Source organism: Leptodactylus fuscus, chromosome 1 (genome assembly GCF_031893055.1).
Source record: "Leptodactylus fuscus isolate aLepFus1 chromosome 1, aLepFus1.hap2, whole genome shotgun sequence".
Classification (NCBI taxonomy): domain Eukaryota; kingdom Metazoa; phylum Chordata; class Amphibia; order Anura; family Leptodactylidae; genus Leptodactylus; species Leptodactylus fuscus.
The window spans coordinates 333,254,387-333,326,475 of NC_134265.1; the positions used below are offsets into that span (position 1 = coordinate 333,254,387).

At 44.4% G+C, this 72,089-nt stretch overlaps 3 protein-coding genes across 5 annotated transcripts in view; 2 read left to right on the plus strand and 1 right to left on the minus strand.

Moving 5' to 3' along the window:
• Positions 1-15,119: 15,119 nt before the first annotated feature.
• Positions 15,120-39,030, minus strand: TACC3 (transforming acidic coiled-coil containing protein 3). Of its 2 annotated transcripts, none has more exons than XM_075261113.1 (16): positions 38,960-39,030; positions 29,547-29,706; positions 29,233-29,369; positions 26,369-27,682; positions 25,452-25,524; positions 21,852-22,029; positions 21,709-21,767; positions 21,459-21,586; positions 21,277-21,385; positions 20,761-20,907; positions 20,179-20,255; positions 18,857-18,900; positions 18,412-18,572; positions 16,827-16,933; positions 16,491-16,611; positions 15,120-15,213 (listed from the first exon to the last, which is right to left on the minus strand). In XM_075261113.1, the coding sequence occupies exons 2-16, from the start codon at positions 29,703-29,705 to the stop codon at positions 15,148-15,150; spliced, it is 2,880 nt and encodes a 959-aa protein (XP_075117214.1). In that variant the 5' UTR covers position 29,706; positions 38,960-39,030; the 3' UTR covers positions 15,120-15,147. The 2 variants fall into 2 exon arrangements, with proteins under 2 accessions (XP_075117214.1, XP_075117213.1); XM_075261112.1 differs by lacking the exon at positions 38,960-39,030 and adding an exon at positions 29,813-29,884.
• Positions 39,031-43,474: 4,444 nt separating this feature from the next.
• TMEM129 (transmembrane protein 129, E3 ubiquitin ligase) lies at positions 43,475-50,544 on the plus strand. The gene is made up of 4 exons (XM_075261107.1): positions 43,475-43,735; positions 44,582-45,056; positions 48,211-48,370; positions 49,091-50,544. Exons 1-4 carry the CDS (start codon positions 43,483-43,485, stop codon positions 49,337-49,339), a joined length of 1,137 nt encoding a protein of 378 aa, XP_075117208.1. The 5' UTR covers positions 43,475-43,482; the 3' UTR covers positions 49,340-50,544.
• A 9,857-nt stretch (positions 50,545-60,401) lies between these two features.
• SLBP (stem-loop histone mRNA binding protein) overlaps positions 60,402-72,089 on the plus strand; it is a 13,605-nt gene continuing 1,917 nt past the window's right edge. The window contains exons 1-8 of one of the 2 annotated variants that reach the window (XM_075261108.1): positions 60,402-60,482; positions 63,025-63,171; positions 66,506-66,643; positions 67,136-67,198; positions 67,897-68,028; positions 68,754-68,906; positions 69,662-69,713; positions 70,559-72,089. The exon at positions 70,559-72,089 is cut by the window's right edge and continues 1,917 nt beyond it. In XM_075261108.1, coding sequence (XP_075117209.1) covers positions 60,445-60,482; positions 63,025-63,171; positions 66,506-66,643; positions 67,136-67,198; positions 67,897-68,028; positions 68,754-68,906; positions 69,662-69,713; positions 70,559-70,684 — 849 coding nt within the window. In that variant the 5' untranslated portion in view covers positions 60,402-60,444 and the 3' untranslated portion in view covers positions 70,685-72,089. The remainder of the gene's footprint in view (positions 60,483-63,024; positions 63,172-66,505; positions 66,644-67,135; positions 67,199-67,896; positions 68,029-68,753; positions 68,907-69,661; positions 69,714-70,558) is intronic. The other variant, XM_075261109.1, reaches the window with a different exon arrangement.

Here is a 72,089-nt window from a genome sequence, read left to right on the forward strand (position 1 = left end):
TGCATGCGGACAGGGACGCTACCTTTCAATTTGGGCACAGTGGTTGAATGTAGTTGAGGCGTGGACCGGGTCGCAAAATGTGGTGGCCTGACTTGTCTCCCCACACAACATTCCTGGGAGGAGGGCTGAAACACCACCCTCCTCCGCTGTTAAATTGACCCCAGCTACGAGCTGGAAACGCTGCAACACTGGTGTGGGGAGACGTCAGCGGGCCGTGCTGAAGCTCATCAGCTTGGGGGCCAGACAGCACACTGCCTACAAAGTGAGTCATGCCATCCTCGATGAGACAGCAATGTGGTTTTTGCCACTGCACCTGGGCCCAGGCATGTTGTCATGTGTGATAATGGCCGTAACCTGGGATTGGCTCTGTAGCTTGGCAGCCTGCAACATATTCCATGCCTGGGCCACGTTTTTAACTCATTGCTGCTAATCTTTTGAAAAAGGTACCCCAATGTTCCTGAGCTACTGGTGAAAGTGTGGCGCTTGTGCGGATAGTTTTTAAAGTGTATAGTTGCCGCTGCTAGCCTCTATGCACTCCTACAACGCCTGTACCTGCTGGAACAACGGCTGTTGTGCGACGTCTCCACACTGCTGGCACTAAACATATCATGTGTTGAGCAGAGTGTGTGAGCAGCACAGACCTTTGATGTAGTTCCAACTCCAAAACCCTCGGGTTCGTCAAAGTCAACTCCCTCAGTTGCTCAACCATGAGTGGCCATGGGTGGCAGACTTATGTGAAATCCCATCCCATCCATTGCACTGGACACGAAACATTAGCATGCGCTCAGCACAACTTCGGATATGGCAGATGCGTTAAGCAGGGTGCAGGGTACAACACAGACCAGGCCCGAGCACCAGGAACAGGTGTTAGAAATACTGCAGCATCTGCCATTTCCTTCCAATTTTGGGGTTTTGGACCCGCCACCGACTTGTCTGGACCTAAGTGGGGATCATGAGACACAGTTGCCATCAAGGCAAGCTGTGGTCATGTGCGGTTTGCAGTAAGGGGGCAGTGCGCAATTGGAAGAGGAGTTGGTGGATGACGAGGCCACCGACCCCACATGGACAGGGGTGATGTCTAGGGGCTAAAGCAGTGTAGATGTAGAGGGAAGCTAAATCAACAAAAAACCTGGGTAGAAGCAAAGGCATAAACTGGGGTGATGTTTAGGGGTGAAAGCAGAGTAGATGTGGAGGGAAGCTAAGCAGCAAAAACAGTGGGTAGAAGCAAAGGCATGCAAAACTCTACCCTGTTGGAAGACTTATTCCTAGGTCTGGAACACGTTAATGGCCCCCCTGGACAAATTACTGCCACTCAGGGGCCTAGTGTCACCAGGAGGGACAAGTATAGGCGCATGTTGTGGGAATACCTGGCCGACACCAGCTCTGTCCTCTCCGATCCCTCTGTGCTCTACAGCCTAAACTTATTTTCTCATCTTTTTTTCTGAACTGCACATCTCTTGCCTGCTTCCTTTGGGATCTTAGAAATGGTGGTCCACTTCCACAGATGGTAACTTCAATAGACAGTGTAACGGGAGTAGCTGAGGGATCGCTGTCTTAACCACTTTTTGGCACAAAATTAACTTCCAAAGCCAAATATGGTGCAAGTATATGATGCAAGGACACCTACACACCTATCTCTGACACATTGGGGAGTTCACCCTCATGCGCCCTTTTGGCCTGCACCATCATGCGCCTCTTCCCAGCCACTCCACATTTCCCAAGCTTTTCATTGCAGGCAGAAGTACAATACAACCCACCCCCATGCCCAAGCCTGTAACAGCCTCATCGATAAACTGCTGGCCCTGGAGATGTTGGTGTTTGTTTATGCTTCTGGAGACCCAGGCCTTCCGTCAGCAGATGGCAGCTGGGGCACCTCCCTATGCTGGGCCTAGCCGTTACTACTTCTCTTGGTGTGCTGTCTCTGCCTTGCGCCTGCATGTGTCCCATAACATCAGTCGGGCCCAGAGCTCTGCGCTTTGCTGCAAGGTCCACTTGACCACCGACACATGGACAAGCGCCTGTGGTCAGGGATGCTGCAGTGCTTATCTTTAATGACAGGCAGGGTGAATGTGGTGGAGTCTGTTCCCCGGGTGCAAACTGGAGTGGCCTATCTCCTCTCCCAGGCCAAAATTCATGGCAGGAGTAGACTGAAACCCTACAAAGCTGCAACCTCCACCCCAGCTACTAGCGGAAAACACTGTAACACTGGCATGGGGAGATGTCAGTAGGCCGTGCTGAAACTGATCAGCTTGGGGGACAGACAGCACAGTGCCTCCGAGGTCAGGGATGCCATCCTGGCTGAGATGGCATTTTTTTTTCCCTGCTACACCTGGGGCCTGGCATTTTTGCGCCTGTGATAATGGCTGGAACCTGGTAGCAGATCTGGAGCTTGCCAGACTCAAACACGGTCCACGCATGGCCCACGTTTTCCAACTTGTTGGTGCCATGTTTCTTTGAAACCTACACCATTGTGCCTGATATACAGGTCAAAGTGGGGCCATTTTCGTAAGTGAGAACTAGCCTCTGCTAGGCAGAAAACATTCAGAGCACACTCCTCTCATCTTCGCACCGTTGGCTGGCGGAGGAAGACGAGGGGGTTGGAGTGGCATCTGATGTCCCTATCCCACACGAGGCTAGAGGGTGCACTTCAGTGCATCCCATTGCTTCACCACAAATGGTGTGAAGGGGAGTGGAAAATGGAGGAAATGGAGAGTGACCCTTACAGTTGGGGCCAGCAAAGGCATGCCAAGTAACACACTGGCACACATGGCTGACTTCATCTTGGGTTGCTTTTCAACACATATTTCACATCATGAAGAACAAATAATACTGGATTTTTTCAAGCCTCGAACCCCGGTCTAGGTCTAATGTCTGTTCCTTTCTTATATTAGGGGAGAGGGAAAAAAAATTACTTCAGTGATACGTTTAGCGTACATAGACTGACTATTAATGTGTATCCCACTTAGTGTTGTTAGGGTTACACACCGTCACAACCTGGCTAAAGCTTCTATAGCTGTTAATAAAGTCAACATAACTTTACGGTATCCAAAAAGACAGCTGGTACCGACAGAGAGCAAGACAAATGTCACCCAAAGCTGTGAGCTCTGAACACCCACAGTGACTTTGGCGTCATCATCATTATAAGGGAGCGGGTGGTAATAAATAACTTGGCAGTGCCTAAAACCCAAAAAGCTTATACAACTATATTTACATTAAGATACACAAATGAAACTTTTCAGTAGCATGTCATGAGACAAGCTGATAAGCTCTTCCTTTGTGCAGTGCTATTTGAAAGTTAAACGCTGCCTTTATTTTAATTCTGGAGAAGGTGCAGACATTAGATTTAGAACATGTTGTCTTCATTGTCCAAATCCTCTATATAGGTAACGTGTTTTTCGGGCCGAGCTGTCTGGGAACGAGCTGGTGCAGCACTGACAACCTGGGTGAATATGGCAAGAGCCTGAGATGTAGGGTGAATGAATCCCCAAATTATTTGTGGAATTCCCAGTGAGACAATGGCACTGTATACCAGTATTAAAAATTGTGGGTGCACATAACCCCCATATATTCTTTGAATTCCCAGTGAGACAATGGCACTGTATACCAGTATTAAAAATTGTGGGTGCACATAACCCCCATATATTCTTTGAATTCCCAGTGAGACAATGGCACTGTATACCAGTAGTAAAAATTGTGGGTGCACATAACCCCCATATATTCTTTGAATTCCCAGTCAGACAATGGCACTGTATACCAGTATTAAAAATTGTGGGTGCACATAACCCCCATATATTCTTTGAATTCCCAGTGAGACAATGGAACTGTATAGCAGTAGCAAAAATTGTGGGTGCACGTAACCCCCATATATTCTTTGAATTCCCAGTCAGACAATGGCACTGTATACCAGTATTAAAAATTGTGGGTGCACATAACCCCCATATATTCTTTGAATTCCCAGTCAGACAATGGCACTGTATACCAGTATTAAAAATTGTGGGTGCACATAACCCCCATATATTCTTTGAATTCCCAGTCAGACAATGGCACTGTATACCAGTATTAAAAATTGTGGGTGCACATAACCCCCATATATTCTTTGAATTCCCAGTCAGACAATGGCACTGTATACCAGTATTAAAAATTGTGGGTGCACATAACCCCCATATATTCTTTGAATTCCCAGTGAGACAAAGGAACTGTATAGCAGTATTAAAAATTGTGGGTGCACGTAACCCCCATATATTCTTTGAATTCCCAGTCAGACAATGGCACTGTATACCAGTATTAAAAATTGTGGGTGCACGTAACCCCCATATATTCTTTGAATTCCCAGTCAGACAATGGCACTGTATACCAGTAGTAAAAATTGTGGGTGCACATAACCCCAATATATTCTTTGAATTCCCAGTCAGACAATGGCACTGTATACCAGTATTAAAAATTGTGGGTGCACATAACCCCCATATATTCTTTGAATTCCCAGTGAGACAATGGAACTGTATAGCAGTATTAAAAATTGTGGGTGCACGTAACCCCCATATATTCTTTGAATTCCCAGTCAGACAATGGCACTGTATACCAGTATTAAAAATTGTGGGTGCACATAACCCCCATATATTCTTTGAATTCCCAGTGAGACAATGGCACTGTATAGCAGTAGCAAAAATTGTGGGTGCACGTCACCCCAATATATTCTTTGAATTCCCAGTCAGACAATGGCACTGTATACCAGTAGTAAAAATTGTGGGTGCACATAACCCCCATATATTCTTTGAATTCCCAGTCAGACAATGGCACTGTATACCAGTATTAAAAATTGTGGGTGCACATAACCCCCATATATTCTTTGAATTCCCAGTGAGACAATGGAACTGTATAGCAGTAGCAAAAATTGTGGGTGCACGTAACCCCCATATATTCTTTGAATTCCCAGTCAGACAATGGCACTATATACCAGTATTAAAAATTGTGGGTGCACATAACCCCCATATATTCTTTGAATTCCCAGTCAGACAATGGCACTGTATACCAGTATTAAAAATTGTGGGTGCACATAACCCCCATATATTCTTTGAATTCCCAGTGAGACAATGGAACTGTATAGCAGTATTAAAAATTGTGGGTGCACGTAACCCCCATATATTCTTTGAATTCCCAGTCAGACAATGGCACTGTATACCAGTATTAAAAATTGTGGGTGCACGTAACCCCCATATATTCTTTGAATTCCCAGTCAGACAATGGCACTGTATACCAGTATTAAAAATTGTGGGTGCACATAACCCCCATATATTCTTTGAATTCCCAGTGAGACAATGGCACTGTATAGCAGTAGCAAAAATTGTGGGTGCACGTCACCCCAATATATTCTTTGAATTCCCAGTCAGACAATGGCACTATATACCAGTAGCAAAAATTGTGGGTGTATATAGCCCCAATTCTATTGCTAGGGGACTTGCAGGGTATTTCTGAGGTGAAGGTGGGGGGGCACACCGTTGGAACGGGGATTTGGGGTGTATATATGGGGTATACGGGAATACACTGTCAGTGTGTTCCATTCAGGATCCTGGGAAAGCTGGGTTGCGGCGATTGAGCCCGTCAGTGCCACGTTACACTGACAAGCTTCTCCCTGGAATTGAAGTTATATGTAAGCCCAATATATTCTTTGAATTCCCAGTGAGACAATGGCACTATATGGCAGTAGCAAAAATAGTGGGTGTATATAGCCCCAATCCTATTGCTAGGGGACTTGCAGGGTATTTCTGGGGTGAAGGTGGGGGGGCACACCGTTGGAACGGGTATCGGGGGTATATATCGGGTATACGGGAATACACTGACAGTGTATTCCATTCAGGATCCTGGGAAAGCTGGGTTGCGGCGATTGAGCCCGTCAGTGCCACGTTACACTGACAAGCTTCTCCCTGGAATTTAGCTCTTATAAGAGCTGTTGGTTGTCTTCTCCTTCCTATCCTAGCCTGTCCCTGCCTACCCAGAATCTAACCCCTAGCTAACTGGACGGAAACCTCCGTCCTCGGTGAATTGCAAGCTCAGAATGACGCGAAGCTGGGCGGCGCTGTTCTTTTAAATTAGAGGTCACATGTTTTCGGCAGCCAATGGGTTTTGCCTACTTTTTTCAACGTCACCGGTGTCGTAGTTCCTGTCCCACCTACCCTGTGCTGTTATTGGAGCAAAAAAGGCGCCAGGGAAGGTGGGAGGGGAATCGAGTAATGGCGCACTTTACCACGCGGTGTTCGATTCGATTCGAACATGCCGAACAGCCTAATATCCGATCGAACATGAGTTCGATAGAACACTGTTCGCTCATCTCTACTCATTATCAGTTGCGATTTCATTTCTGGAAACTAAATAAATGCAACACTCAAGGGTTAAAAATTCTCGCTACTCCATTTGATAAATCCCATCAGTGGGCTAGTGTCCAAAATAGGGTGACATGTCTGCGGATTCCACTTTATTGACAATGCAAAAGTGACGTCCAAAAACCAAACTGTGCTCCAGAAACCAAAATAGCGCTCCTTCCCTTCTGCGCCCTGCTGTGTGCCCAAACTACAGTTTATGCCACATGTATGACACTGGTGTACCCGGGATAACGGACGTAATGTCATATGTGGGTATAAACTGATATTAGGGCACATGTATGACACTGGTGTACCCGGGATAACGTACGTAATGTCATAAGTGGTTATAAACTGATATTAGGGCACAGACGGACACAGAAGGGTTATTGGGTTTTTGGAGCACAGATGGTTTGGTTTTTGGATGCCATGACACTTTTGCAGAGACCCTAAACTTGCCCCTACAAAATGGGGTTTACAGTTACCTCCAGGTTTCTCCAAAAGGAACATGGCCCCCAGAAAGTCCCTCTAAATCTGTACCCCAAAAGCTAAAAAGCGCAGTGCTCCTTCCCTTCTGAGCCCTGCTGTGTACCCAAGCAGCAGTTTACACCCACATATATATTTTTTTGCCCCTCGGGATGGCCCCTTAATAGTTTTAGGAGTGCAGGTCTCTGACAACACAAAGTGGGTGCAACGTATTGGGCACCGAAATGGCATATTTCTTTCAAAATTTCAATTTTCATTTTGGACATTCATTTTTTGGAAGCATTTTAGGCACAAAATGATAATACCCCTTGATTCATTCCATGACAGGTGTAGTTTATAAAATGGGGTCACTTTTGAGGGGTTTCCATTGTATTGGTACTTTAGGGGCTCAGCAAATGTGACATGGCACCTCAAAACTATTCCAGCCACATCTGCCCTCCAAAATCCAAATACCTCTCTTTCCATTCTGAGCCCCACCATGTACCCATACAGCAGATTATGGCCACATATGGGGTATTGCCGTGTTCAGGAGAAAATTTGTAACAAACTGTGGGGGGCTTTTAATTCTTTAACTACTTGCAAAATTAAAAATATGGCGCTAAATGGACGATACATTGTGAAAAAAAAGAAATTTTTCATTTTTACGTCCCGATGTTAATAAAATCTGTGAAACAGCTGTGAGGCCAAAATGCTCACCAAACCCCTAGATAAATTCTATGAGGGGTGTAGTTTCCAAAATGGGGTCACTTTTAGGGGGTTTCCACTATATTGATATTTTAGGGGCTCTGCAAATGCGACATGGGACTTGAAAAATATTCCAGCAAAATCTGTCCTTCAAAAGCCAAATAGCGCTCTTTCCATTCTGAGCCCCGCCATGTTCCCATACAGCAGATTATTACCACATATGGGGCATTTCCGTGTTCAGGAGAAATTGTTTAACAAACTTTATGGAGCTTTTTCCCCTTTATCCTCTTGTGAAAATGAAAAATTTGGGGCTAAATTGACAGTTTATTGGAAAAAAAGTAATTTTTCATTTTCATGCCCCAATGTTAATAAAATCTGTGAAACAGCTGTAGGGTCAAAATGCTCACTATACCCTTTCATATGTTCTGTGGGGGGTGTAGTTTCCAAAATGGGGTCACTTTTAGGGGGTTTCCACTGTATTGGTACTCTAGGGGCTCTGCTAATGCGACATGGCACCTAAAAATAATTCCAGCAAAATCTGCCATCCAAAAGCAAAATAGCGCTCCTTCCATTCTGAACCCCGCAATGTACCCATACAACATACTATGGCCACATATGGGGTATTGCCGTGTTCAGGAGAAATTGTTTAACAAACTGTGGGGGGCTTTTACTCCTTTATCCCCTTGTGAAAATTAAAACTTTGGGGATAAAGTGACATTTTAGTAATTTTTCATTTACACATCCCAATGTTAGTAAAATCTGTGGAACAACTGTAGGGTCAAAATGCTGACTATACCCCTTGATGAATTCTGTGAGGGGTGTAGATTCTAAAATGGGGTCACTTTTGGAGGGTTTCCATTGTTTTGGTACTCTAGGGGCTCTGCAAATGAGGCATGGTGCCTGAAAATTATTCCAGCAAAATCTGCTGTTCACACACCCAGTGTCGCTCCTTCCCTTCCATGCACTGCTGTGTACCCAAAAATCAGTTTACGTCCACATATGGGGTATTTCTGTGCACGGGAGAAATTGCATAACAAAATGTGAGATGCATTTTCTCCTTTAACCCTTTGTGAATGTGTTAATTTTAGGTCTAAATGAATGTATTAATGAAAAAAAATGAAATGTCTAAATTTCACTTCCATATTATGTTTATTCTTATGAAAAACCTAAAGGGTTAACAAACATCCCAAATGCTGTTTTGAATAATTTGAGGGGTGTAGTTTTGAAAATGGGGTGATTTATGGGGGTTTCTATTATATAGGCCTTTATAATTCCTTACAGAACTGAAGCGGTCCCTAAAAAATTGGTTTGGAGAATTTTCTTGCAAATCTAGAAAATCGCTGTTACACTTGTAAGCCTTGTAACGTCCAAAATAAATTAAAAGACAATCAAAAGATGATGCCGATATAAAGCAGAGATATGGGAGATAATATTTATTCATGTATTTGGGTGGTATGACTATCTGCCTGAAAAGCAGAGAATTTCACATTTTGAAAATTGCAATTTTTTCCAAATTTCCATCAAATTTCCAAGTTTTTTTATAAATACAAAAATATTGATTAATATTTACCACTAACATGAAGTATAATGTGTTACGAAAAAAACAATCTCAAAATCATTTGTGTAAGTTAAAGCGTCTCAAAGTTATTGCCATTTAAAGTGACACATGTCAGCTTTGAAAAAAAAGGCCTGGTCTTTAACATACTTTTGGGCCTGGTCCTTAACCGGTTAATAAGGGGTGTATACAGCAGAGAGAAATGAAATTTTCCAGGTTTTCAGGAAACTAAACATTTTCGACAAATCAACAGGAGCCGATGTGTTCCTGTTTGTTTGTGACCCATTCTGGTAAATGGGGAGTTTCAGCGTCATCAGATGTCATGCAGCAAACAGGCCCAGATCTCAGCTTTCCACAAACACGGATATGGCGGTATCACAAGCGGCGCTATTCATGTTATTGCTTAAGACTGAAACGTTGTTTGTCGAGAAATCATTTCTGTTTAGACGAAAAAGACATTTTGTGCCAGAAGAATCAGACTCCTAGTAATTGGATTAAAGACTAGGAAAACAGCACCGCACCTGTCCAAGGGCGTAAGACAGGAGCTCGCCCTGGTTTATTAGTAGCAATGCCATTAGCAGATCAGAGTATGGCTGTCTTGGATGCAAGGCTCCTGAGGTGCTCATGGCTACTCAAGGTGCCCACAGACATCAGAGACTTTTAGGGTTTTGTCCTGGTTAGATCTCTGAATTTCTGCAAAATTGCATAAAAACTGCTTACTACAATGATCTATAGGACCTGCAAGGACCTTGTCACATGACCAGATCTCTGCAGGTTCTCAAGCAAGAGAGAGCAGTGAATAGGCAAAGGAGGGGGATGTAGAGCTGCTGTGTATAATACACCCCATACCATAAGTGTAGTGGATATACGGCCATGTGTACATCCGAGATGAGGAGTTCCTGACTGTAGATTTTTTTGGAGGGAGCCATTTTGCCTGGGCTTCTCCTGTGCAGTTAACAGCATTTAACAATATGCTTTACAGCAAGTCATGGCCATAGACGAAAAATTGACTCTTAGGTCCGTGGGGGAGTAGATGAGCTGTGACATCATCAATTGTCACAATAAAACCATAATATACCGAGCAATCTAAATGTGAAATTGCTTTATTTAAAAGCGATCGGAGAAATATAGGAGATTCACAGCAGCAGCGATTGTATCTGAACCCCTTGGGGAACAATAGTATTGGAAGACCGATGGATAGGAAGAACACTGCACTACTCCACTGAAGTTAACATCACACGCACTTTATTTCGTTTCCTTAAAACACGATGTAATGATGCAACACTGTAGGTGTCATCATAGACATTTCATCTTCTATTGTAATCATGTTTGAAATGTAATGTAAAGGAAATTACTTTTTGGAAAAAAAAAAATCTCTATATTTAGTGGCACGTATATTAGTAGAGATGAGCGAACACTGTTCGGATCAGCCGTTCCGAACAGCACGCTGCCATAGAAATGAATGGAAGCATCTGGCACGTACACTTTGTCGGTGGCCGGTCGCCGTGCCAGGTTCTTCCATTCATTTCAATGGGAGCGTGCTGTTCGGAACGGCTGATCCGAACAGTGTTCGCTCAGCTCTAATTATTAGGCTTAGTGGCCATAGTGAAAATTGCTGATTTTTTTTCTTCCCTTCAAACTATAGATATGTGAATTTAAAAACTCGTTTAGAATAAACACTTGGTTAAAAAAAATAGGTTGTTCTGCTGATACATTTCCTTCCCAATTTTCTTTTCTTTTTGACTCCTTGCCACCCAAACCCCCTTTTATTTTTCATTCTCAGAGCCATAGGAGGGGCTTAGTATTTGCAGGACAATTTGTTCTTCATAAATAGTACCATTTATTATTCTTTACAAATGTACTGGGAAGCTGGAATATATATATAAAAAATATTCAGAATGTTGCACAAATGCAGTTTTTCTCCTGGCTTCATTTTTACAGCGTTCACTCTGCAGCCAAAGTGACATGTCATCTATAGTCTGTGTTTCGGTGCAATTCCTAGGATACCAAATTTTATCAGAAATGAAAAATTAAAAAAAAAAAAAAAAAAAAAAAAAAACCTCCAATGACATACTGATAGAGAATTGAGATTATGAGCCCTATATAGGACAGTGACTGAATGTCTGTAAATCGCCACGAGATATGATGGCGCTATACATGTAAGTACATACATTTTCAATTCAGTTTAACCCTGTTAGTATGTTGGAACTACATCTACAGCGGAGAAGCTTCTTGTCCGCTGGCGTCAGGCACATTCCTATTTTCACAGCAGATGCGTCCGCTTGCACAGTGTACAGATAATAGTATTCATAGCTCTGTGTCTTGCTGGGAGATAAGCGTCCCGCTGTGTATCTGAGCAATACATAAATATGTAGAGCCTCGACATAAGAGGCCAATGACTGCTAGGTCAGCTCCTTGTCGATGGTGTCAGTGTCTTGTGTAATTGGGGTCGCCCACTGAGCGTCCCGATCAGCATCAGATTACACATATCCACCAGCACAGTCTATAACATGCTTAATGTCATTGATGTGAGACCACAGTACCGGAAAAGCATGGGGTTAAGGGTCACGCTTAAATACTTGGCATGAATCAGTAGAGAGCTGAACCCCTGTAGGATGCCTAGATTAAATTTTTGCTGCGTTTACAACCTTACTATTGATTTTGAATATAAATAGGCTCAAGTTTTATATATTTATATTCTATACATCACAACTTAATAAAAACTAATATTACACACAAGTCAGAGCCATAGAGGTAATGATAAAATTCTGTTTGTGCAGCCACCACTAGGGGGAGCTAACTGCACTAGAATTTATAAAGCTGTAGATGAAATACATACATTTAGCACTCATCCATACATACAGCGAAACCTCCACAAAAGACAAACTCCTTACCCAGAACACAGACAGATTTTCAGGTTTCCATACTAACCTTCTTTGAGAAGATCACCTTTTTCATGCAATTTTGGGTGGTGGTCTCAAAAGAGGTTTTACTGTATACACATGCAGTATAAAATACACCCATACACAAACATTAACACATATTAAAGCTGAGGCCCCCCCATTGTGGTTGGTTGCCAAGAAAAAGATGACACACATAGGGTAGACTATCACACTGCAGGTATTACAGAGGGTAGCCTGGCATTAGTCACCATCTAGTAGTTGCCCATTCATTTGGATAGGCAGCATGCAATACCACCTCTCGCCTGCAGAGGTCTCATGCTGCTACCCTTCGTGCTAAGCCATCCAGATGTTGGGAACAACTCATTGCCAGCAGCTCCTTGTTTACAGAGAAGATATCTAGATGGAACACCTTAAAATTAAGAAATCAGCTCTCCTATATCTATACATGTCTCTATAGAGAAATACAGTATAAGGTAATACAATTGTAAATGTGATTATTTTTTTTGGCACAGGTCTATGTCAAAAGATTTTATGGATTTTCTATATTAAAGAACTTTTGCGACATCTAGTGGTAGAAGTCAGAACAGCAGAAAATTACTGTAAACCTGGAGACGCATTGCTGAATCTTCCTGGAAAAAACAAGACAGTATGTTGAGCTAAGAGTATTCTCCAGTAGGCCAGTGTGTGATTTTGGGGGCAGGGAAGGATGAAGAGGAAAAAAAAAAAAAAAGAAAAAGTAAATATATATATCCTATCCTTACTAATATTATAAATAATTTTCCACAAACATAGTTTTCCTTTAGGATTGAGTCACAGGCTACTTTTGGTGCCACTAAACAACATGGCTTCCTAGCAGGAGACTCACAAAAGCAGGACTCCTAGCCCCAGCTATAGACTCACACACACTGCCTGCCACAACCTGCCTGCACACTCCTTACTGTCACCTCAGGAGTAGCCTGTGTTTACAATACTACTATCGCAGCTGGTCTATGGACAGCCGCGATAGTAAGGCACACAATCTCTCAGACAGCAATACACTTAGATTGCCGTCTATGGAGGCTTGCAATCAAATGATTGCAGGTTCACACCCCTCAGTGGAACGAAGAAAAAAAAAAGTTAAAAAAGCAAAAAAATCATCCAAACACCACATATAAAACTCCAAACTACTGTGATGCATATACATATTAGTTACCATTCCGCCCAAAAATGCCCCGTCTACTAATAAACTATTTGCCCTACTCCCTCAACGTCACACTCTCACGTAACAAACCACCATTTTGGTTCACACTTTGGACTATCATTTCAATAAAAGCTCATCTAACCAATACACATTCCACAGAATGCTATATCTACCATTAATCTGCACCCACCATATTGTGGTTGCAAAAAAAAAAAAAAAAAAAAACCCCTTAGGGAGCCTTCACACGGCGTAGACGCACGTGGATTTGGCCAAAATACACGTGTCAAAATAAGACTCCCATTCAATGATTTTTTTTTTGATTTTTTTTTTTTTTACACACCTGTAAAATGTCATTGAAGTCAATAGGAGTCTTATTTTTACACGTGTATTTTACACAAATACACACGCGTTCATTCCGTGTCAAGGCTCCCATACACTCAGTTCACACCACAGTCTGCTCTCCGTTCTTGCGGTTCCATCTTCTGTTGTCACACAGTTCGACCCTAAGCGCGGCTGACGCTGGGTTCACACTACCGTTCGCCACTCCATATTAGGTTTCCATCTTCCTGTCAGACTGGGTCCGGCCATGAACGGCGGTGAGTGTTTTATGCTCTCCACTGCAAAACAGTTTTTTTTTTTTTTTTTTTTTTAAATCAGACAGAGAGTACTGCATGTCCGACTGTCTGGATTTAAAAAAAAAAAAAAAAAAAAGGTTTTGCAGCGGAGAGCATAAAAAAAAAAAAGGTCCAGTATGTACATGTCTACTTTACCATAGACCAGCAGAAAGTAACAAAATAAAAATCCTCTGAAAACAACAAATTGTCTGTATTACTACATATACAATATAACATCACATTTGCTATCCCACCAAACTTTTTAAAGCACTTTTACCGTTTCACACATCTGTATCCGCCCAATTCTCAAATCATCGCAGACAAAGTCGCGGGTAAAAGCTAGTACATAATATTTTTGTTTTTTAATTATTATATAGTTCTCTTATATTGCTTGTGAAGATCACAGCAGGTTAGTCACAGTACAGTTCACATTTATAAACTGTTGCAAGTATATGTGGCCTAAGGGAATAGTCCTACATGGCAGATTTGTTCCAAAAATTTACACTACTTCTACCCCTGGAATGAGACCACAATAGATGATGCACACAGGGAAGTCAATACAGCAATACAGTCACCGCTCAGGAGTAATGGACACATCTGAGTGACTGCACCAAGGCCTGGTCATTAGTGCTGGACAAGCCAGGGATTTCATACACTGACAACCATTACTGTGGAGAGTAGATTGAGAACAATTGTGACTGAGGAAAACCATCTGAAGAAAGTGCGTATTGGGGAAAAAAAAAAAAATATAATAAAAAACCTGGTCTATGACAGTTTATCCTAAAGAAGACCAGGCGCGCATTCAAGGAAATTGTAGATGAATACAACACTTGCCGTCCCTTAGCACAACTTAACTGTAGACAACCAGTAAGAGCACCATGACAAGAATTCAGTAGGCAAAAGAGCAAAAATTGTATCACCGAGTAGTGGCCTGGTTAGATGGAGCACTATGCTGGAAGGAGGGTCAGAATTTGGCACAAGTAGCATGAACTGATAGGGCCAGCAGAGGTCACGCCGCCACAGCCCTCATTTTGTAAAGTCAATGAGAACCACCAGTCTTATTTGCTTTACAGCAGCCACATCAATGATTTAGCAACCAGTCATCTGGAGGTTACTCATTGGGGCAGATTTATGAAGCCCGCTGCTGGCAATGCCAGTCTATCCGCTGCAGCAAGCCCTCTCCCCTCCCAGTCCCATTACTGTCTATACACAAGCAGTCACTTCCCTGAACCTGCTTTTCAGCCCAGTCATGCGGTGACCACAACCCATAATGAGTTAAATAACCTATTTATTAGTTCAGAACAAACACATAAAGAGACAAAACCATTGTACAAATAAAAACAGAATTTACAAAAGTGCTAGAAGTGGCAGATCAGATTTTCTCCATCTTTAAGATCAGGTCATCGCATATTTTGGTCAATTCATCATTTTCTTTAGCCTGAAATAAAATACAGAATAGTTAATGGATTATAGAAATATATACAATATTAGAAAATCAGGCAGATGAAGTGATCCTATAGTAAGCCATTATAGAGGTAGTCTAGGGAAGATACACAAGTACTGTATAACAGTAACTCCACACCCATTTTACAGTACGAGGGTGCAGGCCAACCTTGCAATGGTTGTCAGCTAGTGGTTTCAATCAAACCAAACCGCTTTAGACAGTGTGCTTACCCAGGGTAGGTGTTACTCACCTCTCCAGGGCTCTGGGCCTTCCGACCCAACGTCAGGGACCGCTGAGGTCTGTGATTGGGCCTCAACATAAAAGCAGGTGAGAAGAAGAGGGAGTCTAATGGTAGCCCAGGAGAATCCAGTAACTTATCTTCTCCTTTCAGGTTTGTCACCTCCCTAGAGGCCACCACTTATTATGCTCTGTGGTCTAAAGAGATCACAGCGTATAATAGAGTAGCAATTCCTGACGAAACTGAAGTTGAACCTCAAAAATATCTTAACCAAAACCGATCAACTAGGGTAACAGACATGACTATGTTCACATCAATTATCCTTGTTCATGTTCGGTTTTGGCTATTTTTTGATCGCCCAGCAGTACTGGGTACTTTGTTCCAATTCTATGTACCTAGTGAAGTAATACAATACTGCATTCCTCTACAGTCTGTAGCTTCCTAGCACTCAAGCCATTCTGCAACTTGCAGTGAAACAGCTGAAGAGCAGCAGACTAAGGGAGCGTTTACACTACCGTCGGTGTCCGACAGATAGTGTCCGCTCAAAATCTGTCATTCATTTCAATGGGCATCGGGTGCGTTCTTTTGCACTCCGTGCCCGTCCTTCCCTGTCCGCATGTAAAGATGTCCGACTTCTCAAGCGGACAGAAGAACCCTACATGCAGGGTTTTTCTGCCCGCTTGAGAAGTCGGACATCTTCACCTGCGGACAGGGAAGGACGGGCACGGAGTGCAAAAGAACGCACCCGATGCCCATTGAAATGAATGACAGGTGTCACGGACACAGCTAGTGTCCGCTCCTAATGTCCGTGACAGATTTTGAGCGGACACTACCTGTCGGACACCGACGGTAGTGTGAACGCCCCCTAAGTTACCAAGTTTTATTGTATTGTAGTACAAAGTCCCCAGCAGAGGGCACTGTGAGTATACGGCAACAGTTACTAATTAAGTGTCAAAAAATAGAAAATAAATATAGGAGTTACAGACAGCTGTAACACTCCCTTAGGACCCCAGCACCATTGGCTACTGCTTACTTTTTGTTCTAGGCTCCGCTCTAGTGACTGAATCTTCATTTGTTCTTTCCGTAACGTGGCCTGGAGAGCTGTGGCCTCAGATTTGGCTTTGCTTCTCACCTGGGCAATTTCTTCATTAGCCCTACAAAGAGTGAAAACAGATTCCAAATATGAGAACGTTCTATCACACCATGTCTCTAAAGTGAGAAAGTGTGGCATCAAGGAGATACAAGCTGCAGAATGGAGCATAGTACTAATACTGTACTCATCAGACCCCCCCTTCCCCAAATCAGCAATGTGTGCTCCATGGAGAGATGCTAAGTATGCATTTTTTTGGGGGGGAATGATCAAACATACCGATTCAGCTTCTCCTCCGCATGGGCCTTAAGGGCCTGATATCGCTGCTCTTCTTTCTTTATCCTTGAAAGGTAATCTTCAACGCATTTCTTCAAGGCCTCTTCATTCTAAGACACAAGAACATTGAAGGAGTGAGTTATCTCTGTCTCCAATGCCTATACTCCACACACCAGGCTTCCCTTGTATGAGGACGACTCCCCTAGATCTAGCATGGCGACATTACTTCCTAAGGCGTCTGGCAGGTTGTACAACGGTCTGACCTTGCAGGTGAGGATTCCCAATAAGGCTATAGTCACACAACACATTTTCACCTCAGTCCATGTGTTTGGCGGATTTATCCGGGATAATGCTGGGCGCAGGACTGCTAGGAGCCTCTGCCTCCCAGAAATATAGGGTCATTAGTACAGGACAGTGTTGCTGGGAGGCTCTTAAAATCATAAATAACTAACACTGGGAGTCCTGCTCCCGGCATCAGGCAGGTAAAGCCGCCAGTGTTCATGGTGAAACTTTGCCGTGTGAATCTAGCCTAACACTTGCTGACATCTCGCCTTCCATTGTCTTTATTAGAGATGAGCGAGTACTGTTCGGATCAGCCGATCCGAACAGCACGCTCCATAGAAATGAATGGATGCACCTGGTACTTTCGCTTTGACGGCGGCCGGCCGCTTAACCCCCCGCGTGCCGGCTACATCCATTCATTTCTATGCGAGCGTGCTGTTCGGATCGGCTGATCCAAACAGTACTCACTCATCTCTAGTCTTTATGGGATCAGTTCCATGGAACCAACATTTAGGGGCCTCTTAACATTTAAGTCCTCTTAATTTTCTGGCCGCTGGCTACCCGTGGTGAAATGCTGATTTAGAGTACCAGCTTTCTGCCACAGTTTAGACTGATTTTTCAATGTCCTGCTGCAATCTCTGCCTCCCACAGAAAACAATTGGAGGTAGAATTTGCCACTGATTTGGCGACGGAATTCTCCCCAAATCAGCATCGTGTTCCTACATGTGAACGGCCCCTATACTGATAAGGGGTGACCAATAATCCTGGTGAACTGTCGTCCTAATTTAGGCTGAGTGCCAGCAGTAAGGAAATGACACCAGACACACTATGTTGGTATTAGTTCCTCTCTCAATAAGGAGGAAATACTGACACATTAAAACAACGTGGGGTTAAATAGTAGCAGATAAATGAAAAGCAATAAAACAATGTAAGTTTTCATGTTCATTCCTGATTGGTATGGTACATCTCAATCAAATAGAAAGAGTTGAAGCAATTCCATATATAGCCAGCTACTCCCGGTCCGGTGTGGTGACCTTGGGGAGCTGTCTTGTGGCAGCAAGCCAAGCATTTGATTTTCTTGCATCCATCTTGGATACAGGCGCCATCATATATAACATTATACCAGTTTCAAGCATAAGCACTATATCTAGCATTCAGCTTTTAAGAATAGCAATGTTTTTCACACATTACATGATTATAACCTTCACATACTCCATTAGTATTTGGGCAGACCTACACTATAAGGGCTACAGAGCCACAACTAGAGTTCCCCCTCCCCCAGACTTCTGCTACACATCCTACTTGCCTTGCGATAGCCTTCCAGAACATCCTTCTGCTTCTCAAACCTTTTGAAGAGCTCAGAGAAGGATTTCTCCATGGAGTTGAGGTCCATTTGCACCTGTTGCTTCTCCTGGACCACTTTCTGTAGTTCTAGTTTGTTCAATTCCTTCTGTCTTTGTGAATCCTCTGCAGAAGAACAGAATAGATCAGTGGTTTTAGTCTATGAAGTAGTGTCTTGTGTACAGGAATAGCACCAATAAGTGATCGGTGGGTGTACAGACTAGGCCAGCCCTAACCAATCAATAGGAGGGGCTGAGCTGCAGTACCTGTCACAACCACAGGGGTGTGTGCACAGAGGGTCCTGGATAACCCAAGAAACACGGCAGCCCCTTCATTCTCTATTATAGGTGTCAGGGGGTTGGACCTTCACTGATCATACACGGATTGTCTTTCCATTGCTATACACTCACCCAGCATTTGTGTGATGGTGCTCTCGAACTCTGCAACAATTTTCCTGGGGGGAAAAAAAAGAAAAAAGAAAAAGAGGCAATGTCAATAAAGCAAACCCGATGCAACCTAAGCTTTATCAGGCCAGACTTATAAGGGATCTATGGTTAAGAAACTCCACATCCACCCTGTTAATATACAGAGAGTCAACCAACCTAAGGCACAAAATAGAATTTAAAAATGTAAATATATACAAATAATTTTAATATCAAAAAAATGTAACAAAATATACATAAAACAGGAAGACAAAACAAGGGAAAATCCCCTCCACGTGGCAGTTGAGAACTGCAACCCTCCCACGGATGAGGACTGAAAAGAAAACCCCAAATAATTCCAGTATGCCAGAATAGGAAAGATGTTTAACAAAAGTCCATACATAAAGTCTCCATACAAGCACTATATTATATTACACACTAGCCAAGGGTTAAATAACCCCAATAACGGCTAGTAGAACCACAATATATCAAATAATGGTTAAGTAAGTGACATAGAAGCCAATTGTCCCAAATGGGATCACTAATACATACCCATAGGTGCAGACATATTTCCTATTCTTTAAGTATGGCAATAGAGAAGGAGATATTCAGTACATTTCCAGTGGGATAAGAAACGCCTGACGCGCGTTTCGCCTACACTCGGCTGACGAAGCTGGAAATGTACTGAATATCCCGTTCTCTATTGCCATACTTAAAGAATACGAAATATGTCTGTACCTATGGGTATGTATTAGTGATCCCATTTGGGACATTTTAGATTCTGTCACTTACATAACCATTATTTGATATATTGTGGTTCTAAAGGAAACTAGCTGCCTGTCGACTGTCACACCTTTGCGTTGCCAGTTAAATGCATTTAGTATAGAAGCCCTTTATCCCCTTAGAGCACTGGTGCCAAACACCATGCCCGCAGCCTTGTGTTATCCGGCCCGGCCCTTGGTCCTCAGGCAACAGTACAACAATAAAGATGGCAGCCACCATCTTGATGCCAGCATAGTGCAGAGGTTGCAGAGTCCCCCCCTCCCCCTTGATCCTGGTGACTGGCAGTAAACCAGTGCAATTGCAGATTGTTCCTGCCAGGACGTAATGACGCTGAGGGTAGCGGCGTGATCCTGCAGAGGAGAAGATGCCCACACCAGTATTGTGCTACAAGATGGAAGGTAAGATGAGTTTTACCCACAAACATTTCAACTTCCCTAATGAAAACTACAACCCCCAGCAGCGGCAGAGCCTCTGCACCTGTTGAAAGTGGTCTGGCATTGGATATTTCCTAATAATCTTCAACTTACCCCATTTCAACATATTCCAAGTAAAGTTTATTGTGTTTGTTTTTCCACTCCAGAACTTCCAACTCTTTGTCTTGAACCTGATAAGGAGGTAACAAAAATAATTTCTAATGAGATATAGATATGCAACCTATGTGAGATTCCTTTAATCCAGCATCTGATCATTCATAAAACCTGATGTCCCGGTACAGAACTAGAATATATTGTACAATGTCATAAAATTGCGAAGGAAGACAACGAGGCTGGTTACAAACGGCAAAGTTTAAGCGGAATTTCACAGTGAAACCTCTGCAGCGGACTCCTCGCCCCTTCCTTAAAGATAGCCAGATGACTTAGATTTACACTTCTGCCATATACTGTGCACCTTGGCTTCCATATATTTTTTGATAAGATGGCACAATTTTTCAAGGGGGAGGGGGAACCCACTTGGTCCTGAATGTCAAAAGTAGTCTGGTCATTAAAGGGTTAAGGACTCCCAAAAGCAAGGAGGGTATGCGGATACTGAGCAGAGTTTATTGCCTAGAATTGGCATCGGCTTGCATCATGCAGAGCGGTATACAGTATAAATCACAGGCGGTCACTCACCTCCAGCCTGACTTGCTCTATCGCAGCGTCCATGTCTTTCTGGCTGTATTTAAGAACTTCAACGATGGCCCCAACATCAGATGGCAGCAGGAAAGGGTCCGAGACTGGCACAATGTGTGTAGGGTCTGGAATTAAGGGAGCGCTGTCCTGTGGAGGAAGATTGTATTTACCGGCTGTGCTTGTAACCAGATACCACTGTACCCAAACAACTCAGCACTGCTATGGTAACAGGAGGCAACACGACTGACAAGGCTGCAGGTGTAGCTTCCCAGGCTACGACACATCGCAAGCTGGGCCACAGTACATTGGAGTTCTGCAGCCCAACATTACATGCAAGTGAATGGGATAAGGGCATTAAAAAGGGACCATAGTGCATATACAGCACTGTGGCCCCTTCACTTGAGGCTGCCCATCCAAAGTCTATCACAGTCTTGTCTAACAGGTTGCACAATGAGACTGTCACAACTGCGGGCACCGAACCTTCTGGGTTGTTTATAGAGTCATCACATTACTTACAGACACGGTAAAAGTCCCCAGGAGGTCGAGTCCTTTTGGCTTCTCTTCATTTTCAAGGGACGGGATCACAGGAAAAGATGACTCAGGTAACGCTCCAAAGAGCTCAAAGCTGAAAGAGAAGGAGAACGTTAAATGATGGCGTCACATTACAAACAATGGCCACGAAGTAGTGCGCCCCCTACCTGCTCCGCACTGGTACATCGCACGCCGGGCCCACTGTGCTGGCAGAAGCAGACTTCTTGGGAGACTCTCTGAGCAGGGGATCAAATTTCAGGTACAGGGACTGTTTTCTGAGGGCAGATTCTTTGAACTGAAAGACAAAGGAACAGGTGGGTGGAGGACTTCTAGTAAATTCCTAAGTCCCATGTCACAGACCCAGACAATACGGATGTAAGATTCAGTGACACACAATATCCAGCGAAAGCTACTTACTGAAGAGGTGCCAAAGTTCTCCAAATAGTCAATTTCTATGGGTTGGCCGAATCCTTCAACTAGAAAAGAAAGGGACAGATCAATTCCTTCAAGACATCAAAATACCAAAGTTTGCAATCTAAACATCAAGCAAGAAGTCTTACATTCAGTAGCAGGCTTGAAGTCAATCTCGGCCGCTGGTCTGAAGTCAGTGCCAAATTCTGCATCTGGTAATCCAAAGCTATTGGGCAAGGCATTAGATACCGGGATATCAAACTTTTCTAGTGACTTGTCTTCAGTTTGCAGAGTAGCGGTCTCCTCCGTTTTCACAACGTCTTCAGCCTGGGGAAAGCACATGCAAAGGAAAAAGGATCAATTACACAATGCCAGGCTCCGACATTTATGGCATACCCAGGACAAAGCATAGAGGAGGTTAATGCACCCTCCAAATGGAGCTGAAGCCTTGCACAGGAAGGCATGCATGTGTGACAAAAGCACCAGTCAGTAGGTTTGGGGTAGAAAGGGTGTTTGGAATATGGGTCTAGCAGACAATACCCTGTGGAGAGGCCATAAGGGTCTATACGCACTAGACGGGCGACTAAGGGTTGTCAATACTTACAACATAACTGCAAAAGGTAGACATCCTACAAGTCAGCATGCAACCATTTAACAGACCTTGCAACATGAATGGAATCAAAGCAATAGCAAACCCAACAACTTTCCTTTCTCTTATGGAAAGAACACTTTGTCCTTGAACGCTACTTGGACTGTAAGGCTGGTTTTCAATTGCAGGCACATTATAGTCAATGCGGCCCCTTACACCACCGGATATTGTATCCGTGGTGTGGCCAGGCTGCAACCGTGGCCCACACTTTATACAGCAGGTCCGTAATGGCCATGAATTACGGCACTGCACGGACTCACCCATAGAACTCTATGGTCGAGTGTGGCAGTTTACAGGCATCTGCGGTGTCTACATTTGGGATCAGAAACTTTCTGACCGTAAAATCATTACGGTAGTGTAAGACCAGCCTAAGACTCCTGAAGATGCCTACATGGAGCTCCCCAAAGAGAGGCCATACCCCTAACCCCTGCTAAAGGCCTCTCACCCAGCGCTGAGGTAGACAACCTGGAACAGCTCACTTACAGCCTAGACATGCTGCAGGACTGGTTAGAGACATGGACTTCTAGGATGATGGCCCATGGAGAGAGTGTCCAGATCTGCTCTGGCTGTACCTAGAGGGGTAGATATGGCAGTGCTGCACTACACCCTGAGTCAGGAAAGGTTACTTGCTAGAGATGAGCGTAGTGAAATAGTCGAGATTCAATATTAGTTTCCAGTACAGCCTCAATATGCAACTACTCGATCGAATCCCATTATAGTCTACCGGGAAAAAAAAAAAAAAAAAAAAAAAAAAAAAAAAGAGCATTTCAGGGGAAACCACTATTTGACTAAAGGAGAGAGTCACCAAGTCCACGAGTAGCAGGGGGAGAGTTTAGGAGGAGCGCTGTTTATTGGGTCCGTGCGCTTTATCAGCACAACTGCAAGCGCTGTGCAGTTATTCCGCTCGGGGGGGAAGACACTGGGTGGTCCTCCTGCGGAATCCTTCCAGATGGGAGGCAAGCGCTAATGTGAACCGGTCCTAAAAGCAAAGTGGATGGAGTAGGACACGGCGCTGGGGAGAATGATAGACCTGCAGGATAGTATTGCAGCATCCCTCCAGCAGAACCATCGTTGATTGGCCTAATGCTATACAGTGTACAGCATTCGGCCAATCAACGCTGGTTCTGCCGGAGGTTCCTCTGTGACGAGGCGGAGTCTAAGAACGGACCACAATGGAGACTGCTGTGGTCCGATCTTAGACTCCGCCTCCTCACAGACGAGCCTCCGGCAGAACCAACGTTGATTGGCAGTATGCTGTACACTGGTCAATCAACGCTGGTCAATGCATTCCTATAAGAAAAAGCTCCCGTATAACACAAGCTGCCAGCTCTCCTGACTAGCAAGGATGAGCCTGCTGCAGAACCAGCGTTGATTGGCTGAATGCTGTACACTGTATAGCATTCGGCCAATCAACGCTGGTTCTGAATTGAATCTTTACTGCGAATAGCTAGTAGTATTTGATAGAGTATGAGTATTTCGAATACCGTAGTATTGGATTGAATACCTAGTCGATCGAATACTACTCTCATCTCTATTACTTGCTGAAAAAACATATCTTGTATAATTCGGCTCCTGTTTTTTTGGTAAAATTATTACCAGGGAGTTGTGTAAGAGGCAAGCCCTACAAAGGCAAATTGGCTGAGCTTGGTTTCACAAATTCAGTATTTGTATGGGTGGCAGATTATTATAACTCATTAACCCTAAACCCTCCCTACCTGGCCTTTGCAGCAATACAGAAGAATGAAGTTTAAAAACTAGTAAAACTTGTGTACAAAGCACAATAAGGCCGTGTTCACAGGATGGAATTTGCTGCGGATTTTGCCCCCCGGATCCAGAGCAGATTCTTCCCTGAAACCTCCTCCCATCGTTTTCAACGGGAGGCAGAGATCGTAGATCATCATCATTTGTGAAAACAAAGAGAAATTAGTTCATTTTCCACCGTGTAAACATAGCCTAACCCTGCCCTATTAGGTTTCTATAACATATGTAATATACAAAAACGGTAAAATATTTCTTTTATGATTTGTGCATCTTTTAAGGCTTTAGCAGAATCATTGGTTAAAACATAACATTTGCAAACACAAAAGAAACCCCAAAATAGAAGGATTGATATTCTTCTGTCATGTTACTGTATATACCGCATCCTAGTTGGGGCAGGGCTTGACCTATAACCAGCAGGTGCATGAACAATGAATGCAGCCGGTGTGTCAGAAACATCTGCAGCCCGCACTTATGAGGACCCCTCCTCTATAATGGTTTAGTGCAGCTTTCAGACATGATTTACTGTATGCATTTTTCTCTTGAGGACAGGCCATTAATATCACCAATTTCCATGACTGCCAACCAAATATGCTAACTGTAGCAGTGCGTCCCCTTCATTGTATACCAGGAGGGTGCCTATATTTTTTGGTGGCGCTGTATATCGATCCTCATTGATAAAAAGGCCACAAAATCCCTTTCGGACTAAATACTCACATAGCAAGCGAGTGTTCCTCTGCGACCTGTGTCTCTCATATCTATATGGAAAGGTTGGCCTTTTCCGTAGATATAACTGGCATGCTGCCATTTTCCATATTTTTATCTGCAGTGTGTGGATGGGATTAGCTATGGACGGGGGCTAGAGTATCACCATCTGTACCAGAATCAGTAGGACAGACCATTATAGGATGCAAAGAGTTGCAATTGGTACAGGCGGGGAAAGGTCCTCTAAGGGCTAGTTCACACGGGGCAAGTTTGAATTCAATGGGAGCCGTTCCCTTCTTTTTTCCCGCTAGCTAGTAGCGGAAAAAAGAAGCGAGCTGCCCCATCTTGCCACGGATCCTGCGGCTGAATCAGCCACGACATCCAGGGCACGAGGCTCCGGCCCATTCATTTGGGCCTAATCCATCGCAGAATCTGTGATAGGATTCTAGTGCGCTGCAGCGGCATCCCATCAAGGCAGCTGCGACAATGTGTATACGCGGAGCCCCATGTGAACTAGCCCTTAGTGGCATAACAGCAAGAATCATAATAGGCATCAAAAAAGCTAAATAAATAAAAAAAATCATATTAATATGAAATATATTGAATAATGGAGAAACATGAATTAGAAAGCCCTCACCTGGTTCTCCTGGGTAACCTCTCCAGTGCTCACAGCTGGCAGCTCCGCTTCAGTGACACTGGGTTGCTCAGTTCTAGAATATACAATATGGAGGTCATCACTAGGACGTTACTGGGCAAGACACAAACTAGAGAAGAGTTTTGTTGCAGATTTTCCAGAACTATTATATTTATAATCTACTCTTAGAATAGATCATCAATATCAGCCTGGCAAGGGTGCTGTCAGACCCCCGCAGAATTTGGACAAGTCTATCAGTCTATTTGGACTAGGACAGAGCTACAGGATGGCCGTGTGACCAACAGATGTGATGTCACTAGCCTGAGAAGAGGAAGGTGCCCATGGAGCGCTAGCAAACAGCTGATCATGGGGGTGCTAGGAGTCCGGTCACCAATGATCTGATATTGAAGCTCTCTGAAGGAAAGGTCATACATTTTATTTCCCTGAAAATATTCTTTAAGGCATCTGTATACAAGCCCGTGCAGGAGACGAAGACATTAAAGATGTCATTTGTATAAGATGCGCATAGAAAGAAGAAGCTGACACCTCTCCCGACATGCCCGTTTTAGTAACTATATACTGCTCCATGAGGGAAAATTCTGGAGCAACTTTTCTTAGAACTGTGCACTGTGCTGTTCCTCCTCCTGATATTATATAAAACTGACAGTCTACTATTACCACAGTCTGACAGTGTCGGACTGGAGGAACACAGTCAAACTTTTCATCCATTCATAGGTAGTATCAGAGAAACCGTACTGCACTCCAAGAAGAGATATATTTACTAAGATAGACAAGTTAGAGGAGCAGGACAAAGCTAAAGGGGCTGTTGCGCTTTACCAGAACAGCAGACCCTTCATTTTGGTCAGGGCCCCAAAATTGGACCTCCACTAATCTGTCATCAAGTCATAAAGTGTCCTTACTTCTCAATGTTTTCCAACGTAACAGATTTGTCGCCCTCAGTTTTTTCACTTGACCTCTCTGCAGGTTCCCCAGTCTCGACCTTTGGTGGACTGTCCTCTTTCTTCACCACTTTGGGGGAACCAGCCATTTTTGACCCTCCATTTCCAAAAGGATTAAAGTTGGGATCATCAAACTTGTCCCAGTCGAAGTTGTAAGAAGCTTTAGGAACAATGACGTCCTCTTCTGGTTCCGCAGGTTTAGGGGGCTCTTGTTCCTTAGGTTTTTCAGGGGCAGCCTCTTTGGGCATAGCTGGTTTCTTGGGTACAGGTTTAACACCAAGACGCTTCCCCAGTTTTTTGGGTGGTGGCTTTCTGACAGGAGCGTCACCGCCTCCAAAGTCGAATTCCAGTTTCAGTGGCTCGCCTTTAGGGCAGTCTCCATTTTCAGAAATGGGTTTCTTGGGAGAGTTTTGTAGCTTTGAACCTCCAGTGTTAAATGGGTCAATAGTGTCGATTTGGTCAGGGTCAAATTTGTAAGAGACTTTTGGGAGTGGGGGAGAATTTGGGACTTCAGGTGGTGAAATATCAGCTTCCCCATTGGGAGGGTTTTGTACCACGTCTGAAGCAGAAGTGTCAGATTCCATCACTGGAGGAGGACTACTCTCGACTACATCACCTGCTGCCATATTGGATGGCTCCTCTGGACCAGGGTTAGAGCCCTCCAGAGGAACAGTGTCATCTAGAGAAGTCTTATTGGAAACGTCATCACTTTCCAGGCCAAACTGTACAGAAACTGGAGAATCTGGATTCAATGGGCTTGCCCTCAGTAATGCCACAGCCTGGTCAGCAAGTGTCGTGTCAACAGGCGCCTCCACCAAGCTCTTCACCTCCATGTCAGCTGGCGGATCAGTGATGCCACCTAGTGGTAGATCAGTGATGCCACCTGATAAAGGTTCACTGATGTCACATACCAGGGGTTCAGTGGTGACATCTGCTGGAGGTTCAGTGACGTCACATACTGGAGGATCCAGAATGGCACTTGTTGGTGGACCACTGATGTCATATATTGGGGGCTCAGTGGTGACATCCGCTGGAGGTTCAGAGATGTTACATACTGGAGGATCCGGTAGGACGCCCGCTGGAGGCTCACTGATGTCACATACAGGAGGCTCAGTTTTCAGTGGCGAATTCATCATTTTCTTAGTGCTTTTGAATGGATTCATGTCATCCAGATTGTCAAAGTCTATTGTGTATGCTCCCATACTCTTCAGTGGAATTTCATCTTCAGGGAGAGATGTGGGGTCACTGGTAACATTGGGGTGCTCCGTATTCAAGCTGAATGAAGAAAAATAATCACATGTCACAACACTATATGCACCAGTGTATACCATACATCATCCTCATGAATACGTCACAATTTAAGGGTTGACTGTTCTCTAAGACATACAGTATTACTTTACACAGCTGGAAAAGCCATTTACAGATTATTACCGGCCAGATATGGATTACAATGGAGAAAAGTGTATGTTCTTTATATTCTCATTCATTTTGTAGTCAAAAGTGTCCAAGTCCAACATATCAACCCAGCCCATATACACGTTAGACTCACCTGAATCACACTGAGCTTTTCCCCCCAGAGAATCGCTGCCTCGGTTCTTGAGATATTAGAGATTCTGCCATATACAAGTGAACTCTTTGGAGCAATGTCAGCGTTAATCCAAAGAGTTCATTTATATATAGACAAATGGCAATCTCTCAACCACAGGGGCTGCGGATGACAAGGGGTAAATAGAGTTTTGCTTCAGGTTTCCCTAACCCATCTATCTGCAGGACTGAGCGGTTCTGCTGCACATTGGTGACAGTCCCTTCCTTTAGAGCAGAGGTAGGGAACGTACGGCTCTCCAGCTGTTGCAAAACTACAACTCCCAGCATGCATACTTGCCCTGCTGTTCTTGGAACTCCCATGGAAGTGAATGGAGCATGCTGGGAGTTGTAGTTTCACAGCAGCTGGAGAGCCGAAGGTTCCCTACCCCTGCTCTAGAGAAAACCTCTGCTTTTGAGCCACACTAACCATGACAACTACGTAAAACCATTTCCACAGTAGTTTCAGCCACTCATGCCAGTCTCCCATTACTACAAGTCAGATGACAGCCGAAATGAAAGGAAGTGCAGAGTGACTCATGAAAAACACCGGCAAGTCACCATAGCAAAGTACACACACAAGCGAGGAAAATCCTGGAGAACTCCTCTGCGTAAAAAGCAGCGTCAGCCCAGATGTTACTGATGGGTCATTACTGTAGCAACGACACAAAATTGTCTCAAGTATAAGGACTTAAAACGTGCCTTCTGCATCAGAACCAGGGTCAAAAGCCTGTAAGTCTTCAGCGCTTCAGTCCTACAGATTCCACTAAATCCCTGGTGATCACCTAACTTTTCATTATTGAAGTTAAAGGGGTTGCCCAGCCCCAAAGTGAACTCATACTGATGACCTATCCACAGGATCACACTACGTGACCTGGTGGGGTCTGATACCCGGACCCCACCCAGATCAGCTGTTCTAGCAGTCTCCAGGTGCAGGAAACTGCTAATGGTCAGGGGGCGCAAGCAGCACCGCTCCTATACAAGCAATGATTAGCATTGGAGCACGCGCTGCCCATCCACTAGGTCCTTCTGCTACTCAGAGACTCCTAAACCAGATCCGTGTGGGCTCAGGGTGTCAGAGATCCCAAAACAAGAACTTACCCTTCAGATCAGTATGAGAATTCAGTTTGGGGCTGGACTGCCTATGTACAGAGCTGACTCAGGAAACCGAAACCGTCATGGCCAGGAAACAGACAGATCAAAGGCAGAGACTATAAAGTGGCAATGTGGTAGCGAACCCTTACCAGGTAGAAGAGAGATGCAGCTGCTCCAGCGCCTGGGCACAGTCATCCAATGTGAACATGTTGTCTTGCTTGTTGGCCACGCTGGGAGTCACAATCCTTCGAGTCTGAGGATCCCTCATTGGCGTCTGAAAAGTCACCTAAAAATCACAATTGCACGTTGACTATGAGAAACACATGTGGCTATAAATAGCTCTTCCTGTGTACGCCGCGCCAGCTGAAAGTCTCTTATTATGAAGCCAAATGAAGTTTTCACAGCACAGCTACAATTATAGCCCCGAGCCCTGCCCAGAAAGAAGGAGGCAAACACAAGATACCTTCATGCTTTTCAGCGCACTCTTGGGAGGCAGATTGTCCTTCTGTGACGGGCGCAGTATAGAAGGTCTGCCGGTGCCCGGAGGAGTGAACAGGAAGTCACAGGACTCGGCTAATATGTCATTGCCAAAGTTTTCATCGTTTAGTATCTGTAGACTCATTCTGGAGAGAAGAGAAGAGATGTGGTGAGAACTAGAACAGAAGGGGAAGACACTAACATACATCTATACAGTATACATGGAGCAAAAGGCACAAGTGACTGCTTTACCTCCCTCCATGCCACCGGTAGCAATAAAGGAGCGGTCCCATAACAGATATACATAGGATAGGGGACAGGCATCGGATTCATGGTGGTCTTAATACTGTGAACCCTACAGATCAAAAATGGAGGTTCTATGGCTTCGTGCATCGCCACTCCTTTTCAATGTCGTAGTCAGCCTCACAGTTACTGAAGAGTCGCAGCAAACATGTCCGACCCTTCCATACTCCTGATCAGCAGTGAGCAAAGAATTATTAACTGGTTACATTGATGGGATTTTGGTGACAAGTTGGACCGTGCACCACAAAGCACATCGCTTATTGTCAAGGGAGATACATGGACAGCACCTAGGACTTGTGCCAGGTCCTGATTTTCCACAGCAGCCAGGGATAACCTTGTTTAATGCTTCTGACACGACGAGGGCCAGACAGGGCAGCCCTATACTGGGGTCACCATCACATAAGTGGTCAGGTTAGAACGCATTGTGTTCACCTATGTAAGTGGGCAGCCTTTATGAACTACAAGAGTCACTGCATCAGATTTCCTCCCGCAGCTCCATGACCTTACATGCTGACATTTCCTTTATCCAAACAATGGAGAATGATGTCACCCGGGGCTGAGTCACACTCACCCAATGTAATGGAGGGGGGTGGGCAGCGTCACCCTGAAATACGCAGATTCCTGGAAATTAGGGCACACGCTAAGGACGCATTCACACTCCTAACTATATAGTTACCTAGGCTGCTAGGAGTCCGTGTCTCCCTATACCATAACCGATCCAACACATGGACCACGTTAAAGGGATCCTATCACTCAGACATGATTTTTTTTCTAAGTACCACGTCAGAATAGCCTTAAAGGGATTCTACCATTAAAACCCCTTTTTTTTGTAGATAAGATGTCAGGGAGGCTATTAGTCTCTTACCTTTAGATGTGATCTCCACCGCGCCGTTCCTTAGAAATACCGGTTTTTACCGGTATGCAAATTAGTTCTCTCGCTGCGATGGGGGCGTCCCCACTGCTGCTCGAGAACAGGATCCTGCGTCGCCTCTATCTTCTGCTGGATCTTCCCCTTCTTTCTTTGGCGTCACCTCTGACGCCTGCGCAGTTGGCTCTGCCAGTCACACACTAGTAGAGCCGACTGCGCAAGCCCGCGGCCATAGTTCCGACACCGCAATTGAACACATGCGCAGTTGGCTCTACTAGTGTCTCACTGGAAGCCAACTGCGCAGGCGTCGGAGGTGACACCGCCGAAGATAGACGAGGAAAGAAGGGGAGGATCCAGCAGAAGATACAGGCGTCGCAGGATCCTGTTTCCAGCGCTGGGGCCCGCCTTCATCGCTGCAAGAGAACTAATTTGCATACCGGTAAAAACCGGTATTTCTAAGGAACAGCGCGGCGGAAATCACATCTAAAGGTAAGAGACGAATAGCCTTTCTAAAGGCTATTCCGACATCTTATCTACAAAAAAATGGTTTTAATGGTTAGAATCCCTTTAAGGCTATTCGTCTCCTAACTTTCGTCATCTTCTCCACGCCACCGTTCGCCTACAATCCCAGCTCTTGTCGGTATGCTAATGAGTTTTCGCAGCACTAGGGGCGGGCCCCAGCGCTCAGACATCACTGGGGGCATCCCCAATGCTTGCACAGTATTGGAAGCAGCCATTTTCTCGTGGCCTGTGGGCATGCGCAGTTTGCTCTGCCCAAGGTCTTAGAAGTTATAAGCCACCGCTGGAAGAAGAAGCTGAAGGTGACGCTGCTGAAGAAGAGGCGGCGACGCTGGAGAGAGTTCTCTCACAGCATTGGGGATGACCCAGTGCCGTCTGAGCGCGGGGGGGATTGCGCCATAAGAGTACAAGTTCTGGCCTCCTTATTTAGCTGAAATAAGTAAGAAAGCCAATACATCTGAGTATAGCCAGCGCATGTGTACCTGGATCACTCACACCTTACAGCAAGGCTAGAGCCACATGACATGAAGGTGATGGTGTCACATCTAATAACTTTCTAAGAGGTTGCATTGCAGGTACTGAAAACCCCGTCACGCTGAACTTTTGGTTCCAGGTCACATGCAGCACAAATGGAGTTTGGGTGAATGGTTACGAACCTTGTCTGCGCTCCCTCACACGGTTTTCACTGCTTCCCATTCATTTTAAACGAAACTTTTAGGGCAAATTTTACATAGAGCAGGACACTTTCCATGCTGCCACACTAGGGCACAGATTGTCACCATTTTCCAAAAAGATCTTACAAATGCATGAAAGTAGGTATGGAAATAAGCTATGTGAACACACCCCAACAGTGAGAACATGTGCAATATGCAACTATCACAACTCATCCTGCTACATAACTGGGGCTACAAGTTTCCCGTTTGCTAATCCGCACCTTGTTGTTCTCCTCACCTCCTGGCTATGAAAGATCCACTTGTTATACAAGGAATTCAGAACACAAAACATCACTTTGCCATGTAATCTGTGCAGGAACAGGAATGTATGGGGCCGCCGAAACATCTGAAGGCTCATTTACAGCAAGGTAGTACTGTATATTGGGGTATGCACCAGGCGTCCTCCCAGCGCATATCTACAGAGCCGCCATTCACACTATAAGAGGGACAACTCTGCATAGCTTTACTACACTGTATACAGCGAGCGCTGTCTGCTGACTTACTTTTACTGTGTCCTCAGTACGGTAAAGACTAATTTTATTGTATCATACTCAAATGCTAAAAAGGAGTATATTTTAATCTGCAATTTTTTATTTATTTTTTTAACTTGCAAAATAAGATACTCATTTTTAGCATAAAATTTCCGATAGATGATTATTTATAATAAAAATAATAATTAACACACACTACATTATTGGAGTCTATGGGAAATCTCTATTATTGATCTCCACCACAGCAGTGTTCTGCAGTAACGCGTGGCTACATCACCATCTGATTGTCTCCTATAATCTCGCTGCGGAAGATAACAGAAAAATCCTGAAAAGTACCATAACATTGACCATGATATCTTAGGATTAGGTGACCCATGATCAGAATGGCCTCAGCCCATAAATCAGACACGTGGTAGCTATGTCGCTCCTGAGCTGGTGCCAAGCATTGTACTGGTACAGGACGTGACAAGAAGATTGTTAAAGGGACAATTGTTAAGAGAGCGCATTAATATGGAGAAAACTTAATTTGTATGCCGATAACTTCTATCCCTATTCATGACGTATGCCCTTATAACCTTTTACACCCCAGACTTATTGGGGGTACCAGCAGCAAATTTAAGAAGGAGCGATGAAAAGGGGTATTCTGTTTAACAGGTACCGCCGGTCTACAGGCTAGGCATCAACTTGCTGATCCATGGAGATCAGACACAAGAATATTCCTGCCATCTCACCCAGCTGAGTGAAGCATCTCTAGTACGTCCATAGAAGTGAATGGAGCTGCAGTGTACTTGTACAGACAGCCACTAAGACTTTTTGACTACAAGGGGTTTCCATTCTTGTGACTGGTGTGTTTTTTTTCTCCCCATCAGTATGGCTATGGAGTGTGGGAGGAAACCCACGTAAACAGGAGGACATACAAACTCCTTGCAGACGATGTCCTTGGCAGGATTCAAACCCAGGACTCCAGTGCTGCAAGACTGCAGTGCTAACCACTGAGCCAACGTGTTGCCCTGTGACTGGTATGTTTGAACAATATTGTGGAGAAGAGGTAACTTGTAAATGGAAGACTGTTCTGGGCAACCACAAGTCTTACAAGGGGCTGTCTACGAATAACAGATTTCTGGCAGGAGGTCAGTGGAGAGAAAAAAAAAAAAAAAAAAAAAATTATATATATATATATATATATATATATATATATATATATATATATATATATATATATATATTCCCACCCATCCCCAGTGCCAATCAGAGGCATGTTCCACCCACACATGACCAGTGAGGCCCATCAATGGCCTAAGGAAAGTATACAGGACATTACACAACTCACCGGGGCCTTTCCTTAGGCCATTGATGGGCATCAGAGGTTGTGTGTGGTGAGGTCTCCTGCTGGAACAAGCTACAGGCAAGGTTTTTTTTGTTTTTGTTTTAAATTCCTCACCTTGCCTGGCCTCCCTGACAAATCTAATTCCTAGACAATCCCTTTAATGTCAGGCCTGCTTCACATCTGCGTTCAGTATTCCATTCTTGGAGTCAGCAAGATTCATGCAGACACCACATGGAAAACACACAGACCCCAATATAGTCTAAGGGGGCCGTGTGGCCGGTATTCCGTTCAGGAGACCCCAAGCAGACGCTCCGAAAGCAGATGTGAACCAGACCTTAGTTTCACACTAGTATTCTGATATCCGTCCTTTGAGTACATATACAGAAACCCCGTCCACTGTTACACGTAGAAACCCGTGGACTCCATAGACTATACTGGGGTCTGCCAGGTTTTCTAAAGATAGAGTCCTATTTGCACCTATTTTAGGTGGTGTCAGCGGTGGGGTGCTGGAATACTAGTGTGAGCCTAGCGTTATATAGGTCCTCTCTAGTGATCCTGTAACTATTAACTAGCAAGTAATTCAGGCCTTATTCACACAACAGTGATAAAATAAGAGTTTAAGACCACGAACCTCAATGGGTCTTCACTAGAGATGAGCGAACACTGTTTGGATCAGCTGGTCCGAACAGCACGCTCCCATAGAAATGAATGGAAGCACCTGTGACGCTGACTTTGCCGGCGGCCGGCGTCACAGGTGCTTCCATTCATTTCTATGGGAGCGTGCTGTTCAGACCGGCTGATCCGAACAGTGTTCGCTCATCTCTAGTCTTCACATGTCCATTTTGATGAACTGCTTTGATGACAAGATTGACATCAGACGGACGTTATTCACGATCACATGAACAAGCCCCTTCAATGGACTTTAACGGACAATCATAACCGTTTCTCACAGGCTCTAGGTCAGTTAAAAACTCATGTGAATAAGGCCTTAGACTAAAAACGACTATTTCAGCTCTGATGTCGGATAAGACACCTGCTTAGTAAGGCCCTGAAGCGTTTCTGGTGGTGCAAAGTCAATGGAATTGCAGCGTTTTCCGTAGATTACATTGTACGAGTTGCAAGAGGTGAAGTCCACTGAGAAAACAGACGTATAATCTGACATCCTGCAGGTTAAGAGTCCACACCACGGGTCAGTTTGCAGTGTGGATTTCTTTATCTCTCTGCTGCTGCTATTGCACATTGTGTCTGATAGAGGAGGGTCCTATGTGTCAGACACCGGGCCCACGGTAAGGAATAAACTGGAAGGAGACCACCTACATGCACAGCTCTCTCCATTCACTTCTATACTTAGACGAGTCATTTCTAGTCACGTTATTGCCACAACTTTGCAGGACCCAAGACTGTCGCTGGTTACTATCATTACAGGCCACAAAGAATCTGGAACCCAAACTGAACGGTCACATTGTGTTCCTGAAAACCATCAGGGGCTTTGTGGGCCTGGCATATACAAGTCTGAGTTCACATCAGCATCAGTCAGTCCTTCCAATGGAAGAGAAGACTAGACTAAGCAGAGCTAATGAAGAACAACAGATGCCAAGGGCCCTCATTGACTATCAGGGGTCCCTCAAGTATCCGGTATATGCATGACAGACATTACAGCCTCTGCATTGCAGCAGTCCAGGTACTGACAGACCCTCAGACATACACTAATCTAGCACACACACCGATACAAGGCCATGTTCACATTGCTTAGTTTGCAGAAGAACTTGAGGTGGTTTTCTGCCTCAGATTCCTCTACATGAGACAGCCCGTTTAGTCACTGACTAGTCACAGCACAATGGGCGTAGCCAGCCCAAGGCTTGAGTTGTGGGTTCTGCGGCTGAATCAGTGAGAAGTGAGAATCCTGCAAAGAGAACAGGGGACCTATTCCAGCCAGAATTGGGAGCAGATTTTAAGACAAACCTTAGCCCAGGATAATAAATGCCTGAAAAGTAAAGACCCAGCTACATAAGTCATTCTCTGGAATACCACTTCACATTGCAAATCAATCTTATACATAGGATATACAAGTAGATAGGCATTTTGTACACCAGTCTTATTGAAGTCCCCAACTAGTAGTAACTGGGCATGAACATTTAAAGGGAGTGTATCATTGGAAAGAGTGCTTCTGAGCACTTTAAAGGGATCATATTTTTTCTGACTAACACGAAGGAATAGCCTTAAAGGGGTTGTCCCATCACAAGGATCCTATCTATACTGCTGGTTAATGTGGATGTAAGACTTTTCCTAAATATATTGCTTCAGCAAAACTGCTTTGTTTGTCCACTATCTTACTTTATTCAATTCTTTGTGGCCACAGCCCTGACTTAGCTGCTCATGAGTCAAGTAATGTATCTGCTGCTCTCAGGGGGGGAGGGGCTAAGTGCAGGGAGAGAGCCTGTGTATCTAGCTATTCCTGTGTCTACACCACGTGACCTAGCTCCCTGCTCTCAGACAGAGGAGAGGCGCTGCTTTCATTTCTTCTGTTCTCCCAGTTATCAGGCTAGCTAATTAATTTGTGTTCATTATGGCAGAGACAGGCAGTCTCTGTATGTAACAGAATGGAGTTGCTGCTGCCTGTACTTCATAGTCCAATATGGGTGGGCGGAGCTACACACAAATTTTGGGGCGGAGCTAAACGGCAGGTTGCATGTGAAACCCCGCCCACCAAATGATGCAAGAAAGAAGATTTTACAGCAGTAAAGACTGATGAGTGTGTGAGGTGGGAATACCCCTTTCAGAGAGGCTAGTCTCCTACCTTTAGATGTCTTCTCCGCACCGCCGTTCAGTAAAAATCTGGTTTTCTTCGATACGAAAATGAGTTCCCTCACAGCATTGGGGACGCCCCCAGTGCTGCGAGAGAACTCTCCGGTGCTGCCTCCATCTTCATCTGGAACGGCCTCTCCCTGCGTCTTCTTCCGGCACATGCGCAGTCGGCTCTGCCATCAAGCTTGACTGCCCATGCCCATTTTTTTGCCGCTTACACAAGCATAGTTCAACGGAGTACAGAACGTAAGCGGCCACAAATAAATGGCCATGGGCATGTGCCGGAAGACAACGCAGGGAGAGGCCATTCCAGACGAAGATTTTTTTTATGCTAATGAACCCCATGGAGCAACCTGGGCGTTCCCCAAGGCCTCCGAGCTCTCCCCACGTCATACCTTTAATACCACCCCTCTACTGCTTGTGCTCCATCTGCCATCCTCCTCAGTTCTAAGCTCAGTTCTCCAGAGAACTACACCAAAATGGCCGCTTTGACATGCCAGTACTGTCTGAGCGGCCATTTTGGTGTAGTTCTCTGGAGAACTAAACTTTGACCTGAGAACTAAGGAGGATGGCAGACTGGGGAGGAAGAAGGCAGACAGAGCACAAGCAGCAGAGGGGAGGTATTAAAGTTATGATGTGGGAGGTGTTCAGAGGCCTTGGGGGAACACCCAGGGTGCTCCGTGGGGTTCATTAAAAAAAAAATATATATATATATATATATATATATATATATATATATATATATATATAAAGCGGTTTAAAAAGAAACAGCAGGGACAACAGAAAAAGTAAAGGTAGTAGTAGATTAGCCTTTAAAAAGGCTATTCAGACATGATACACTCTTTAAAGGCTTCCCAAAAAAAACCCGTAGATAACATATCAGTGGGGGTCAACACACTCAGACCCCCATTGATCAGAACGGGGTCATTCTGAATGGAGCAGTTGTTGGGCAGCGCTCAGAATGCTCCCTGTCATTTCAATGGACATAAGCCATCGTCTCGACAATCCCAATAAGATAAATGGAACGATGTTCGCACTGTCCAACCACCAAACCATTGAAAACCAGGGACAAAAATACCCTGCCCTCATGATGAATCGGGACCTGGGCAGTCAGACACCTGCAAGTTATACCCTATCCTACAGAAACGGGACAGCTGCCTTTTAGGGGAATAGCCTCTATAATTCGGGAGCGCTCCTGTTTGGCAAAATAGACATGTTCATCGGTCAGGAACTGGTGTGTATATATAAAAAACAATCCGGTCTGTCAGCAACTTGTATGGATGAAAATTGTCCTTTTATTGGAAAAAGCAGTACACCACGTATCGGTCCACAGTGACCGGAGTGTTTTTTTCTATTGCAAACCCTTTTGCCTGGAGAGGGGTTTCTGCCGTGCAATTTGTGGGATAATCCCCAGATTTGCTGGAGAGGGAGAGAGGAACAATTAAATAACTCATTCCAATCACAGCTCTGCTGAACTAAAATTTACAGCATAACTAATGCTAGAAGTTGTGTACAGGCGAGTAAATCCAGCACACAGAGACTCATGGGCAAGACCCAGGAGCACAAAAGGAGCCTCAGGGATGCTACACTGTCAGCTCAGCCCATCTGAGAAATGCAGCAAGCATCCAAACTTATACCCCAAACCACAGCCATCTGTGGAAGCCCTAACACGCCAGAGCTGCAATCATACTTCTGCAGGCTTCAGGAAGGGGGGGGGGAAATCACTCAGGGTTCACTGTAGTCACATGACAGAGCAGGCAACTCAGCTAAGTACAGAGCGGAATCTGGTGACACCTGCTTTTGCAGACAGATTGACACCTAATGGGTAGATCAATCCTATAGCCTGACCCACAAAACCTCAGCCATCTGAATAGGCGTTCTCCGCATTGCCAGTACAGGGCCTGATCCGGGGAGCCGCAGCCTTTACACCAAAGTCCTATAGCCAGATTTCAGTAATAAGCAGAATTATGAATCCGGCTCTGGAGTAGAACATTATATATATATATATATATATATATATATATATATATATACACACACACACACACACACACACATATACACTGTATACAGTGTGCTAGATAGAAAACAGAGTTAACCTGTTCAGTACCAGAGAGAACACAATAGGGTAGTGTGAGCAACTCAAAATCAAAGGGATAGAGACAAAGGTTATAGGGGGAGCAGCACTAACAGACAGAATACATGTACAGTACATATACACACACTACATACATGTACAGTACATATACACACTACATGTATGCATCAATACTACCACGCTCACTGCCACGCACACTATGAAACACCAGGCAGGACCGCCATTACTAGCACACAGACCGCTCACCACAGCACGCCATCCCCGCCACACGTTACCTGCCGTCCCCGGTGCCGCTATTTAACCCTACGTCTCGCTCTCCTCTGCCGTACACCGCTCTGCTGCTGCTTCTGTTTGAATTTCGACAGTTCGCAGAATCCGTCCAATCAGAAGCCGGGACGGCTGTCAACGTCATGACGCGAATACAAACCCGCCAATCAGAAGTTGGGAACGACGACGGGGAACGCGCTTCGGGAGACGCTGGAGATTCGGGAGCGCGCTTTGAGTTTTGCGCATGCGTGTTCCTTTACTAAGGACTTGTTTTGTGGTTATGTCATGCTCGGTGTGGCAGTCATAAACCGCACGGGTACCTTTATGTGCAGTAATCACACACTGAAGTAACGCATGTGATGAGATGGCTTCTCTCAGTATTGTAATGTTGTGGTTACAAAATAAAGAAAATCCTGAAATTATTGCAAAAAAAAAACCCAACAAAATGTTTTATTATGTTCCCATTTGTGTAAGAACACTAGACCTACAGACCATTACTATACTGGGATCCACCGGGGGTCCGTTATTTAAACTAAAAATGCCAGATGAAAAAGTCAGACTTGCAGAATTTTTTTGTCCAGCAATTTTCAACATATTGCGACGAGTCGACTCCCATGTGTCGGGAACATAGGAAGAAATCCAATAGTTTTTATTGCAAGAAAGTAGCGGATCCAATATTATACTGCTAAGTCACATAAGATCACAGCGCCATTCTAAACAAGTAACATGCCGCCATAAGGCACTGACTGTAAGAAACCAATAAAAATACTCTTAAAGGGATTCTACTATTAAAACCTCTTTTTTTGTGGATAAGACGTCGGAATAGCCTTTAGAAAGGCTATTTGTCTCTTACCTTTAGATGTGATCTCCGCCACACCGTTTCTTAGAAATACCGTTTTTTACCAGTATGCAAATTAATTCTCTGGCAGCGATGGGGGCTGGCCCCAGTGCTGGAAATGCGATGGGGGCGTCTCCACTGCTGCTCGAGAACAGGCTCCAGTGATGCCTCTATCTTCTGCTGGATCCTCCCCTTCTTTCTTCGTTTTCTTCGGCGTCACCTCCGACGCCTGCGCAGTTGGCTCTGCCAGTGAGACACTAGTAGAGCCGACTGTGCATGCGCGCAATTGCGGCGTCAGAACTATGGCCACGGGCATGCGTAGTTGGCTCTACTAGTGTCTCACTGGCAGAGCCAACTGCGCAGGCGTCGGAGGTGACGCCGAAGAAAGACTACGAAAGAAGGGGAGGATCCAGCCGAAGATAGAGGCGTTGCTGGAGCCTGTTCTTGAGCAGCAGTGGCGCCTGCCCCCATCGCTGCGAGAGAACTAATTTGCATACCGGTAAAAACCAGTATTTCTAAGGAACGGCGCGGCGGAGATCACATCTAAAGGTAAGAGACGAACAGCCTTTCTAAAGGCTATCCCGACGTCTTATTTACAAAAAAAAGTTTTTAATATTAGAATCCCTTTAAGACTCTGTTCACACCTGCATCTTCAGTTCCATAGTTCTGTTATGGCACAGGAACAAGATAATGGGCGGTATACAAATTTTCGGCAGAGGCCAAGCCCCCTATTTTGAACATGGCATTACCTCTTTTTGTGATGTGGACGCAAAATGCGTTGGGTCTCCCACTTTTTTTGAGATGTTCCCACTTTACATATAAAACAACAGCCCAAGACATTCGCCTTCTCTTCCGAGACTTCAGAAGGTCACTCAATTGCAGAAGGTTTGGTTTAACTCTGCTACGTTTGTACGTATTATTAGGTAAAGATTGTCTCTCATGTGCAGTCAGCTCTGCCCCTTTGGGTTTGGGCAGAGCAGACTGCGCATCATCCGTTAGCCATTTTGCAGTGGTCTGTTACATGATTTCAATCATGTATAGCACAGAGTAGGATGCCTACGCAAGGTTGAAGACGAGGAGAAGATGCAGGGGCGGGTGAACAGGAGGCACTAAAGGGCAGCGAGCAGTTGATGCTTTTGTGTTTGGAGCACAAGGGAAACGCCCCCTGTGCATCCTGACCATAATTTGCATATCACAAGAAATGCTTTTTTACAGAAATGGCAGGGAGCAGAAGAGAGTGAGAGGTAGGAGTAGTACAGCCTTCTAAAAGGCTATTCCAACATGCCATTACTTCAAAACATCATTTTCTAATGATAGACTCCCTTTAAAGGGGCATTCTAGGGATATTCACACCTGAATCTGAGTTTCGATTGTTCCGATCCCTTGAAGGACCTTGGGGTGTCCTGAATCTCACCTGACGGCAGATGCTGGGGCACAGGAGGGTCAGGAGTGCTGGATGTCAACGCGCCGGATCTTTTTGTTCTCACAGAAACTAAGGCCCCATGTACACAACTGAGTGTGCCGCCAAGGCTGGGCTGATTTTGCAGCGGAATATACAGTACAGACCTAAAGTTTGGACACACCTTCTCATTCAAAGAGTTTTCTGTATTTTCATGACTATAAAAATCGTAGATTCACACTGAAGGCATCAAAACTATGAAGTAACACATGTGGAATTATATACTTAACAAAAAAGTGTGACACAACTGAAAATCTGTCTTATGTTCTCGGTTCTTCAAAGTAGTCACCTTTTGCTTTGATTCCTGCTTTGCACACTCTTGGCATTCTCTTGATGAGCTTCAAGAGGTAGTCACCGGAAATGGTTCTCACTTCACAGTTGTGCCCTGTCAGGTTTAATAAGTGGGATTTCTTGCCTTATAAATGGGGTTGGGACCATCAGTTGTGTTGTGCAGAAGTCAGGTGGATACACAGCTGATAATCCTACTGAATAGACTGTTAGAATTTGTATTATGGCAAGAAAAAAGCAGCTAAGTAAAGAAAAACGAGTGGCCATCAGGAAAGGAAGACTGCAGCTCTGCTCCTGGTCATGTAACAGATGGGGCTGCAGCTCTTGTACTGGTCATGTAACGGTCGGGGCTGCAGCTCTGCTCCTGGTCATGTAACGGACGGGGCTGCAGCTCTTGTACTGGTCATGTAATGGACGGGGCTACAGCTCTTGTCCTGGTCATGTAACGGACGGGGCTGCAGCTCTTGTTCTGGTCATGTAATGGATGGGGCTGCAGCTCTTGTACTGGTCATGTAATGGATGGGGCTGCAACTCTGCTCCTGGTCATGTAACGGATGGGGCTACAGCTCCACTCCTGGTCATGTAATGGACGGGGCTACAGCTCTGCTCCTGGTCATGTAACGGACGGACTGCAGCTCTTGTACTGGTCATGTAACGGACGGGGCTACAGCTCCGCTCCTGGTCATGTAACGGACGGGGCTACAGCTCCACTCCTGGTCATGTAATGGACGGGGCTACAGCTCTGCTCCTGGTCATGTAACGGACGGACTGCAGCTCTTGTACTGGTCATGTAACGAACGGGGCTACAGCTCCGCTCCTGGTCATGTGACGGACGGGGCTACAGCTCTGCTCCTGGTCATGTAACAGACAGGGCTGCAGCTCTTGTCCTGGTCATTTAATGGTCAGGGCTGCAGCTCTTGTACTGGTCATGTAATCTAGGGAGCGTTCACACTACCGTCATTGTCCGACAGGTATTGTCCACTGCTAATGTCCGTTCAAAATCTTGCATGGACATTAGGAGCGGACACTAGCTGTGTCTGTGACATTTTTTGTTCATTTAAATGGCGATCGGGTGCGTTCTTTTACACTCCGTGCCTGTCCTTAACTGTCCATTTCAAGCGGACAGCAAAACCCGACGTAGGTTTTTTTCTGACATCTTTACAAATGGACAGTTAAGGACAGGCACGGAGTGCAAAAGAACGCACCTGATCGCCATTTAAATGAATGAAAAATGTCACGGACGCAGCTAGTGTCCGCTCCTAATGTCCGTGCGAGATTTTGAATGGACATTAGCAGCGGACACTACCTGTCGGACAATGACGGTAGTGTGAACGCCCCCTAGACATCATTCACACAGTCCGCCCTATATAAAGTAACACAGAGCACCGGTGACATCGCACACCAGAGCTATAGGCACTCCATGTGCCACTATATGGTGCTCATTATGGCAGTGTTATGGGGATGTTCTCACCTAGACTCATCAGACTAGGGGTCAGTAACCTTCAACACGCCAGCTTCTGGGAAACTACAACTCCCAGCATGCTCCATTCACTTCCATGGGAGTTCTAAGAACAGCAGAGCAAGTATGCATGCTGGGAGTTGTAGTCTGACAACAGCTGGAGTGCTGAAGGTTGTACCCTGCATTAGACACTAGCCATATACATGAGCCCTTATACTGTGACGGTAGGTATGACCTGGGGGTCCTATAAGTGAATGTATAGTATGTCTTGTGGCGGGGCTCCTTGTTGGTGACACCGCAGCTCCTGCACAGCAGTCCTAGCAGGCTGTGAGCCGCTATAGTACATGAGCGGTAGATACTTGGCGCAGGCTGCAGGTGACTCCTACTATGTGTATGCTCCTATCCCCCGGCGACCACAAGCTGTAGTCACGTGACTTCCGTGTAGTATCGCGTGAGGAGCACATCTCCCGGCATCCCCCGCGCTCCCATGGCCGGAGGCGTGTACAGCTGGCTGTGTGGGATCTCGCCAGAGAAGATGGAGAGCCCGGCGGTGACGTTCACGTTAGCCTATCTGGTGTTCGCCGTCTGCTTCGTCTTCACCCCCGATGAGTTCCGCTCGGCCGGATTTACTATACAGAACATGCTGTCCCGATGGCTGGGGACAGAGGACGGGGCCTTCATCCAGTACCATATGAAGAGGACCACGGCCACTATGCTGGTGCACGGCCTGCTGCCCCTGGGTGAGCGCCCCCTACCGGTTATGTACACACACTATATATACATTGTACACACGCTGTATACTGTACCCTGTATGTGTATACTATTCTCTCTCTCTATACTGTACATATTTACACACAGTAATACTGTACACACACTATATATACATTGTACACATTCTATACACACTACTGTACATACTGTATGTATATGCTGTACACACTACATATACTGTATGCATTCACACTACACACTGTACATACTGTATGCACACCATATACACTGTACACTATATATTCTATACACACTATACTGTATGCATTCAAACTATATATATAATGTACATAATGTACACTATACACTGTACATACTATATACACTGTACACACTCACTATATACTGTACACACTATATACTGTACACAGTATATACTATACACACTTCGTATACACTGTACACATACTGTATATTGTACGCACACACTATAATACACTGTGCACACACTGTACACACTAATACACTGTGCACAACTGTATGTACTGTACACACTGTATGCACATACTATATTTACTGAAGACACTATACTGTACACACACTGTATATACACATGCTATATATTCTATACACACTGTACGTGCACACACTATATATACTATACACTACCTGCACCCCCTGACGTTCTCTTCCCAGCCCTCATTGCATTACCTGTGCTGCTGTCACTACACCACCTGCACCCCCTGACACTCTCTTCCCAGCCCTCAATGCATTACCCCTGCTGCTGTCACTACACTACCTGCACCCCCTGACGTTCCCTTTCCTGTCCTGTATAGCAGTGATTTGTGACCTCTTGGATCTCTCCTTGGTTCCAGGTTATTACATAGGAATGTGCATTGCTGCTCCGGAAAAACAGCTGTATTATATCTACGCGGCCAGTTCGTTTTGGCAGACCTATGCACTGGTTTCAGTCATCGTTCCCTCCATTATTGGCCTCTTTGCCTTCTACTGGTCTCGGAACAAATGGGGCAACCACCCCCTGGCCAAGAAACTGGCTTATTACAACACGCCTCATTGTCAATGGATGAACGTGGCCTTCGCACTCAACTCAGAATTTATAAGAGTTGATAAGTTTGCAACCGGGGTGCCCGGGGCCCGGGTTATAGTCACTGACAAATGGGTGATTAAGGTCACCACCTACAAGGTGCACCTGGCCCAGCAGCGAGACGTTCACCTGACCATCATAGACTCTAAGCAACACGAACTGTCTCCAGACTCCAACACACCTGTGCAGTACCTGACTATACGGGTAGCGAGCATTAACCCCCAAGATAAGCCATTCGATATCAGGTACTGTATTATTTGCTTGGGATTTTTGGGGATAACTTGCATATACCTTGGCATATGGCTGCATTATATACATTGCAAGTGGATGGGGGTTATTCACTTGGTCAATATTTGATGGTTTGTTCGGACTGTCAAAATATAGATCAAGTTCTATTTTTGTCTGTTTTCATGGATCACTCCATTCATTCAAAAGTATGGAGGACCAGTTTTTGTGAAAAACTGGTCCCTCTTAGGTGCAAAATGACCATGTGAATGTAGCCTGTCCTGTACGGACCGTCCTAGCACGTGAAGTGGGTGTTGCTGTCGGGTCATCTCGCTCCACTCAATTCATTTAGTAATCGCCCTTCACTCAGGCTGATAAATATTGGGTGTAAATCACATACAAACACAGTCCACACACCCCAAATACATGTTGCCGCTGCCACCACTGACTTGACAGGCTCGGCAGAAACTTCACTCACATATACAGGCGTCTCTCCAACAAACCTACTTCAAAAAGGTAATGGATTCATAAAGCAACACGATTTTATACCCAAAGGGTTCATTGCTTTGACAATAAAACAAATGACACAGAAGCAAACAGAATTAAAAATAAAAGGAGAAAAACAATCATTTCAATACGTGGAGTCCTTCTTGTTCCGTGGAACTTGGAGGATCTTCTGATGGCATTGGACACATCCAGTTTGTTACTGCCCTAAAATTTGTGAAATAATGGCTTGTGCTGAGCCACATATCTCTGCTAGGGTGACGTCCTCTCTCACTCTCTGAAGTGGGGGATGAGCAAGTTATCTTCATCTGGAAAAGATCAATCTTCTATTTAGCTTTGTAGAGCTATGTCTCTGAGGTTACCACTGGTGACATCTTCCCTCTGCTGACTAGTGCCTGACTTAGTCAACTGCAACTAGTCATAAAACAATAAAATCCTTTCCCTTGAACTTCTGTTTTTGGGCTGCAGGAAATTAAGGCTTAGTTCACACAGAGTTTTTTGGTCAGGGTTTTGAGGCCGTAAACGCCTCAAAACCCCGGCCAAGAAGACAGCTCCCATTGATTTCAATGGGAGCCGCTCAGGAGGCTTTTCCGGAAAAAAAGAACGGACATGTCCATTCTTCAGGCCGAGTCGCCTTGCGACTCAGCTTGAAGAAATCCCTCCTGTGGATTAGGCCCATTCGTTGAGCCTGATCCGGAGGAGGGTGCGTGGCTCCGTTCCGCTCAGTTCCGCAACACGTTTTATGGATCAGAACCTGAGGCTGCCTCCGCCTCAGGTTCCAATCCAAAAAAAACTCTGTATGCACTTAGCCTAATAGTCTTAATGTGTAACTAAACAGTTGGACAACTTTTGATTTTTTGATTTTTATTATTTATTTTTATATCACCATTAATTCCATGGTCCTGTACATTATTATATTAATTCCATGGTCCTGTACATTATTATATTAATTCCATGGTGCTCTGTATATTATTATATTCATTCCATGGTGCTAATTTAGTGGTAAATGTATGTGAGTGGGGGCAGAGTGAGGTAACCTGTAGGATGATATCACACTATGTACCTGGATTCTGCATCCCCGGCCGCCAGTACTGTCACTTTTCTGTAAGTGAAACGCGGATTCATTTCAGCTACATTTAATTCCTGGTGGCGCGGTAACCGCAAAACCACAGCCAGGAATTAATGAGTGCCGCAGTTACCCCAAAGTGACAGCACTGGTTCCCAGGGACTGGATTTGGCTATAACCGCACCTGGGTACACAGTGTGTCACCATCTGAAAAGAAACACCCTAAGGGTGCATTCAGACTACGTAACGCCGGGCGTGTATGAGAGCCGTACACGCCGGCATTACGGCAGACTGCCGAACACTTCCCATTCACTTCAATGGGAGCGCTCGTAAACGCCGCAGCTCCCATTGAAGTGAATGGGAAGTGTTCGGCAGTCTGCCGTAATGCCGGCGTGTACGGCTCTCATACACGCCCGGCGTTACGTAGTCTGAATGCACCCTAAGGCTGAGGCCCACGTTATGGAAATGCAGCTTTTTTTGTTCCAGATTTTGCTGCATTTGTATGAGCCAAAGCCAGGAGTGGATTGAGCAGAAGGGGGGACATATAAGAAGCCTCCTAGGTATTTCTCATTCCTTTAGCAGCCATTTTTGGCTTTGACTCAAAAAACCGCAGTAAAATCTGCAACAAAAACGCTACGTTTCTGCAACGTGGGGCCTCAGCCTTAGGTCTCCTGCACAGAAATGGCACGTAGGTGATTTTCACTGACTTATGCATTAAAAATGAATTGACAGGGCTGCAAATGCAGACAGATATAGGACAGATAATGGACCTGCTCCATAATTTGCAGCTCTTCAGTTTGGCCTGGACACACTGTGTGTCTGGGCCCATTGAAATGTAATAGTGCAGAAGTTTATCCACCATTGCAGATAAAAAGTCTGGTCATGTGTATTACAGCTTAGTAACTCCATGTGCCTCATAGTAATAGCAGTTAACCCCATCATGTCCCTCACATTAACCCCTTGTGTGCCTCACATAAGGGTTACTGATATGTGAGAGACATGGAGGTGTAATAATCAAGCATCATCATTATTAAGGTCCTTTATTAGTACCTCCATATGTCTCACATATTAGTAACCCTTATATGGGGCACACAGGGGTTAATGTGAAGGACATGATGGGGTTAACTGCTATTAATGTGAGGCACATGGAGTTACTGAAACTAAATTAATAACCCCAAATGCCTGACATTAATAGGAACAGTAACCCCAGCAGGTATGTTATTTTTTACTTTCACTTTGCTGTATGGAGCTTCCTCTCCTCCTCTCTGTAGCAGGCAGGGTCCTCCTGCTGCACAGCGATTAGCTCTGCCTCCTGGGCTTTCCTCTCTAGCAAGAGAAGGGGGAGCGTCCTATATCATTGCTGTAGCAGAGCACTGAAGGACGCTCCCTCTTGTCTTAATATATGCAGGTCCTGTGCTGGCTGCCGTGCCAGCAAGATATGCCACACGTGCCAGGGGTTGTGTAAAGGCTGCAGTACGGTTTTCTTCTGCTTCTTAAGTTGCGTCACAGCGCTTGGTTTACCGTTCTGTGTCAGGCAGTCGCTGAAGAAATGAGACTTGGTGTGAATAGGGACCTGCTGTAAATATTGGTTTATCTATTTGCAGATTGAACTCAATAGAATATGGAGAGCTGAGGGATAAGCTTCGCGCCCCCATTCGAAACGCAGCCAATGTTGTCATACTCAAGACCCTGAGTGATTTGTTCTTGGAAACTTTCCGCACTCTGGTAGAAGCCAACAATGTCTACGAGCTGCTGAGTGGTCAGGTAAGGGGCTTCATTCAGTACTAGAGGTCAAGGATATCCTGCTGCTATCTTCCCTAAAGATAGAACCCTCTCCCTTGATTCCTCTACAAATTCTCGGATTTAAAGCATACCTGCATTTATAACACCACTTGGCATAAATCAGGTGAATAGAAGAAACTTTGTAATATTTCTTATTTAAGAAATGGGTTTCCTTCTCTATTTACCAAGCTGTGTTATTTTTTGTATATTAGGCTATGGAGAGGGGAAGGAGGAGGAGGAGGCTACTGGGAAAGACATAGTAATGGCTGCAGCTTGTGCTCTGAGCAAGGAATCCCTTCTAACACTGCTGTATTGTTAAAATAGGACTCTACCACCAAATAAATCAAATCTGTTAGCATCCTCCAACTTACTCCCCTCTCCATAGACTTCGGTGTGCAAGCTAAATAAAGATATGGGCATTTTTTTTGTGTGTGTGTTTGTTTTTTTTATTGAATGTGTAAATCAAGCCATGAGTGCACAGTGGATGAGCCCGTATATGGGACATGCCCCCCAAAATACTGTCAATACTTCCCTCTATAACCAATACCATTAGGCAGTACTGTAGTCCAAATACCCCATTTTCAGCAGTAAGGTGCTGCTTACCTGCACACACCCATAGAATTTAAGGGGTTTTGTGGGACTTCCATGTTAACCTATCCATCAATATGTGAACATTTCACCCTTATTCCTTTCTCATTGCAGGATCTAGAGCCCTGTATTGGCTGCATGCAGACCAACGCCAATGTCAAACTGGTAAAGTATTGCAGTGAGCGCGAAGATGGAGAGTGTCAGCAATGCAACTGCCGGCCCATGTGGTGCCTAACCTGTATGGGCAAGTGGTTTGCCAGCCGACAGGACCAGAAGCAGCCGGAGACCTGGTTGTCCAGCCAAGTGCCTTGCCCCACCTGCCGGGCCAAATTCTGTATAGTGGATGTATGCCTTATACGTTGAACTCTTCCTTTTAGGATATTTGTATCCTGAACGTTTTCTATTCTTTCTAATACAGTGTTCTGGTATGTTACTGGGGCGCCTGAGGGGCCATTACCTTATATTCGGTTTATTCTTAATCCCATGTGATTATAATGAAGGAGGGTAATGTAATGGACAAGTCTGACACTTGCCATAGGTGTCAGTGACGCTTTAGAAAATGGGAGCTTCTACTACTGGCCAGCCCTGTACATCATTTTAAATTTTTTGGGTATGGCTCCCTTCCTGTAGTGCAGACCTGCCAATGACCAGGAGAGGTGCAGCCATGAGGTACCTTATAGGGGATATCCGTTTTGTTTAGAAAGATCCATTTACTATATAGGGGTAAGGCTATATATAGCTAAGAAGCCACTGAATGTCCGCAGGGATAGGTAGCAGTGCTTTCCACTGCAAAATAAGGTTGTGCTGCAGCTTTGCAAAAGTTGAAATTTGCAGATCAATCCCGCAGCAATACTTGACATGTCTAAAACTCGAAGTGCAAGTCACTTCAATTTTTACGGACGGATGGGGTTTGACGATCCTGCAACCCTAAATCTCTGCGACTTAGCTAACCCGTCAAGTGTGTCCCTGGCCTTAGTAGATCCCACTGTAACCCCATGCGCCTTTAAAGGGGTTGTGCTAGACTTCAAAAACATGGCTGCCTTCTTCTCATGAAGTGACGACCTGTCCGTTGTTCACATGGCTCGGTCTCATTGATCTTAATGGGATGGAGACGTGTCATGGCCATGGGACCAACGGACATGATGTCACTTCCTGAGAAGAAGGAAGCAGCCATGTTTTTGAGTCCTGAACATCCTGTTTAATGCAGTTTTAAACATCAAAATAAATGGAGGACCTTTAGGGTTTTTTTTTTTGTATTTGTATAATTTACCAGGAACTCTTCAGCCATAACAGAACTACAAGTTCCAGCAGCCAGTGTTAGCGTGCATCTTCAATAGCACGCTGGGACTTGTTGTTTTACAAGAGATGGAGGGTTGCAGGTACAATATTACGGGTGTGCAATATTTTTCAGCAGATCTTATGTAGCAAATCTAAACTGGGTTTACATATTGGGGTAAAGAAATTGTGGGAGGGGGTGTGATCAAGTGTTACGTATGGAATAATGGATCCCAGATTGAAGGGATTACCGCAGATTTATTACAGAGTATACGCTTTAATAATAAAGTGATTTCCAGACATGGTTGTTCTTGTGTCTTTCTTTCTAGGCCACCATTTGTGTTTTTGTTATGCTGTGTTCACAAGTCTGTGTCCGACCCCAGAGTAGCGCACCCATAGGTTTGGACCTACAGCTAGGCCTCATCCTCCGTTCTCTGGGTCAGTGAGGGTGATGCCAATCGGACATCCTGTGGATAGGCCATCAACTGGTAATCCTGGAAAACTTTCTGAGCTATATTTGAGAAGTCTTCTCATGTTGGACATCAGATTGTGAATATGTATCTGTGGCTTACGCTAGACATGATGGAGAGAGAAGCAATTGTCGTTCATGTCTTGGTGATTTCCAGTGTCCTCTCTGGGTTCACACTAGGGGTTACTTTTCAAACCCATTCATCTGAATGAGTTTGGAAAGTGTCTGGCCGTGAGCGTTTTGTGCTCTCCGCGGCGAAACCGTTTTTTTTTTTTTGTTTTTTTTTTAACTGGACACAAAGTCGGACATGCAGGACTTTGTGTCCAGTTAACCCCGCTGTTCTGTTCGGGTCAATATGACCCGAAATGATTTTTGAGACCCGAAATGATTTTTTTTAATGAGGATTTGAAACTAGTGGTTCCTTGACTTTTCCTCATTTGTGGAGCCCTACATTTTTTTTTATTTATTTTTTTGTTTACTTTTTGCTACACGCTGATTGTTACACTTGTACTGTTCGGGTCAATATGACCCAATAGCATTTTATACTGTTCTACAGGTCTCTGATTATTTCTGACTGCAAAAGTTATGTTTTTTTATGTGTACTTCATCCCCAAATGGTGGTGGTTTCACTGTTCTTATCAGTAAGCAAGTAATTATCTAGTCTGTTTGTGAGAGAGGAGACTGGTTGTCTATCATTCAAAGGGTAAAAGTTTGTGGAATTGCGAAACCGGTCGCCACATATTTAGAGCTGCAATGTGTCTTGAAAGGTTTCATGACATTTCGAGAGTACTGCGGTTTGATTCTAAAACAGATAGAATGGAAAGAAGAGCTAAAGATAAACTAGCCCCTATTAGAAATGTTTGGAATCAATGGCTAGAGATTCTACCAAAATTGTATAACAGTGGTGAAAATGTAACTGTTGATGAGCAACTGGTGGCATTCCGAGGTAGGTGCCCATTCAGACAATATATACCAAGTAAGCCAGCAAAATATGGCATCAAGATCTGGACACTTTGCGACAGAAAAAGTTCATATGCTCTAAATGTTCAAGTGTATACAGGAAAAGCCCCTGATGAAAGACCTGAAAAAAATCAGGGTATGCGTGCTGTTCTAGATTTGACTCAGGGACTAAAAGGACAAAATGTCACATGTGACAACTTTTTTACATCCTATCAACTAGGCCAGATGCTGAAGAAAAAACAACTTACCATGCTGGGTACTATGAGAAAAAACAAACCTGAACTACCGCAAGGTATCCTTAGCAAGAGAGAGGTGGACAGTTCAACTTTTTATTTTTCTGGAAATACAACTGTTGTTTCTTATGTTCCAAAAAAAAAACAAACAGGTAATTCTCATGAGCACAATGCACCATGACAATGCCGTAAGTGATAGAGAAGACAGAAAGCCTGACATTATTTTGGATTATAATGCCACAAAGGGAGCAGTTGATACTTTAGACCAAGCAATATCAACATATACATGCAAACGCAAAACCAATCGGTGGCCAATGATTTTATTTTATAACATACTGGACGTTTCTGCATACAATGCATTTGTCTTATGGAGAGAAATCGACCCCGATTGGAACCGGAATAAGCTGCATAAAAGAAGATTATTTCTTGAGGAATTGGGAAAATCCCTGGTGAGGCCATATATTGAGAGCAGAAAAGTGACCCCCGGAAGTGAGGGAGCAGCAGCCATTGTAAAAGGTGTCCAGCATGCTGAAGAAAGAGACTCCACATCCACGGCCTCCACCAGCACAGCCACCAGCAAAAAAGGAAGAGATGGAGCTTCTGTCCATCTTCCTGTGATAATAAGACTAATCTGACATGTGCTGGATGTGCAAAATATCTGTGTAAAGGACATGTGTCTTATTATTGTGCTCAGTGTAAAAACGCATGAACATGTTAAGTTTTTTCTTTCTAAAATGGTTGAAGTTTTTATGATTTTTCATTTGTTGATTTATAAAATTTGTTTTCAAAAAGTTAAATTTCATGTTTTAGTAATAGTAATGTAAAGCTTCTTTATTATTTGTGTGCAGAATGTCAACAATCGAAGATAATTGCAAAAAGCCTGTGTAACTTTTTTATGAAAAAAAAAAATTAAGTTTGAATTTAATTTTTTCTTTTGTTTATGATCAAACATGTTCACATACAGTATTTCAATAAAAAAAAAAGTATTCAAATAAAACAATTAGAGTAGCTAAAAATCAAGAATTAATAGGTCGGGTCATATTGACCCGGCAACAGTACAAGTGTATAGCAAATGCGAACAGAACAGCAGGGTTAAACAATAATAAAAAAAAAAAAACGGTTTTGCCACGGAGAGCACAAAACACTCACAAGCACTCATGGCCGGACACTGTCTGCAGAAGAAGGAAACCTGAAAACAGAGATAAGATAAGATAATCCTTTAGATCAGGGGCAGGTGTGAACCGGCCCTAATATGTATAGTAAATTAGACTAAATTAGATCACTGGATTGACCTAAAATAGGTGAGAGCTGCTGAAAAAAAGACTCGACAACTGCTGACTATTATCTGCTTAAGGTCATGTTCACACCTGATAATACATGGTTTTTAACACTACAAGTGTTTTCTCTCCTGGCACTGTCCCCGGCTACCACCTGCTGCTCCTCCCTTATTATACTAAGAGGCTACTTTCTATTGTCCTCCGCCCCATGCTGAGGAAACAAAGCCCAACTTTGCTCCTGTATCAGAGATACTCAACTGGGGGGCCGTAAGATGTCTGCCCCTGCCTCCATGTACCTTAACGCCACACACTAACTATAATGCTTCTTAGTACCTCGATACACAGTGTAATGCCCCTACTCACAGTATAATACCAGAGTATTTCCTCCACATGCAGTATATGGTGGTTTGGGGGAGGTGGTGGGGGTTAGGGAGGGGGGGAGGTTACCAGAGGGCAGAAGGTTAGTAGGGGGAGGGGGGCCAGATTGCACATGTGGAAAGGGGGGGGGGGGGTAGATGTAGGAGTTGACTGTGATCTCTAAAGGGGGGAAGAGGGCCGGGGGCATGAGTGGGGGGAAAGGGGAGGGCAGGAGGTGCAGCAGCAGGGCCGTGGGGTGCGACCCACAATGCTGTGGGAGGGGCCAGCGTCGGCCGCAAGGAAAGGGACGTGGGGCGGGGTGGGGCCACAGGCTGCGCTGCAGGTGGTTCGTGCAAGGGTGAGGGGACAGCGGTCGAGGTCGCGGGTTATAGCTAGTAATACCGTATTATTTCCTCCACATGCAGTATAATGCCCCTACTCACGGTATAATATATTATTTCCTCCACATACAGTATAATGCCCCTACTCCCAGTATAATACCATATTATTTCCTCCATACATAGTATAATGCCCCTACTCCCAGTATAATACCATATTATTTCCTCCACATGCAGTATAATGCCCCATCTCACGGTATAATACCATATTATTTCCTCCACATGCAGTATAATGCCCCATCTCACGGTATAATACCATATTATTTCCTCCACATGCAGTATAATGCCCCTTCTCACGGTATAATACCATATTTCCTCCATACATAGTATAATGCCCCTACTCACAGTATAATACCATATTATTTCCTCCACATGCAGTATAATGCCCCTACTCACAGTATAATACCATATTATTTCCTCCACATGCAGTATAATGCCCCTTCTCACGGTATAATACCATATTTCCTCCATACATAGTATAATGCCCCTACTCACAGTATAATACCAGATTATTTCCTCCACATGCAGTATAATGCCCCTTCTCACGGTATAATACCATATTTCCTCCATACATAGTATAATGCCCCTACTCACAGTATAATACCAGATTATTTCCTCCACATGCAGTATAATGCCCCTACTCACAGTATAATACCATATTATTTCCTCCACATGCAGTATAATGCCCCTTCTCACGGTATAATACCATATTATTTCCTCCACATGCAGTATAATGCCCCTGCTCACAGTATAATACCAGATTATTTCCTCCACATGCAGTATAATGCCCCTACTCACGGTATAATACCATATTATTTCCTCCACATGCAGTATAATGCCCCTACTCACGGTATAATATATTATTTCCTCCACATGCAGTATAATGCCCCTACTCACGGTATAATATATTATTTCCTCCACATGCAGTATAATGCCCCTTCTCACGGTATAATACCATATTATTTCCTCCACATGCAGTATAATGCCCCTACTCACAGTATAATACCATATTATTTCCTCCACATGCAGTATAATGCCCCTTCTCACGGTATAATACCATATTTCCTCCACATGCAGTATAATGCCCCTTCTCACGGTATAATACCATATTTCCTCCATACATAGTATAATGCCCCTACTCACAGTATAATACCATATTTCCTCCACATGCAGTATAATGCCCCTACTCACAGTATAATACCATATTTCCTCCACATGCAGTATAATGCCCCTACTCACAGTATAATACCATATTTCCTCCATACATAGTATAATGCCCCTACTCACAGTATAATACCATATTTCCTCCATACATAGTATAATGCCCCTACTCACAGTATAATACCATATTTCCTCCATACATAGTATAATGCCCCTATACACAGTATAATACCAGATTATTTCCTCCACATGCAGTATAATGCCCCTTCTCACGGTATAATACCATATTTCCTCCATACATAGTATAATGCCCCTACTCACAGTATAATACCGTATTATTTCCTCCACATGCAGTATAATGCCCCTACTCACAGTATAATACCATATTATTTCCTCCATACACAGTATAATGCTACTCAATGCCCCCATGGGAGACCCTGGGCCTTTTCTAAAAGTAGTTGCGTACCCCCGTTCTGTGTTTTGTTATAGGTATGTGGACAGTGGCCATGTTGGCCATTGCTTTACACGCCAGTTCCTATATGTCTCCATGGTAACAGACTACATACACGCCATGTACGGTCTGATATCTCAGTGATACTTTCCTCCAACTCTCCTTTACTTTTGTTAATATAATAAGCAAAAAGCAGCAAACGCACTGATCTGACGACACAGAATTGATTGGTAGTCTGTTACCATGGAGACACATAGGTCTGTATAGGGACTGGAGACGCATAATGGGAGGAATGTTCCCTATTCAGGACGGATAATTGTTCCTTATCAGTGTCTGTGAAGCTCCCACAGTGCTTTTCATATACATGTGAATATTTCGGTGGGAGCCATAGCTCCCTTCACAGGTAAGGGGGTCAGATTCCCTGATATTGCCTTGTGAATCTGTTATCACTGCCATAAAACAGTCCGCCTCTAATCTGGTGCCATAAATGAGGTTAGAGACTTGTTATGTGTGCGATTTCCTACCGCACATGTTTACGTCCACCAAACCATGTGCATGTCTAGTGAATCCTTTGTACATCACGTTATCATCTTTGATATCTACAAAGGGTGAGAACCACCCGGGGTAATCGTTTGCATTTGTTTAGTCAAACTGGATTCCTCCTTAAAATATAACTGGCGGGGGTGGGGGTCAAGCCTGTCATATTAGGCATTCATTGTTCATTACTGGTTTTCTGTAGGGCCATGGACCTTGATCTTATGGGGGTTGCACAGTCTGTAGGCAAATACCAATCTAGGATAGTGATCAAAATGGGCCGTAATATCCTCCGTTTACAACAGCAGAACCCTTGTCATTGGACATTATGGCCCTTAGGTGGCACAAGAAGCAGAGACGTACCCTGAAGCTAATGGGGCCCAATACTAAATTTGCAATTGGGCCCCCACTTACCTTGTGCTATTTATAATAATAGAGTTTTTTCTATGTTGTAAAGAGGCCTTTGAGCCCCTCAGGCTCCAGGACCCAATTGCACCCTTGACAAGAAGTAGGGTAGATAAGAGCCCAGGTGCACATGGGGGTCTTGATCCAACCCCATGCTATGTACTAGTGCTTTTAGGGAATAATGGGGGGGGGGGGGGATTTTTCAATCCCTGACAACGATTTTCTGGCCTAGAGGGATGATATTGTGGCACATACAGTATTTGCAGCAAACGTGTTCCACAACCCCCGTTCTGCACCTTATGTGCATGTGGGGTGAGCCGGAACAGGGACACCACAGCCCGACATATTAAAATTTTCAGATGTTAATTATAATGGGACTCTACCTTGTGTAGATTTCCATTCAGGGACATGGCGGTGATATCTGTACAACAGTCTGCCCCGTTATCCCTGTAATACTGTGCAGCTATGTAACCTCCATGTGCTGCCCTAAAGCCTCTTGTCTGTGTGCATGTGGCCTATGGGACCAGGATTGCAGTAGGTAGACCTCCACCCATCTGTGACAATTTAGGAAAGTCTTTCTTTTTTGGGGGGAAGGGAGGACAAACCCTTCAAAGCCTGCAAAAAAGCACAGAAAAAAAACAAATACCCAGGTGTCACAGGGACAATTGCAGATAAAACATCAATCTGTGACATGTGCACCGCATGGACTTCCTGTGTTAGGGGCAGGGGGAGGTGAGGGGCAGATGGCTGCCATTAGATAGGGATGTACATACCCCTGTGTCTTCTGGACACTCACCCCTCAGGTCTCCGCTAATCTATGGCGTTGCTTGTATTTCTCTATGGGACATTACTGCCTATAGGAGTTAATTATACCACAGGGTGTCCATATTGCCAATAACCCAGCTTTTCCAGACATCTGAATGCCAAGCCTGCGTCACTATGCACTGGTACATCTCCTTTCTCATACTGCCACATAAGTAAATACATTTGTTAGTCAGACATCTGGCAAATCAGAGTAATGACCCGTAATGGTGGTCGCATTCGCTGCCACCCAGCTTTCCCAGAAACTAAGGTTAACTTAGATACGACTGAACAAAAGAATACACCTATTTAAGTCACATATTTATATGTAGTCCCTTACAATGCTCCTTCAGACACAAGGGAGCCATTTTGTGAACTTTACTTCACACAGTGCAAACACATGGCAGCCATTTTGTGACACGGGAATTCATTGTATTTTGTTAAATCACTGGACTCAAGATCAGGGAACGAAAACAAACATGTCATGTAAAGGAGACAGCCTGATAAAATAACACCGCCGCCATGTCACCGTGCAGGATCACACATGCCGGCTCCAGTCACAAAATGGCTGCCGTCAAATACAACGGAGTGGATTCTGGTCACATCAGCCCATGTCGGTTCCTTTGTTGTACTCCATTATAGGAGAAGAACAACGAAACTGATGTGGGTGGTGATATGTCACATGACACTAAGAGTCCCCAATGGACCCCTCCGATTTATAATGGGGTCCGTTTGGGTTTCTGTCATGATGTCTAGCATTTTACTCAGAAAACAACATAGCCTTAAATGAATAGTCCAATGCTGTTATGGTCTAGTGATAAGCGGCGCCTGAAAACTGCTCATCTCTATTACTCCATAGAAATGACAGGCCAAGACAAAAGCTCTTTTACACACGGGGGAGTCCGCGTTCCCTCCACGCCAGTGTTTTCGGGTAAAGGGATGATACTGAGGCGCACGTTTGGCGCAAAGACTTTACTTGTAGTCGTGCGGCACAGGGCCAGATCCACACCTCGCCCGCCACACTGTGCGAAGGGGACTGATGTCTAGTAGGAAAAAAAGCTAGCAACACCCATTAAAGTCAATGGGAGGCTTTTTTTCAGCGCTGAAAATTCAGCGTCAAATAAAGCGCCATTTTCCTCCGTGTGAATGGACCCTTAGGATAAATCTGTCGGGCTGAGGCGCAGACGCCTTGGCCCGGCAACATTCGCAAAATGCAGTGGGCGAGGCACAACTCAGGGCGTAAGCTCAATATCATCTCTATGGTTTCATTCACTTAAGCTTCGGAGTCTCTGTAAGGTCTGGTTAACATTTGCGTTCGGTATTCCGTTCAGGGAGTCCACTTGGAGACCCCCCAAACGGAATACTGAACACATTGACAAGCGGTGAGAAATGAAAGCACACGGACCCCATAGACTATAATGGGTTCTGTGTGTTTTCCGCCTGGTGTCCGCACGGAACATGCGGAGAGAAATGTACTTCATGAACTACTTTCCTCTCCACATGACTCGTGCGGAAACCGCACGTACCCCTTTATAGTCTATGGGGTCCGTGTGCTGTTATTGCTCACCGCTTGTCAATGCGTTCGGTATTCCATTCACGGGGTCCCCAAGCGGATTCCCCGAACGGAATACTGAACGCAGATGTGAACCAGGCCTAAGAGAAAATCGATGAAGGGAAAAGGACTTTTCTCTCTGCCTGTTTCAGATAAAACCTTCAGAAATCCGGCGTACCCCATTATGGGGTCTGTGTGTAACTGATATCTTAATGGTCGGGGTCTACATTGTTCGGGTCCCACGGTGGATACAAACGATGGAAAATACGGCACAAGTGTGAACCTAACCTATGGCAGTTTTCTGGTGTGGGGGAATGATAAATTTGCCCCAATGACTAGTATGATCATGGCGGTGACTCGGTTATGTTTTACCAGTAAGGCTAGGACTACCTGGCAGCATAAAGTCACCATTGTCTGACCTGTCTGCTACTTCCTGTTGCACGCAATTTTTAGGCCTATGATTTTTTAGGGTTTTTTTATGATTTGGCTGTGAGGCTATCACAACTCTCGTTGGTACATGACCAAAACGTGCAAATATTCAATGCACTTAACCCCTTGGTGTTCGACCGCTTACACGCATTCTTATGGCGGCGAGGTATTTGATCGAATACTACGCACTCATCTCTAGGGGTGCGTTCACACAATGTAAGATGGAGCACAAGCTGGCACGTATACGCATGTCAGCATTTTGCGTGCTCAAAAAGATAGTTACGAGCGTATACGCCGCGTTATTTTGCGCCCGTAATTTTGTGGCGTATACCCTCGTAACTCCCATTGAAATCAATGGGATCTTTTTGAGCGCGCAAAATGTTGACACGCATATACATGCCAGCTTGCGCTCCATTTTACATCGTGTGAACGCACCCTTAATAGCCAGGTAATGAAATTTAAGTCCCTGTGTAGTAGCCTTCTATGTTGTAAGCCTTGCATGTTCTAACCTATGTTTCATATTACTTGGCCTTAACATGTAACACACTGCACACATGTAATCTGAGCTCTGACTTTATTTCAGTCGCCATGTCTTTGTGAGCAGCTTCTTTATGACCATTGTGTATCATTTCCCTCTTATTCCTCCCTTCCTTCCTTTTAGCGCCAAAACCCTTCTAATATTTGGCGGGGGATCGCTTCAAAAATGTATGCGACCATAAAATACGAGCAGCCAATCAGATCACCGGATTAGCGGCTTCCGCTCCCGCCCACCCGATGACTGACAGCTCCAACGAACCAATAGCTTTCCAACATTTCCCTGCCTCTGACGAAACCTTACGTCTCTCTTGGAACGTTCCAAAGTTATTCGTCTCTGAGGGGGGAATTGTTTACGTCATAAAAATAAAACCATTTTCTGTACAACTATATTATACTATCTTGGTACATATTATGTTTATTTAAAATTTTTAAAACTAATATTTTTATATTGAGACGTTTAGTGACTGAAAATCATATTAAAGGGCTCGTGTTTAGATTTGTACTCCCCTACTATGAAGAGGTGGTATATTCGGATAGTGTGAGGTGGGTAAAGAGTCTGTTTTCTGGCGCGCTTCGGTCAGTGGACGCGGAGAGTCTTGTCTAGACGGACGTATTATTGAATAGCAGCCATGTACAGATACAGCGACCACCGTGTTGACCAGCGCCGGTAAGTTGGTCTTTGTAATGAAGATTGGACTGCGCCATATGGGGATTTATAAGCTTTAGACTGGTTTTTTTTTTCTATGGTTACTGCCTTTGTACTTTCGGGGCCTAGGTTTTTTTTTTTTTCTCAATAACTTTATTTAGACAGTACAACCATTGTCATTATTATGTTAGTGTAAGTTTTTACAGTTTTGGAGCTATATGGTGGTGCTGCTAGTGATCACGGCCCACTCCCACCATTGTACCCCCCTACCCAGCCATGTGGTGCCCCTCCTGACTGATACCTACCTCTTTACCTACATTGACTATTATTAGCATTCTTTATAACTGACTTTCATCTTATTTCTTTGTGTTTTATATTCTGGCCTTGTCTCAGTTTTCTAATATGATTGTTCACTTGAAAGGAGCGTTCCAGGATCTGAAGAAAATTGATCTACAGAATAGGTCATTGGGATTGGATCATTTGGGTATATGGCTATAAGCTTCTCTGCATATATTAAGTGCATGTTAGCGGGGGTTGGACTGTATACAGCTTGTGGTTTGTACACTGTAGCAGTGTTACCTGACACTGTAGCCCGTCTCCCATTCTCTTGGATAGCAGTAGATCTGCTTCTGCCCATATACCTAGTATGTGGTGTATTACACTCTTGATTATTCTGCCACATATCAGTATCAATTTTCTTCACATCTTGGACACCCCTGATAACCCGTCCTAAGGTCAGGTCATTAGTTATCAATTGTAGATCAACCTGGGATCCCTCTGGTCAGCTATTGAAGAATACTGCAGCCTCTTTGTACAAAACCAAGCATGGTGCTGTGTATTTTACTGTAACTGCTTGGTTATCTCAGCTTATTCACTTGAATGATTTTAAACCTACAAATCTTACAATCCAGGGAGATATATAAAACCAACCCAACCTACAAACCACATATAAACCAATCGGGAATAGTCTCGCATAAATAACACGCCACAATTGCCTCATTCCAAAATGAGAATATTTATTATTGACAAGGAAGTTAAAATGGGGGGCAATGCAGTGGTTAGCACTGCAGCCTTGCAGCGCTGGAGTCCTGGGTTTGAATCCTGCCAGGAATGACACCTGCAAGGAGTTTATGTTCTCCGTGTTTGTGTGAATTTCCTCCCATTCTACAAAGACATACTGATAGGAAAAAGTGAGAAAAAAAAGTACATTGTTATCCCTATAATGGGCTCACAATCTACATAAAAAAAAAAAAAGTTAAAATCAAATTGCAAAAGGAGGCAGGGTCACAGTGCCTAAGCATGCATGAACATCAATAAATGCATATATGAATAGTATATACATGTCTAAACTCTCAATATATATGCACACACGTGAACAAGTATTAACTCTTCCTCAAAGGTAGCTGGTAAAGATGTATTGAAATCAAAATCATATCAATTGATACAGACCATAATAACCATCAAATTCAATGAATATTAGCAGTTGTGATTCCCTTTGGGAATCATATAAAATACATAGATCCAATACCCAACCCTCATCCAGTACAAAAGTAAAACAGAGAATCAAATGACACAATAAATCACCTCAGAAACACTTACCTCTTACAGGCAGAGACACTGTGACCTCCACCAGCAGCCCTAACTTGCGTTTCGCCCCCTGGCAAAGGCCTGCACCAAGTCAGAGGACTGGAACTACTTGCATCATAGTGATCTATCCCTGCCTTAGAGTGACTTTACTAACCTATACTGTATGGTGCCATAAGGAGATTTTCTAGCCCAATTTTTTTTTCATCCTAATCAGTATGTGATCTGATGGGCCCTGGCACCAGGACCAGGCACACAGCAACTACTAGAAGGTTCTGTAGTGGACGGAGAGCATGTTCAGCACTGCTTCCATACAAGTAATAAGAGTGACTGCAGCCCTGTCCGCTGCACAGCGGTGGTTCCAGGGAACTGCAGTGTCTTTTATATTACTTGACTAAGAGCAACATGCGTGTGCTCCCTGTCCACTGCAGTCAAAGTGGATGCTGTGTACCTGGTGTTGGATGGCCACAGATCACACCCTGTGGATAGGTCCTTCATATGAAAAGTCAATGCTAGGCCATACTCCATTTACGAATATTGGGGTGCTGTTCTGGAAGTTCTATAGTAGTGACTAAATCACTGACTGAGCATGTGCACCTCAGCACTTCACATGTGGGCATTCAGACGTTTGCAATGGAGTGATAGGTTCTCCCTGGTTTGATGTGTATCAAGTAGGTGGTGCTGCTCTGGCAGTGGTGTCCTGGTCACTTCCTGTGACTTGGCTTTAGGCTCCACCCCCCAGTCTTCACATTAAACCAGGCAGGCTAGGGTTGCATTTAGAAAATACATATATTTGGTAACCATACTCCAACAACAAATATTAGACCCCACAATATAATAAGAGGCGGTCCAGGGGAGTGAGTAAACATTTAAGGGTTCCCCCACTGCCTCCGTGATCTCTTCTGGCCTCCCAAATGACATCAGCCGCTGAGAATTGTATTCATCTTGTTTCATTATCCATTTTTATTTTTTTTTTAAGTTTTCCTTGTGGATCTGAACCACCCACCCGCTGGTCTCAGGGACGTAAACGCCGAGTAGATGGAAACTTTAGACGACGAAATGATGAAGATGAATGTATCTTTGATGTAGAGAGGCCTTCCAGGAGCTATGACAGACGTCCTGACAGGTGAGTTCGATTTGGTTTCATGATCATAATAACTGAAACCATGTTACCTTATTGTAAACTGTCTGGCTAGCTCCGAGGTAACTTTACGATGTCCCACACACATCATCCAAGGCCCCTGATCTATAGACTATTCACAGGGTACAAGAGCTGAGTTGATGGTAGTCCCAACTGCTGGAGATTAGTGTTGGCAATTCCATAGAAGTGAATGGAGTGGTAGGCATCTAGGTACATCAGGGCACGTGCAAACCCCCATTCTCCTTACAATGGGAGATGTTATTGATCATTTACCACCTACTGTATCATGTGGGGTGTGTATAGTGGAAAATCTTTCAATGGGGTCCATAATACTTTTTGGATGTTAAAGTTGTCTCTTCATCCCAATCTTAGCCACAATGTCTGATTGGGGCCGCAGATTGTGGACACTCCCTTTAATTTACTTATTTATTATGCTTATATAGTGCTATCAGATTCCACAGCGCGTTACCTTGTGCTGCTGATTTTTTTTCATAATTTCTATTGGCAGCTATAGTCTGTCACAGGATTTTGTTCGAAATAGACAAACCTGTGTTAAAGACTGGGTTTTTCATCACCTAAATCAAAATTAACTGTGTATTTTCCATCAGTTACAATTAATTAATGATGATTTAAAGAGAAGCTTTCATGGGTCTGGGCACAGGCAGTTCTATATACTGCTGGAAAGCCGACAGTGCGCTGAATTCAGCGCACTGTCGGCTTTCCCAATCTGTGCCCCGGGTAAAGAGCTATCAATCCCGATACCATAGCTCTTTACAGTCAGTCAGGTACGTCCTTCTACACAGCAGCACCTATCGCGCTGTACAGTGTGAGCGGGGAGGAACGCCCCCCTCCCTGATAATACTCGTCTATGGGTGAGCAGAGGGAGGAGGCGTTCCTCCCCGCTCACACTGTGCAGCGCTATTATCGCTGCTGTGAAGAAGGACATACCTGACTGACTGTCAGAAACGCCCTTCTGACTATAAAGAGCTATGGTACCGGGACCGATAGCTCTTTACCCGGGGCACAGATCGGGAAAGCCACACTCACTTGTTAAAAGCTGTAAATATAATAGGGGCAAAAGAGGTTGTAGCCTGATCTTGTACTCTGCTGTATCACAATCCACTTACTGGTATGGGGCATGGGAGAGAGATTGTGAGGTTTGTCTTGTGTGATTTTGTTAGGAGCAGAGCTTATACTCTCTCAGACCCCAGAGTATAACTAATGGCAGCCAATAACAAAAATACATTTACTAAAAACTGCCACCTGGTTCCGTCGATTAAAAAAAAAAAAAAAAAATTTACTCTCCTCCCCTGTGATCCTTGACCTCAGAGCCAGCGGGCTCCTGTAATTGGGTTTCAGTAGTCAACTAGGTCACACTTGTCTGTGCCAGGTGACTTTTCCTCAGCGGCCCCCGACATCATTCAGGAGGACAAAAGACCCAAACCAGTGCCCAGGGGAGGCGAGGAATACAAACTGCCACAGACGACATCCACAAAATCCTGTAAATTACCATATATACTCAAGTATAAGCCGACCCTAATATAAGCAGAGACCCCTAATTTTACCACAAAAAACTGGGAAAATGTATTGACTCGAGTATAAGCCGAGGGGGGGAACCATTGCAGATAAAGTCTGGTCTTGTGCATTACAGCTTAGTAACTCCATGTGCCTCATAGTAATAGCAGTTAACCCCATCATGTCCCTCACATTACCCCCCTGTGTGGCTCACGTAAGAGTTACTGATATGTGGGACATATGGAGGGGTAATAATTAGGTATCTTCATAATTAAGATCCTTTATTAGTCCCCTCATGTGTCTCACATATTACTAACCCTTATATGGGGCACACAGGAGTTAATGAGGGACATGATGGGGTTAACTGCTATTAATGTGAGGCACATGGAGTTACTGAAACTAAATTAATAACCCCAAATGCCTGACATTACTAGGAATAGTAGCAAGTGCATGTGTGTCACTTTCACTTTACTGTAGCTTCTTCTCCTCCATACAAGAGACATCTTCCATAAGACACAATGAATCCTGGCCACTCATCTGCAGGGTAGATGCTAAATCCTAGTGTGCTAAAGGACCTCTGATGACGTCATGACCATGTGATCGGACTCTGGTGTGGGCGGAGCCACTAGGATTTAGACTCAACTTTATCTGCAGATGTTACAGTGGCTACAGGACCTTTGATGACATCAGTCACGTGACCTCGTGACAAGCCAATCACAGCAGTAGCACTAAAGGACCTCCCCCTTTGTTTAATTTACGCAGGTCCTTCCAGTTTTCTGACTCGAGTATAAGCTGAGGGGGGGCTTTTTCAGCATGAAAAATGTGCTGAAAAAGTTGACTTATGCAGGAGTATATACGGTAACTGGATTTAGTTGGTTTTAGATATATAGAAATGGATATAGATTTTTATTTTTTTTTTTTTTTTTTTTTATAAATGCTGAGCCTTACCTGTGACTCATTTCTTCTCTTGTTACCTGAAGGGACTCTATGATCCTTAAAATCTTTTCTATCCCACAAACGGTTGTAGGTCCAGTTAGTAACATAATGAACATAACTTGTGTGGTTTTGCTGCTGAGAAAATCCTCTTTTAGGGCGGGTTCACATCTGCGCCCCAGTCTCCGCTTTGTGGGTTTCAGTCTTCTGCCGACAGGAGATGGAAACCCGGTAGTCAGTGTCCGCCCGTGAGCGTCTTCTGGTCTCCACTGTGAAACATTGTTTTTATTTTTCAACTTTGTTTATATTTGTGTTTCATGTTCTCTAAGTGAACTTCATTGTACAATTGTAAACTGATAAAATGTTAATAAAATCAGAATTTAAAACCATATAAACGGTATTGCCGCGGAGAGGCAGAAGACAGTTACAGGCGGACACTTTGCAAACCCATTCAAGTGAATGACTGCCGGTTTCAGTCTCCTGTCCAGTTTCTCGGCAGAAGATGGAAACCTGAAAGCGGAGGCCGGGACGCAGGTGTGAACCCGCCCTTAATCTGTATGCGAATGATCTTTTCAGTGCACCCAATGAGTGACCATGTCAAAAGCGCCTGTATTTATCTCCAAGAACCCCAAACTGTCTTTTATGAGATCTGTCCCCATCGCCAGAATTGCAAATTTGTTTAGTGATACAATTGGTGGGATCTCTTTAACACAAGCAGCAGTTCTCAAGGGGAGGATGCGGTTAGGGCAGGGTCACCTGAATCAGTCTAGAACTAGGTTGATATTTTGTGTTGTGGTGACACAGGTTGTATATCTGCTGTGAAGCCAGGCACTACTGGTGGCATTACTCAGTCTTATAATTGATCTGCCAGGCTGACCTCTCGGCGTTCCTTTCCTCCCAGCTTCACCACCCCAGAGAGCCACAAGCCGGAGTCCAGGTGTAAGGACTGGGGCTCAGCAGTGGAAGAGGAAGAACTCATGATGGCTTCTGTTGAGAGAGACATTTCAAGGTAAGTGATGCGTTTTTTGCACACACTTAAGGTGTTTCTGTAAGGGTCCATTCACATGGAAGAAAATGGTGAGGAAATTCAGTGCTGGAAAAAAGCCTCCCATTGACTTCAGTGGGTTCCTTTTTCTAGCAGAAGCTCCCATAGGAAGCTTTTTTTTTTTTTCAGTGCTGAAACTCTCACCATTTTCCTCCGTGTGAATGGACCCTCAGGCTAAGTGTGTCGTTTTTATTTGGTTCTTTCAATGATTATTTTAGGTAACTTCCTTTTTACATAACGCCCCTCCCTATTTATATGCCTTGCCACTGAATTTGTTTTATTGCTAATCCTGACTTGGTAGTGACGTACCTGCAAATGGCAGTGACACGATGGCATGGATGCAAAATAAATGAAATGGTCTGTGCAAATTCACATCCGTTAAGTGAGGTGACTTCTGGTTAACGCAGAGCTTTGTGTATCTGGGTTTAAGGCTTGGTTTTTGCTTCTTCCTGTTAGGTACCGGAGAAAACTGCTCATCAATGAATTTAGTTCCAGGGAGCGGAGATCGTCATCTGGAAGGTATGTCCTGTAAGAGAGACCGCTCTGGGTTATCAGCTCATTATATACCTTTCTTGTATAGAGAATGACTTCACAATCTGAAATTCTCTGAAATTATCTGAAATCTTCTGAAATTCTCAAGTCTCCATTGGTTAGCTTTGTCAGCACATTCAGCACATGTAGGGTGCTTGGCTCCTCTGTGTCAGTAGTACTGGCTCATCTAATGGGCTTAGAGGTGCCCTGACTCTCAAGGGTCATTAAAGACTCACAGTGGCTGACACAAATCAAAGAACAGTCTTTCTAGTTCAACTTTTTCACCTGGTAGAGAATTGGTCAATGCGATCTGTTGGTTCTGGTAAATAACACCGGAATGGAGCCAAATTGTGTTCATTGTTGTCCTCTGTGTCAGACAAGCTCAAATGACAATGCAGGTATAAACATAGCACAGTAGATATCATGGGGTAAATATTGAGTCAGTGAACACCTGTCCAATCCTTTGTGCTTTGGAGAGATCTAGCAGCGACTTCTTCCCCTATATGATCTCAGAACATATGTACACTCTGTTGGGTTTCTATGAAGGATAGATGGCTGTCTGCTGAATGGGCATTTGGCCTGTGGTCACCCTTAAAATAGGACACTTATCTCCATATCTTCATAGCTAGATGGGGCGGGGGGATTTTTATTTGTCCAACTTTATTAATCTGGAATATTTTGTTCAGCTCTGATTCAAAGGATTCCTCAAATCAAGGAGAAATGGAAACTGACCCGGTCACACTTGCCAGGCGTCAGAAGCAAATTACCTATGGGAAGAACACCATTGCATATGACAGATACATAAAAGCTGTGCCAAGGTAACTTATTACACATGCAAATTGTGAAGATGTGTAGATCAGGAACTAAACAGTGTCCACCACTACTATTAGATAAAAATAAGCCTTTGCTTAGATTTTGTCGTACATGTGGTGACTCTTGTTCAGTGTCAATATGGATGAACGTACCTTAAGGCCGGGACCCCACGGGACGTAAAAGCAGCGATTTACCCGCAGCAGCAACTCCACAGGAAAAATTGTGGCGTATTAGTCAGGGTAAAGTGGATTGGATTCTAGCAAATCCCATGCCCACTTTGCAGTAAAAGCCGAGGTGCAGACACTCTGTGATTTCCAAAACCGCACGGTTTTGGAAATCGCAGCATGTCGACTACACCTATGGAAATGCTGGCGGTTTCCCCATAGATATAATTGTAACAGTCTGTGGAGGAAACCTCTGCAAACTGTGTCTAAAGTGCTGCGGGAAGAACCATGATGCATTGCTGCCAAGGCTTTTCCCACATGTATTTTTGTCTGTGGGACCTTGGCCTAAAGGGGTTTCCTGGGATTTGCTTATTGGTGACAAGTCCAAAGATTGGCCATCAGTGGGGGGGATATGCGATCAGTGGGGGTTTTAGACTCAGGCCCAGTGATCTGATTATCAGGGGTAAGAGTTGGTGGCTATGGCCAGTATCCTGCCAGTACTCTTCTATTGCTGGTTTTGTTCTTTATCTACTTACACTGCATTGTTCTATTTCTGTCATTTACAGACACACAAGACAGCAGGGGGTTCATCCACGAACACCAAACAAATTTAAGAAATACAGCCGCAGATCTTGGGACCAACAGATTAAAATATGGCGCATTCAGCTACATGCATGGGATCCCCCAACTGAGGACGCTGATGATGACCTGCAGCCATTGTAAGACTCTAAAGCTCTTGTACACTAGACAAAATGGTGGCAGTGCCATAGTTAGAAATGGGTTTGGTGTTGGCTATGGATTGTCAGACTGGATGGCTTTATGCATTGCTATAGATATTGGAGCTACAAGTAAACATGTCCTGGAGTTGAGTTTCTTTCTCCGATAGATAAGCTCTTGTATAGTGAGACGTTGCGTTACACCTGCTGGTCAAGTACTCGACCATTTCAGTTCTAGATCCTGTCTGAGGTTTTGTGTGCTTGGACTTGCACCTTTCACAACCCTGCCTGCTTGTGTTATAGCCCATCCTTTTAGTGTGTTACGCCACTACCTGTATCTGGAAGGGGCTCAAATCCACAGCCAGATGGACCCCATTAACTATAATGGGATCCGTAGGGGGTTTATTTAAAACTGAAACCAGCGGAGGAAAGAGACATTTTTTTTTTATTCAGTGATTTTTGGCACACACTGCAACGTGGATGTGGCCTGACCAGTTAATGGGGTATTCATATCTTCAACTAATGGCGTATCTGTAACAGGGGATTAAACGCCCATGATATCCCTGTACCAACAAACAATAGTATGGATACCAGACTGCTAGGAGCTAATGTTACGCCAATGGGTGTTCTAACATTTATATATATCTCCATGTCAGGACAGCAGCCTGCTTAGGGGTTATAGTGCAACCTTCTCTGTTCAGTAAGATGAGAGGATGAAAATACATCTATGTAATCTATATCTTCTTGTTCTCCTACAGTTCTGAAGAAATGATGTGCTCAACTTCTGAGACTGGATGTGAAGATAACCTTGTAAGTGAAATAACTACCCAGTGTAAATGGTTGACTAAGAGACACAACAGACTTCAAATAGTCTTAAAGGGGTTGTCCAGCTTTTTGGTATTGGTAACATCTCCTTAGGTTATCAGGTTGATTGAGGATCTGATGCTTGGCCTCACTGGTGTGCTGCAACTACAGTGGATGGAGTAGGAGACAGACGACTGACTCCCTCTGCTGGTCGTGCTGGTTACTGCAGCTCAGATTCCTCACCAGTGAATGGGAAGTGAGATGGAATAGCCAATCACATCCACTTCTGGCTCTGTATTCTGCTGGGTTCTGCTTCCTTTGGCGCTCCAGCTGCTATGAAACCACACCCAGCCTGCTCGCTCACTTTGATGGGAGTCCTAGTGGGCCTGCTGGGATGTGTAATTGTGCAACTACTACGCAATCGTGGCATCACTGATGTGTGGCAGTCTCTAGTGATTTCACTTTACTGCCCGTAGATAAGGATTGGGTTGCTGCAACCTGAGCGTGCACCCTTATGTAAGGGTCAGAATAGCCACGTATTTTTATTTTTGTCTTTTTATGTAGATTGTGAGCCCCATATAGGGATCACAATGTACTTTTTTTCTTTTTTTTTTTTTTCTTCCATTTAAGTATGTCTTTGTAGAATGGGAGGAAATCACGGGGAGAACATACAAACTCCTTGCAGATATTATTCCTGGCGGGATTGAAACCCAGGACTCCAGCACTGCAAGGCTACAGTGCTAACCACTGAGCCATCATGTTGCCCCGAGTAGCCACATATATTGTATTCTTAAGCTTGTCTTATTGCTCTCTTGCTACAATCTCCATTGTAATCTTGTTGTATTGTTTAGTTTGCAGGCACTCCAACCAAAGTCCGAAAAATGGAGGAGGCGGAGGGAGGATTTGACTTAGAAGCGTGCTTAAACGACGCCGACTCTGACGATCTAACAGAGTACGCTCAGATGAGTTTGAGCTGACGTGGATGTGTTCTCTGATGTGCCCAGTACATCACATCTGTATGAAGGCCTTCTGGGGATGGAGCGCTTTCATATTTACTGCACATTTTGCAGCTTCTTGGACAACTTAACGCCTGATCAAAATTGATGTCCCATGTTGGTGCTGGCAGATATATATATAATTTGGATGGTGCACTTAATACTGGAACAGCGGTGCTGTCAATGCTATGGCTCAGAGCGGACGTCTCTTGTGACTATTGTTGGAATAAGTTTGTTTTTGTACCCTCTGGTTATAGTCGTGGTGTACTTTACTCAGATAACAGACATGTTACACTTATAAAACTTTGACCTTTTAATGCGTTATCTTTCCTTGTGACCTACCTGCCCTGAAAGAGCTAGGTCGAAAAGAGACTCGGACAGTATATAACATGGGCAGGTGCTAGTCCTTTTACCAAATTTTTCCTTATTGACTTTTCTTCCTACATATTGACAATGGGCTTTTGTGTTCGTCTTGACTTTACCCTGCAGACGTTAGTAATAGCGTGACTTGAGCGTTCCTACTTTCACCCTTGGCCTGGGATCTGCCTACCATCCTTATTAACTCCTGTTCTCTACGTCTCCAGGGTCAGAATATTGGCTCTATAGATGAGACTAGTGGGGGTTTGACTCCTGGCTACGTTGTCATTTGGCTATTTAAAGGGGCGCTCACTTGGCTGAGTACTATTATGGCATCTTCAAGGTTTACCTTGGTCTGTCCACTTGTTAGCAGCAGTGCAGGGGATGGCAGCTTGTCCCTATACAGGTGAATAGGCTAAAGCTGTAATACCCTGCACCACTGCTACCACGTGGCGAGACCGTAGTAAAAAAAAAAAAAAATTAGCGACTGCAGTGTTCAAGACCTTTCATAGCCAGGAAGTCCACGTTAGAGTCCTTTACTAGTCCATATGTGCCATCTCTTCCTATTGGTAGCTGGGGCTGGAGCTTCCAGTCTGAACTCTGGCGAGCTGGATGAGTTCAGATTGCACAGCAGTGACCTCTGCTGGCTGAGGGCATACAATGCAGGCGACTCTTCTTAAAGAGAATCTTTCATGTCCTCCTGTACATGCGCTGAATTCAGCTTTCCCGATATGTGCCTCAGGGCTGGAGACATCAGTGCTGTTACCAATCTCTCCCCACTGTCAGAAGCGCGTTCCTGACAGTCTAGCTGGGCTGTGACGGTACTCTTCCATAGCTCTGTACTGTCAGAGGGACGTTCCTCACAGCTCGGCATCATCGATAGGTCTCCAGCCCCAGAGCACAGAACAGGAAAGCAGTCAGTGCACCGAATTCAGCGTAATGTCTGCGCTCTAGTGGTATATAAAACCACATGTGCAGGAGGACATGAAAGTCCTCTAAGGTGTTTTCCAGGTTACTTCACTCACCCGTC

Bases quoted from the DNA above. Each gene is read 5' to 3' on its own strand.
- TACC3 (XM_075261112.1), bottom strand. From the start codon at position 29,853: ATGGGACCGCTCCTTTATTGCTACCGGTGGCATGGAGGGAG. The intron at 22,030-25,451 runs GTGAGGGCTTTC...TGCTTTCCCCAG, and splicing joins AGGTTACCCAGGAGAACCAG to GCTGAAGACGTTGTGAAAAC. The intron at 20,908-21,276 runs GTAAGTAATGTG...CTTCCTCCACAG, and splicing joins TGGGGACTTTTACCGTGTCT to GACAGCGCTCCCTTAATTCC.
- TMEM129 (XM_075261107.1), top strand. From the start codon at position 43,483: ATGGCCGGAGGCGTGTACAGCTGGCTGTGTGGGATCTCGCCAGAGAAG. The intron at 43,736-44,581 runs GTGAGCGCCCCC...CCTTGGTTCCAG, and splicing joins GCACGGCCTGCTGCCCCTGG to GTTATTACATAGGAATGTGC. The intron at 48,371-49,090 runs GTAAGGGGCTTC...TTCTCATTGCAG, and splicing joins ACGAGCTGCTGAGTGGTCAG to GATCTAGAGCCCTGTATTGG.